We start from the raw sequence: 72,089 nt of genomic DNA on the forward strand, positions 1-72,089 counted from the left end.
GTGTGTGTGTGTGTGTGTGTGTTTGCGAGTATATGAAAGAGAGATGACTTGCGCATATGAGCATCAGAGACTGTTCCACAGGGAGAACTGGGCTCTATATGACACGAATGATATATACTCTTTAAAAAAAAAAATCTACATTCGTGCATGTGTCTTTGCGTGTAAAGAAATTTGGCGAGAGTGTGCTGTCATCTACGACGCCCTGTCACGGCTGGCGTGAGAGTTGGGTGTCAGAGTGTCACTTGTCATGTCAGCCATGATACTCCCAGTGCGTCAATCACTGATCTCTGCGTCTGGGAGAGCTGACACTAGAGAGCGCCGGAAGTTTGGTGGACTTTTGAGCAAGATCCGTCAAACACGAAAGAGGAAAGACTAAGAGGAATTGCGTGTGCATGTATACACGTATAGGACGACGGGTTTCTGTGTCAGGTAAAGACGAAAAAGGATCCAAGATGGGGGGAGAGTCAGTGGGCATGTATTGACATTTGACTGACAGCCGACTTAGGGGATTCATGAAACATTCAGTTGGATGCAGTGCATAAAAAGGGTTGGATTTCCAGGAATGGAGGTAGATCAAACTCTGAAGTATCATTCGGAGCCGTGACACCTTTTACAGATACCCATGACACTCTCAACTCTTCACCCGGCAGCTATTGTCTGTCTTCTCGCTGTCTGACTTCTTGCCGCTTCCTCCATTTTGCAGCAATGTCAAGGCGGCAAAAGACACATGAGGTATTGATCAGAGCCTCTCGACATAGCTGCATCTCTGCGATGAAACGAAGGAGTGGGGCTGTCAGGTGTGAGAGGGGAAGGGAAACGAGGAGAAGGGATGACAAGGAGGAAGAGGAGAGGGAAAAAAGGAAGGCAAGATGGGAAAATCTGATAAACTCAGCCGCTGTCAGCCGGCGCTCTCCTCCTACCAGGGCTAGGAGAATAGATCCCAGGCCTCCCACCTGCCTCCCCATCTAGCGGTCAATAGGGAATTCCTATTACAGTTGCTGCCTTGCTGGCTGTGGATATGGGCTTGACACAACAGACCCACGGGAGGTTATTGCCTGCACTCTCCTTCAATAACCGCTACCCATCTCCCACTAGCACATCTCCATCAATCAGCTCTGTCAGCCGAGTTCGCAGTTTTCGGCGTTTGTTTCTGCCTCTTCTCTTTTTTTCCCTTCTTTTTCTTTCAAACTCTCTCTCCATCTTCCTTAACACATTCCAGACACACGCACCTGATTTTTCAGCCTGCTTCAGAAGCTTCTTTTCATCTCCCCTTGCTGCCTGGCTTTCACACCCTTATTCAATCTCTTCCTCTCCTGCTCTCCCTCCTCCTCTTTTCATCTCTCCATCGCTGCATCCGCCGGTCCAATCCGCAGCAAAAGACTCTGTGAAGCTCGGTGCTTGTTGCCAGAGAGACAGTGGCCCACGCAGAAGTGACCTGTTCATTCATGCCTTATTCCCCGCTATTCAAACAAAGAGTGAGAAGAGCGCTGTATTGTGCCAAAACGAATTCTCTGAAAGCCTCGAACTTGCACGCACAGAATGTGGTGCACGAGCTTCCTGCTACACTCTCCAGTCAAGGTGATCCTTTTCTAACTTCACTGCAAGAGTGAGGGTTATAATCCCACTCAGATGAGGTGTTTGCCACGTCACGGGTCTCATTTGGAGAGGTGTCGGTGTGCTGTGGCAAGCTAGGTAACACCACACACACACTGGTTTAACAGGCCGGATATTGAAGGGTCATGTCCAGCTGACAATCAATCATTTCAAGGCTAAAGCTGGCAAATGAACCCTGTTGGTGGCCCAAAATCCATTCCCCTACTACCACAGGTTACCAACTTTCAATTTTAAAAGAGCTGGCCACTGTAGATTCTAAGCAAATGTTACTTAAATAGGTGTAAATAATGCATTTTGTTGGAGATTATTTTCAGCCAAGGATTTGGTGCTCCAGCGAGTATTCAGGGCAGCAGGAGGATGTGTGTGGGATTGACTCAAAATAAACTACAGCGCCCATGTTCATCGTGAAAAAGAAACATGTCAGCCAGGGAACCAGTGTGGCTCACTGATGTGTGTTTTTAATAGTATTTCAACAACATTGGAGGTCTGTGGCGCAAAGGGAACATGCTATATTCAGTCTTTGCCTACACAGTTAACAGTTGTCGGTGGGATCATTTTAGTGGTGGTTTCGGTCGTTTTATGAGATTTGTGGACACAAAATATATCATATAGAGACAGGAAACATGTGAAACACTGACTTAAAACTTAGGACTAAAAGTCAGTATTTTGGGGGTTTTGAACTGCTGGTCCGGCAAGCAAAAACTATTTGGGCTATGGGACTTTACAATGGGCATTGTTCACTATGTTTTGCCATTTTACAGATAAAACTATTAAGAACAATCGCTAAATGAATCGCTCATGAAAATGATCATTAGCTGGAGCCCTATTACAAGTGTGAGGCAGTCTATGTCAATTGTCCATACAGTTACACCAAATGTGGGAAAAAAAATGCAGAATCCTAATCCTGGGTTTCCTGACAACAGAGCAAAATGTATCATTTACATTTTCTTCCCTTACAAAAGACATGAGAAGTTGGCCTGATGTTATGGGAGCCTACATGATCTGTCACTTCCGAAATGATTCAAGAAACCTTACTTTGATTCTAGCCTGTGTATTAGATGTTAAGTGTATGAGGTGTTATCAGCTAAATGCAGTCAGAGCCATGAAACGTGTGACGTAGCTCTCAGCTAGTAAACTTGATGGCAGGAGAGCACAGATGAAATGTAAGCCTGTTAGCTCCCGCTGAATCACAGTTTAGAGAGGCTACATTAATTTATTTGTGGCGACCCACCACAATATCAACATCGGCTGTCACGTATTGATTTTCAATTCTTATAAGTGCGCGCTCTCCCTCTCTGGTGTGCACATGACATAGTGTTTCCAACATGACTGCACTTGGGCCAGCTGCGAAGGTGTATTCACGGCCACCGAAGTATATTTGGCGACCTATTTTAGCATTTCTTAATCCTTTAAATGGAGCAAATTAAAGTAGTCATGAGCACATACTAAAATAAGGTGGGGTTAGGGTTAGGGTCACACAGTCTATCAATCTATGGGAAACACTGTTGGTACAACTGTAGCAAACGTATCTGCCAGGATAAATGAAGCACGAGCTCGCAGATTCGTCTGGTTCTCAGGCTGCTCAGAGGCAGAGATTACGTTACATAACTTAAAGTTTTCTCACTCGACAGCATAGTGACACCCCCTCTTTTCCCCCCACCATCATCACCTTCCACACAAGCCTCAGGCAGTCAATATCAATATTCGACTACAAACTGTAGTGAACACCGCATTGCATTCGGGGGACAGAAAAAAAATAAATAAGTAAATGAAACTGCATGCTCGACCAAATCATGCTCATTCAATGAAGAGAAACTAGGACAGATAGATCCCCCCTCTATTTATTTATATATATATATATTTTTTTTTTCCTGCAGTTTAATATATTCTACTGCGCCTGGCATAAAACTGCCGAGCTCCTCTCCATCACTAGCAAATACAAGATTGAATTTTGGGGGAGAGAAGGGGTAGGGGGAGAGGGATAGATAGAAAGATTGAGCGAGACAGAGTGAGAGAGCAAGCGGTAGGTGGTGAGGGGTGGGGGGGTCATGAAACTAGTAAATCTGTTCATGTAAGCGTACTGGCACAGGGGACGTTTGATTTCTTTTCATATGCCAGCCCTCTGCACATTTCTTCAGGGAATTGATATGTGAGGACAGACATACTGAGAGAAAAGAGACAGAAAATGAAATAATAAGGAAACATTCAATCTGACAAGAGCCCGCGCTGCTGATATTCAATATTTCTTGAATGCTTTTAAAGTACTATCTTCTCTTCCCATTTCAAAAGTGCCGTCACAGAGACACAGAGGGGCTGCTTTCCCTCATTCGTATCTCCCTTTACTTTTTTGTTTTTTTCACCTCCTCCTCCTCTGTACTCCTCTCCTCTCCTCTCCCCCTTCCTCATTCTCGGATTATACAGTACTGCATGTGATGTAATGAATCAGTGGGTACAGTAAATATGGGATTGGAATTGTGCCTGGCGACCTGACAAACCCCCGGCTACATCCCCGCACTGCTCGCTCTGCTCAATCTCCACCAATGCTCTGCCAAGAAATAGAAATGAGATCTTATCCACCCTATCCCATCATATAGCCCCGAAGACACACACACACACACACACACACACACAATTCCGTCCCCTATCATTGCATGGTGTCCTCCATTATGGCTCCTTGTGTTAGTTGCACACAACTGCACACACGTTCTGTTCTGTATTGGCTGTTTCTGCTCCCCTACTGTACATGGCACTGTCTGGAATCACACAGATACAGAAACACACTCTCATACATACATACATACATGCATCAGAGCACATGCTTACAACTGTGACCAAATCAGTGCATCTACTGTCAGGACAGCGAAGACATGAATGAGCATAACAGTAAATCCGGCAGAAACACGTTATTAAGGAAATAAATCAGGTCTCCTATCCCCCCTTTTTTTTACCAATAGACAGAGTGGAGAATAGTGGAAAAGCTACATCTATTTCAGAGGTAATTTTCATGCAGTATGAAGAGACAATCTCACTGGGGTCCTTACACTGTAGGGGTGTCAACCACAGATCGGACCCAAATTCTGCATTCGATTTAATAATCTCTTAAAAAACAGTATATTATTGACTGTTTACTGTTGTCTGTGTTGCAGAAGATATCTAGTCTAAAATGATTTACAGTAAATGATGATATACAGATATGATATATTTTAGTCATACTTATATCATTTAAAAGCAAAAAACATAAATTCCAAATTAGGATGCATCAAATCGTCTAACTGGCTTTGATATACAGCGCCACGTTTTGTTAAAACTTTATCTGAAGCGTTTTTTGTATCACACAATAGACTTGTCTCTAACACCCCATTGTCTTTCTTTTATTTATGCAATAAATAAAAAAAAGACAACAGGATGTTTGACTGATGTTTCAAAGGGCTCCTGCAAAGACACAGGCAGATTGGAAAACAGCAGCATGCTGACCCTCCTGACCAATGACTGAAACTTTGCCATCGCACTTGGGTTCCACTCCTTGACCAACACCTCGAAAAACTCCAAAAGCCAGAGTCTTTCTCTTTCAACAAAGAAAAACACATGAAAACGTGGCAGAAGTAAACTCTGCCTCCCCTTCAAAAAGTTAAATACTGAAGATAGTGAAGAGTGTGCACCAATCACTCTCAAAATTAAAAGGTCTTACAGGAGAAGTGTGAAACATTCATCATTCTATTAAAATACACTGTTCTGCATGTGAATGCCACCCAGACACTGTTGCAGACCAAGTACACCTCCCCATTGCAATAGCCTCCAAAATCCCCAGATCACAATCCGATCAAGCATCCACGGGAAGTCAATTCTTTGATTTCTGTGAGCAGCGAGTTTTGGCATCCATGGATTGTTCCAGCACCTCCCACAGATGCTTGATGAGATCTGAGGAGTCTCATCAAGCATCTGATAGAGTCTTGAGATCTCTTTTTCGTGTTTCCTGAGTCATTCCTGAGCATTTTTTGTCTGTGGCAGGGTGCACTGTCCATTGCCATTGGTGTTTGGGTGGGTTCTGCAAGTCAAGTGGCAGTCACATGAATGCCAGGGATTCCCATTCCCAGTCTTGATGAATAGTATCGGCACCTAGTGCTTGGTGATTGCATAAATGAGTGCTGCCCACTAATTCCACCACCAACCGTTAAGAGAGGTTCAGCACTGCAAATTATACCCAAATTGTCAGAAAGTGCAGAACAGGGATAGTAGTTTGATCCCTATTTCTCCAAAAGAAACATTAAGAGAGTTACTGAATACCTAAGAAGGTTTCTGGGATCCTGAAAGAGTTCCTATTTGGAAAAGAGTTAATCGATACCAACATACACGTATGTCTTCTTGCTGCATACTGACCAATGCCTTCATTTATCTCAGTCAATCAATCATTTATCGGTATTGTATTCTAAACAGGGCATTCAGAGAAACTTTGGTCGTGTAGCAAACACAGAAACTCGGATTAATCTTTCGCACTTATAAAGTCAGACAAAGAGGCCCGAGATTTACTGTACAGCCTACGAAACCGCATATATGTCTCCACTGAGATATTATTAACGGCTTCATATTATTCATCTGCTCTAAAACACTGCTCTTTGTGAAAGGAAATATGATCAGGATTGAGAATAATATATAAAGATAACTTCTACTGGCTTGTAAAATATAACCACCTCCATTCAGTACACATCCAACAAGACTTCAGCGGTGAAAGCTCTATCACACTATGGTGAACAGAGGAAGTAAAAACCGTCTTCTTCTCTTTTATCTCCGTGTGGGAGGCTACTACTGCAGGCATTCTGAGTTTAGTCGGCATTCACATGACACAATGGACTTTGTGTCAAAGTATATTAGCGATAAATGCAAGAGAGAGCAAGTCATGACAGGGATCACAAAGGTGGAGGTTGTGTATATGTGCAGATGACGGCGTATGTGTGTCTGACTTGCGCATCTGAGTAATCTGCACTGCATCTCATCAGTATTCTGAATGAGTGCGTCCTGTTTCCATCAGACGCCTCCTGCCCACCCCGAGCTCCCATCTCCAGGATGCAAAGCACGTGTGTGTCCATGCTCAGAAGAAATATACACGCAAAGTGTGTTTAAAAGTCAGCTTTGAGACAAGTGCAAAAACTATAATACGATGAAGGCAGTAATAAGGCCTTATAGCTGTAATCCATACCCGCAAAGCAATTCTAACTAAGACATTAGGGAAGTCGATGTTACGCATTTGTTGTCTGCAACAAAAGAAATATTGTGTGAAGTTTTAATGTGCCTAAAAATGCCATGGATCTGAAACCTGTAGATGACTGCATTTAAATCTCTCTTTTTCAGATTCAGCCTGAGGATTATATAACACAAACCCAGGTAGAGTTCCCAGCAGTTTGTTGGTGAACTTTTTGAAAGGCACTGCATGCAAATATGTTCCATACATATGCTAATAACATATACAAGGCAGACACAGCTGAGCTCAGCTGTAAAACTCGGAACACTGATGCTCAAACCGGCGTTATATCTCTAACCAGTTATTTGCAGAAGTGCTGTATTCTTTACAAGGAGGAAGTGCTGCACTGTACCAGCAGTGTTTTCTCTGGTTAAACCCGGGGCTCAAGGCAAATAGTGTCAGCAACTGAAAATGTGTTTGGGATGAACAGAGATCCTCTACTGGACCCCTCTGGGATGAAAAGGATTTTGGTACGTATGAGTATGTGTGACTATCAGTTAACAAATGTCAAACTGAAACAAGAGCTGACTACAACAGAGCACGTCAGAGGACACATCGCATTTCTGCCCCGATTATGTTACATCGTGAACAACAAATCTGTGTTGAAATCGGAGGACAGCTAGTTAGCTGTTAGCTGGTAGCTGCAGAGTCCTGTGTGTACTGAACTGCGGTCTAATGTGACAACACAACAAGTTTACTGTAAATAAATATTCCAAAGTACATCAGCTGAGTACAGTTTTGATGTAAAAGTACTTTACTTTTTAAAAGTACTAATACTTTGAACTAAAAACTATAGATGATAAAGTAAAGAAGCAACATTTTGACTTTGGGTCAGTTAACATTCACTCCAGGATATTTAAAATCGTTTTTCAGGACGGTTCTGTGAAAAAAGTTTGTCTGGAGCCCTGGTTAAAACACCCACTGTGACAGTATTTGATAATGTGGCACTGGAGAATTTAAGGACTTCTCTTGCAAGTTAACCCTAAAAACCCCGGCCCATCATGCAACTCAAACACTAACCAAATAATCAATGTTAACAACTTCAGTCACTTAACAACCCCAATCAGAGCACAATGTTAATGTCTCAGCCTCTCCCATAAACAGGGTCTACATTGACAGAGCCGAAGAGGGGCCTGTCACACGGGGAACGGAGAATCGCAGGCCTGTGTAATTAGAATCGATAATTCATTTTCCCCTTTTCTGCCACCGTTCCATTCAAACAACCCCTCACATGCTATAGAGAGGGCCTCCAAATCTCTTCAGGGTTGCAGTAATTGGACTGGGATTTTTTTTCTTAGCCCTCCACTTCTTCTTTTTTGCACCTCACCAAAACCTCATCAGCTAAATGCAGAGGAGAGCATTCTTCTTGGGGTAATTGTCTTCGACAGCCATGTGAAGTTTTCGCTGCCCTTTTCCAGGTGCTGGTATTGTTCTTTTGGGCTGGTTAATTTGGGGAGAAGGAGTTGAGCGTATGGGTGCCAGACAACAAGGGTGTCATGCTATTTATCCCCTCTGCTATAATGAAGCCTATTAGAGGTCTGAAACCTAATGCTTGCAGCCTGTAAGTGGACTTGGATTTCCATGTGAACTGGCTGGAATAATTATAGGAGTTCTTTCGTTTCTTCACTTGAATGGTGGCTTTAATCACAGTCAACCATGCTGTCCCATTGTGTGAATGAGGTAATTCAAATTCTTGATGCCTCCCCTATTGGTGCAGCTGAGCAAAGGTAATCGCACCATGCTGTTAATGTAATGGACATGGATTGAACATGTTCAAAGCCATTTTCACTCCCTTGATAGTTGGGGCAATTTTCCTGACGAATCCATCATGATTAACATGTATGTCATCATCATTATTCCAAGCACGGCCACCAACATTGATCATTCCTGTTACCGTCATCATCATAATTTGGACCATAATCATCATCCTCATTGATCAGTATTGGTATGACCATCATAATCATTGTCACCATCACTGCTGCTGTCAAGTGTAGGACTCGCATCACTTTAAACTTGTGAAGCGAATCACAGTCAGTGTCAGCCAGGAGATTGCTCTGGGACATTGTAAAGATCATGGCTACCTAAACATGTCTTAGCTTCCACACAGGCTCACTACAGCTGCACATTTCTATCTGTGGGTGTCACCCACAGAGACACAGATAATGGCGGTTGTGAATGGCTTCTCTGTCACTCTGCCATCCCCATCTCCCTGGCTGGGATTTAATGTGACACTTATAGCTATTGCATGGCTTAGCCCCCAGATAGCAGGGAACCACGCCTGAATGAAAATGAGATTGTCATCTGTCAGCTACGACCATCAAACCACTGGAAGACTGACAAAGAGGGTGGGAGAAAGATTGAGAGTGATACTGGGTGATGGAGAGGAAGAGGAGGAACCCTGCAGTTGCCTCTTATATGGGGCCCCCATCATAGATGTACTTATCTAAAAACGGCAGTGCTGCAGTCGCATGGCTCCGATGGCACAGAATACAAATGGGAAAGACATGAATAATATCACACATGTCTGTCACCCAGTGGGAATTTTGAGCTACATGATGTAACGCACATGATGCATAGAGGGCAAAGAAGCACCAAGGAGGGAGTTCAGCCACTGCATTTTCTTACGTGCAGTGGTGGAAGTATTCAGAGCCTTAACTGAAGTAACAGTACTGATACCATGCTGTCAAAATACTCCATTACAAGTCCAAAATTACAAAATTAGAACAAAAATGTTAGCAATCCTGGATCAAAAGTCATAACTTCTACTTCTAACTTCTACTTCTAATGACTCAGATAAAGTACCTAAAATGTGTACAGTACAGTACTTAAGTAAATGTACTTAGTTACATTCCACCATTGGTTACATGTGACCCAAAAAAAGAGAACTCCTCAAAATACAACACCAAAGACTATAAGGTGATGTTGCAGCCAGCTGGCACATAATCCATTTTTTTGTTATTTACTAATGTGTTCCTCAGATATACAGTGCAGACTGTAAGTATTTGGACAGTGAAACATTTTTCTTCCTTTCATTGTTTTGGCTTCAGTCCAGCTCACTGGATTTGAAATGTAACAATGACAATGAGGCTAAACTGCTGACTTTAAGCTTCGAGGGTGTTGGAGGGTGTTCACATCCATATTAAATGAAGACTGGAGGACTTGTGGCGTTTTTGTACACTGACTCCCACTGGAGGGAAAAGGCAGCAGAACAATGATCCTAAATAAATCCAAAGCTTTTACAGTCATCAGTAGAATGTACAGTCGACTGGCCAAGTAATTCTTCTGACCTCATGTCCGACTGGGCATGTGTTTCGCTCCCTTACGTCTGAACTTAACACAATAAGTGCATGTTGACTGTGCTGGCCCAGCTGAGCCTCACCAAGCAAGATAGCAATTATCTGCTGATGTTTCAGGGTCACAGACTCCAGCTAGGGGTTTGCAACCAAATATTAAATATTATGACTTACAGGGCACCCTGGTGGCCTTGGGGTTACCGTGCAGACCATAAACTACAGCATCCCTAGTTTGTGTCTGGCTGGTTAGCCTTTGGTGCATGTCTTTCCCCATACTTGTCCCATTGCTTCCTGTCATTTCTACTTTTGTCCATTAAACCATAAAATGGTATGACTTTATTTAACTTTTTTTAATTGTCTAACTTTTGGTCCCCTAAAAAATGTACCTCTGGAGCCAAGGCAGATGAACTCAAGTGCCCCTCATCAACACCACCATTTATGCTCCCTATGTGTTTATAGGGCTGGGTGATATAGCCTTAAAACAATATTGCAATATTTTAAGGCTATATCACAATGCACAATATATGTCTTCATATTTTCTCCTCAAAAGCATTTTATAAATGCACGGACACAGTGACAAAATTGAATACTGTGATATTTTCTTACCAAATACCTCTACATCGACATTGCAACATATTGTAGGGATGACTATTGGTACTACACAATATAATAACATTAAGATTTTTGATCAATAATCATCAATATCATATCATCGGTAATGTGGATTTAATGACTAAGTGGGCAAAGACAAGTATTAGAACAAGTCAAACAGTGTGTTAAGTTGAGAAAATGATGTCACTTTATAATAATGCAGCTGTTAAAACCAGGAAAAGACACTAGTATATATCCCAAGATAGACCAAAAACCTGCATATAGTCTATTATCAGGATAGCAATATAATATTGATATATTGGCCATGGTTCATCGAAAAAGGACCAGAACACAAGACACAAAGGCAGGCAGGTTGAAAAACAGAAGGCGAGCTTTAATCAACTAAAGCTGTAGTCCACAAAACAGAAGGCAGGCAATAAAAATCTGGCAACAAAATTAGGAATCCAAGGGTGCAAAAAACTAAACAAACCAGTACAAACCAAGGAGACTTGAGGAACAGGGTTGAAACACAGACAAACCAACAAAAAGTAAGGGTAAGGCTTAAATACACAGGAAGTGAATGTATAACTGAACTTAACTAATGGAACACAGGTAGCTTTAAATATTTCTAATAGGGACACAGGATATGGACCTTTTTCCGCTGATACTGATAACTGATAATTACCTCCCTCTTCTTTAAAAAAGAAGTTGCAAGGTAAGGTGCAAACAGTACTGGACTTTGTGAATGCTTTGTGAATGCTTGTTAAATCAATTAAACTAATGTGGCTTCATATTATGGCTCTTTGTAGCAGCTATAATTTCACTAATACCAATGAATAGCTGATAATATCAATTTCCCAATATCGAGCTGGTTAATTAATCTGTCTGATATTTATTTCAAATCCCTAATTTCTAACTATTGTTGTTAACTAGTTTTATCGCACTCTTAATTGCAATAACACCTAGATTAATTGGTATAACAGACTCAATATGTGGATGTGTTTATTACTCAAGTCATTAACTACAGTTTTTCAAATTAGTTGAGCTACTCTACAATCCCCTACGTACCCGCTAGCAACAGCAGAATTACCCCCTGATTGGAAATCACTGCCCTAAAACTGGGTCACCATGCATAAAGGGACTACAGTTGTAATGTCAACACCATCAACTTCGCAGATTCACTTAAACTAAATCATTGTTTAATTTCAAATCTATGAGCTGAGTACAAAAACAAGTCACTTTCCCAAAACTCTCAGGCTACCCTGTACAAATATAATATCTCAGCCAGCCCAAGGAGCCTTATCCAAGCATCCTGAAGGTGATAGCGGAGGGAGTGGGAGGCCAAGGAGCCAAAATCAAATTAGCATCACAATAAATCAGCAATGGAGAGACAGCAGTCAGAGTAAAGGTGAGGCTAGAAGGCCATGGATTTTCTGCCACGGAGGCGACTTGCTGTCAATCAGCTGCCTGGGGGAGTGCAGTATCGAAGAGCAAAACCACTAAGGGCCATACATTCACAGACACTTTCGCACACTGCAAACGCGTGTCTACTACTAAGTTTGCATGTCACAAAAACACACACACACACACACACGCATGCACTTTTTTTTTTCATGCATTCATTCCTAAAAAATAAGAAATCATTGACTGCGGCCAACTTGAGTGGCTGTGTTGACAGGACAGTGATCAATATTGATGTCCCGGGCTACAGTGAGAGCAGAGCTCGCTAACGCGGAGTGGGTGCCTTGAATTGCATTATTGCCCGGCGCATGCACAAACATAGACAAGAACGAGGGAGACACACATACGCACACACATGTACCAGTTGGTAATTAGTCAGCCTGACAGAACGTCCCATGGCATGTGAGGACAACTGGCTGAATTAGACCAGGGAAGCTGCTCCTGCAAACATGCACACAGTCACCGGGGAGCATCTCCGCACAGTATGAGGGTCTAATTAAGACACAGATAATTGGGAAATAGAGGGGAGGGGGGGGTCAATGTATGTGTGTGTGGCTATGTTTATTTCAAAGAGATGCTCAGTTACTCGGAGCAGCAGAACATGCGCACAAGCTCCAACAATGGCGTCCCGTGGGGGGTCAGACGGAAAGGAGAATTGTACTGTAGGGGAATGTGAAAGGACAACAGGCCACAGACAAACATATACACCGGGGCACAAAGGCATGCACAAAAGGGATATATGCCAAAGTTAGCAAGAGAAATGTAGGCTGAGAGGCCACAGCGAGAGAGTGAGGGAGAGGGAGAGAGGGGGAGAAAAAAGGGATGGAGAGGGAGAGAAAGTGAGAACACCAGATGAAAAATGAGGCTTCCTAGCAGACAGGCCTCAGACGACACCACACACTCCCAACGCAGCAGAGCCTTGGGGATACACAGGGAATTTTGGGTAATGCGGTCCGACATGCCACAGCTCACTGGCCCCCCGACTGGCTGCTCTGATTGGGCCCGACGAGCTCGCAGGGGGGATGGGTCGCGACAGAGGTTCCTGATTGGCCGCAGCGTTTTCTGGAGGCAGCCTGTGAGATCGCAGCTTATGTAGGTTTGTCCTCAGACTAAGGTCGATAAGCATCTGAAACTAAGCTACACAGCATTTATCAACAGCAGGGCGATAGCGCGGGCTCATTCCCACACTAAAATTGGACAAGATCTTGTCTTCTGTCTCCACGCAGACAAACTGTCTTTTGTCTCAGTGCAAAATCTTACTATTTCACTTCAGGCTGTCATATTATGTGAGGATGTTTTTCTGCAAGATTGTGTAGTCAACAGGTTTAGGTGTGTGTGTCTCCATGTTAATTTGAAGAAATTAACACCGTCATTACGTGAAGGCATCATCTACAGTCATTACACAAATCCTCTTATCGCTTCAATAAAAGCCTCTAGGCAATTGTGGCAGCATGTGTTAGTTTTTATTTGTGTTAATTTGTGATTATGTGAATGCATGTATGTATGTCCTTTTTTTTAGAAATGCCGAGCTGAGAATAAAATGTGACCAAGACCCAATCCCAATACACGCCGTGCCCCTACCACTTAAGCTCGATCCCATTTCCAGGTTTTACCCCTACCACTCCAAACTCCTTGCCCCAGTTACAAGGGGCAATGGTTGATTTCTCCCCCCAGATGTGGTGAATTCTCTTGTGTCACTGTCAATCCTGATATTATGCCATGAAAGGAGGGAAATGCAACTTTGTAGTACGTCAAAATGCGGGACCGTCATGCACAAAACACTGATAACAATTTAACGTTAGTTAGCTAGCTAGTTAGCTACCAAGAGATCAACAAACTAGTCGTGATAGTTTTAGCTTGCTATGAAGAAAAGGAGCATAATACCTTCGAAACGAAGGAGTGCTCATAACCTTCGGTTTTAAGGGTGCCTCCGAAAAACCTCTGTTTGAATAACCCTAAATCTTCACCATAGTCCTGTATCACAACAACAATAGGCACACCTGTACCCAAGAAGTGAACACGCTAAACAGAGAGGTAGAGCTAAGTGGTAGTGGCAAGAGGTGTATTGGGATTGGGCCTTAGCCCTACACCTCCACTTTGCGCGTTCACGTCCAGGGATTCTTGTTGGGATAGAATGGTAGGGCCAGTGGCGGTCCTAGCTTGCATGACGCCCTGGGCGAATCTCACCTCCTGGTCACCTTTCACTGTGCATGCCCTTCTCCTCACTCGATGAAAGTATCTTGCAAGCACGCACACATTTATAACCTAGAGCTCCTTGCAGATTTCCGCAAAAAGCCTCAAAAATGCTTACCAGCACAACCATCATGCACATGGAGTGATATTAGCTTAATGCAAGGCATGATTAATTGAGAGCCGGAGAGACTCCGCGGCCTCGTTCTTAGTTGCATTTAGATACAGAGACACATCTCTTCGGTATGAACCGGCTGTCCTTTGGTTGCAATGTCATGTATCATGCATTACCTAACATATTAATCACCATAAAGATGACTCAAATATAATTAGATTTTTCCTCCAGTGCATGCCTGATTTGGTGTTTCACTTCCTCAGTGTGAATTTGAGGTCATCTCTCTCTACCGATCGCCCGGCAGGAATGTGCTCTCGGGGAAGTGTTCGGGGCTATCCCTCACCTCTTCTTACACTGGGAATGTCTCTCCCTCTCCCTCTCTCCTCCTCCATTTCTCTCTACTTCACAGATATGAATGGTGCTTTTATGGATGAGCCGACTAATGAAGGATCCATCTTCTGTGATTAACATTTTCCCAGGCCCGGGAATCGTCTGTGGGTTCAATTATCACTCAGGAGCCCACCTATTGTTCAGGTGGCATGCGCCTGCTAAGTGGAGGTTTATACCTTCAACATTGTGCATTAGTGCACATCAATTATGCAGGTGGCAGCAATTACATATTTATGTATTCTGATAATTACATTTTTAATACAGCAGATGTCAGCCTCATTTATAGCAGTTAATGAAAATGAATGACAGCCATTTTACAGTGGGACGTTCAACGGAGTGCTGAAAATTCGTGGCTGAGAGTCAGTTTCGCATGGGTGACTTCGGCTTCGTCGTGAATGAAAATGATGTTTCCTTTATTGATTAGGAGACCTTAAATAAGATGAAGTTGTAATTTTATTATCGGGATCATGATTAATTTGCATAACCATGCACTAAGTGCTCTGCTACAAAATGTCTGCCATACATTCATCCCCCATGTGTGCATATGGTTTTCATTAATCGGGCGAGTGGAGCTGATACCCACGCATTATTGTAAGTACTCCATAACGCAGTGCATCATTATTTTTCACTCAACTTTGTGAGGTTATGAAGAACATGCCAATCAGCTCCTCCACGTTGTCAAGCTACTCTGCAGCTCTCTTGCATAACCGGATGCTATAAAAGGAACAAACTGGGGCAAAAGTTTGCAGGGAAGGACTCCGCAGCATGAGGGGGGAACACTCCTAAAGAGTTTAAGGACTCTGTGCCCAAATTCATGATGGCATTTCGTCCAGCTACTGACATCTGAAAAGTGAGTCACCCGCTATGAGTGGCATCCCCACAAAAGAGGCCCAGGACAGAATTGACAGCGATTCAACAGCAGTTTGTTCAGATTTTTTTTTTTAGGGGAAATGTTACGTTTACTGTCCAGTCATCTGTACCGATGCAAGACTCATCCTCACATGCCCGTAGGAGAATGACTCCACACGCTAATGTCATAGTCACATTTCCAGAAATATCTCCATTTCAGTCGCCCACCGTAAGGAGTAAAAATAAAATCAGTGTACATGGTCAACGTCATCACACGGCATAGCCTCTGTACACAGGAGCCCTCTGACACACTTCCTGCTTTGAACATTTTCCTGTCATGCCTCATCATCACTGCAAACGCACTCGTATACCGAGCACTTCCTATACCCCAAGGTGTGTGAATTATTTGTTGGCCATTAGGAGGAAGGCTGCGTTCTTTGAATAAGGATTGTTGTCAGCAGTGAAGATACTTCTGAGATCCACTCTAAATGCAGATTTCATGAAGCGTTTGACAAGTGCAGGGAGACTAGCCATTGGGAAATAACCTCGACTATAATCAAATAAAAAAACAAGAGGCTTTCAGTTCCACTTAGCTCTTTGGCAGGTGAGCTGGCCACTGCTATGAGCACTCCAGATCCAACCTTGGTGCTCTTTTGGGAGGGAAGACAGATAAAATCTGCACCTGCTGTGCTTGATTAATTGTGTTGTTCCTGATCTCCACAAGGTTTTTACAGTGTAGTTCCACGGATAAAATGATTTAAAAAGGACTACAGTAAAACAGTTCCATTACACCAAACAGATTGAGCCTCCATGAAAAAAACTGTCAATTGTTTCTCAAACTATTGGCATATTTCTTTGGATTACACCATGTTGTACTTGTCTTGATTTTTCATGCTTCTCTTATTGCAGCTTGTTGTTTTCATGAAGTACGAAGTCGTTTCTTGACAGACGATTAGATATTCTGAATACAGCCTTATCTGTGAAGCTTATTGGCTATGAAGTGCAAAATTGGACATGACTCCCCTGGGTGCAGGCCAACACTTCTGTCTGGGCTTAGTTAAGTTTGGAGCTCGTGCATCAAATCCACTTGGCAGAGGAGGGCCCCACACAGACAGAGAAAACTGTGAAAATGAGTGTGATGTTAACGAGACATGCGGGGGTTGTCGTGACATCCACAGATTTTTGGCGGTTTTTCGCTCCCCAGTGTCAGTGCTGTGTTGTGGACTTGTTTTGATGGCTGGCGAAGTTAAGGGCATATGTAAATGATAACTGATCGATACCTGCCAGCACTCGCAGAGAATCTGGGCTTCGGCTTGAGCTGCGATGCATTCCTGTCTATCAACCACGGACTTCTCCTCTAAATTGAAAATCCAATACTTGTTCATGGAGCTCCAGATATTGCGATTAATTAAATTTTCGTCATGCCGTCAGTCTTTCACCTCCTTTCCCCCACTGGTGATTCATGGGGTGGAAAAGCAGAGTCCATCTTCCTTACTGTCTCTCTTTCGCTCATCCTCCTCCCCCAGCTTTCTTGCTTGAGGAGAGATTTCCAGAATGAAAGAGATGTCAGAAAGAAAAGGAAAAAAAATAAAAAATAACAGTCAGAAATATGACAGGCCGGTGTCAAAACAATTCACCCGTGGTAATATTTGTGCAAAGGAGCTTTAACATGGTGACAGAAATGCACATACAATATTCATGAGATAGATCTCAGGAGCTTCTCAGATGGGTTTCATGTGCGAGCTGGTGATTGACTGGCTTATAATTGTCTTGGTCATCAATCGAGCAACACTGACAAGGACAAAAAGGACACTCAACAAAGGCGTGAAATGGGAGAGAATGCCAAGACTCACAGTGAGTTAACAAGCCTTGCCAGTAAACAATGTTGTCCCAGTATCTGCATTATTTGAGGAGGAAATTAATACGCCGGAATGACGGATGATGAATAAACAAGTATCTTATCAGAAACGACAACGATTCGAATCAGAAAATAAATCAGAAACCTGTCTGATAATCCTCGAACATGATGGCTTTCAAGTGCAGTTTATTCATCAACCCTCACTCCCTTGTGTCCCTCCAGCCTCCATGCTGAGGCTCCACTGCAACCTGTTGCCTTGGAGACTGTGGAGCTCCAAAACTGTAGCGTTAAGGCAATAATAAGCAGACGGACGATGTTTCATTTGCTTTCGGTTAATTGAAAAACTGTGCCAAAGCTGTGTTTGTTTCCAGACTCGGTGGGACTTAATTGTTTTTCACATGACAGGTAAGAAGCTTATCCTGTCACACAAACATTAACTTGACATTGGCCATTGCTTTACATCTCGCAGCGTGGATCCGCGTGACAGCCCAATTATTGTTTAAAAGCAGTGCCTTGGACGTTATTTCAATTACAACCCACTGGAAGGCTGTCAACCTGGTGCAAAATCCACTTATGAAAGATAGAGGAAGTCATTATCGTGCTACTGTACTGCTAGTAATTAAGTAAAGAAAATTGCAACTGGTTATTATCTTCTAATTAAGTTTAAGTCAGTATTCACCTCCCCCTCTCCTCTTGCATCATCATCACCATCAGCAGCATCCCCTTGCCTCCGTCTCTTCACTGTTACTGTCCCATTTTGTGCCCTAAATCCTTCGGAGAGGCTGTGCTGCACATCCCATCACAATACATCAACTCACTCCTCCCCACTTTACACATTTTAACTATTTCCTTCACTTCTCCCACAGCCTCTTGGCTCTTCTGCGCAGGTTGGGTTATGTTGGTTCTCTCCACTGGGGAAACAAGAAGGAAATTGATGGATGAGTGGGCTGGAGCTTGCCATTTCCCAAATCACGTCCTGAGGATCTTAAAAGCAAGGGGGATGAAAACAGGATGGGGCTCTGCTGGTATCAATCTGCCCGCTGCCTGCCCCTGACGGATGGCCCAAACCACTATCCATAATTACCTGCTTGTTAACAGGAGAGAGAACACAGTGGACCGAGGGAGGAAGTCCCTCCACTCAAAACATGCTTCTCAGTCTCTGTTATGCCATCCTCTTGCTATGGATGCAGTTGTGGGCAGCCCTCAAACGCTTCCCTCATTGTATCTTGTTCAGCAAGATAGACATCAGTCATCAAACTTTGGCTTAGGGACAACCTTGCTACGGTCAATGTAATGGAGTGCCGGCCGGCAGCTCTGGACCCACAGATTGATGCTGGTGTGTTGATTAATGCCAGGGCACACCCGCCCAGGTTAGTGGAGGCCTGACAGCTTTATTGATAAATTAAACAGATGGCCACATGAAAAGCATAAATCTCTCAACTCCTCTTCAAGCTTTTTTTTTTTTTTTCAATCCTTGAGCATTCCTCAGGGCTAATCTGAAGTGGTGGTTTGAAGAACTGTCAGCTTCTAAGCCACCAAAGTCTGTGTTTGGCGTCTACAAATATCGGTTTGGGATTAGAATTCAAGGTCGTATAAGAACAAGCCTTTCAAAGTTCACGGAGTCGCTGGACTGGAACTTCTTGTTAAACTCGGAGCCAATGTTTAGTTCACTTTGATGTCTTGGTTCACTGCAATCAAATGTAACCCACTGGATCTAAGTGAAATTAATGCAAAAGAACGTCCTTAAAGTCAAAGTTTTGACTGTAAAAGCTGGTCAGGTCTACCGCGGCAAATTAGTGGCGGAACTGCCTATGTAGGTCACAGACACCCTTTTAACATCCACCATCGTTATTAGAGTTAACAAAGCTGATCAAATAACGAGCCAACTCAAGCAGGAGAGAAACAAATCTTAAACCAAGGGCCGAGAACCAATCCATCAGGGATCCGAACAGGACGAGAGGAGGAGCGTCAAAGGAAATTAAATCAAAGGGAACAACACAAGGACTCAGATAGAGAGATAATGCCCACACCCCCTCCCCCCACCAACACACGCATCCCTCTTCACATTCCCCTCCATCGTCTCTCCTACCAGACAGATGGATGCACTTTTGAAGAGGAGTCTGAGGAAACTTTTAATGAACAAGAAGCCGGCTGAGGGGCTTTTTGAATTATCTCATGGTCGATAAGCACCCCATAGCGCAAATGGCACTGCGAAGGGCTTTGGTCAGATAAACAGCATCTTTTCAGAAGAAGAACAGAGGACGGAGCTGACACTAGAGGAGAGATTAGCGGGGTCTCTTTTCAGGGCTTGTCAGACCCATTGGACAGGAGTCGAAACCGTGAAAGAGAGTTCTAAGAAGAGTGGGAGGAGCCACGGCAAAAAATGTCTCATTTCAAAGATTGAGATCTTCATCGAAAAAAAAATAAAATGTTATTGGCTGATTAAAAAATAACATGTTTAATGAATTAAAAAAAACTGAACTAAGGTTTTCGGTCAATCAGTCGAATTTTCTGTCCGGAAACAAAAGTCACAAAACCCACACATGATGAATCTTGCCAAGTATCCCGAGGGTTTCAATCCAATGTCCATTTGCCAACGTTTGGTGCCAATGCTGGGAGGAGTTTGGCCTTTCAGTATCAAGGCGAAAAATAAGGATGTGGAGGAGTTTGTTTTGTTGGATTGTGAGTCTCATTCCAAGGTCATCAAAATTGGATTGGTGAGCCACTGACTCAAGGCTTGAGTAGTTAAGGAGGGTTTGGAGGTCCTTGGGTTTGCAACTCAACAATCAACTATTTTTCTCCAGAATTTCTGATGCCAAAAAACATCCAAGTTCCCGCTACAATAAGTGTCTCCTACAGCACAGTTTGCCATGGTGACTCATACTCATGAGGTGAAAACATTACCAGCCAACACCGCCACACACTTCTAGTTGCTCATTAGTGATGATGGAAAGGGATTATTTTTGTAAGAGTCGCAGCGTTTTCTCTGTAATAGTGTTGTAGCAGCGGTGGCGAGGGGTAAGGTTTGGGATTTGATTTTGGTAAGTGATAAGTGATTGGAGGACTATTGTATATATTTAGTTATGTGATCATGATTAAAGGGCTTTTTCTATGCACTGGACCTTATGTTTGTTAATGTTTTTTGTTTTGTTTTGTTATCTGGATTTTAATATTCAATTTCAATTTTTTAAGGTGTAGTGGACCTTGCACAGTATACCTTCAACCATAACTTGGATCTTCACAATGTGAATAAGTACATTACTTACAATTACTGACAAAGTAGATTACCATTAGTTTATTAAAATGCAGATAGCATTAAATAACATGCTAATTATATTGCTTAAAGCATAACTGTTTACAGGGAGTATAGAGTAGTATAAAGCCTCTTGTGGCTCCAGAGGAAGCTGCATATAATGTGATAAATCGCCTCCAGTGATGTCATTCATTGCCTGCATTGTGGGTAATGTAGGCACCACGTTTTGAAAAGCAGTCCACTTGTCTAGCATTGCACACTTGCAGCACTGTTGGACTCATGAAACCAGTGATCAAAATCGATACAGCAGAACCAGAGATTTCACCCTTTTTATTCCACACATTCTTCTTTCTTTTCAAAAAATGGCTCCTACATTACCCACAACACTGAGTGACATCACTGGAGGCCATTTATCAGATTATATCCAGCTTCCTTTGAGCCACGAAAAGCTTTATACTACACTTTAATGTGGAAAATGAGTGGAGTTATCCTTTAAGCAATATAATTAGAATTTAGCGCTATCTGCATTTTAATAAACTAATGGCAATCAACACATGTGAGATGGATATCACCTTGAGAATCATAGACCCAACTCAACAGCCTACATGATCTGCATTTTTGTCTGGGGATCAAAGCTCATGGCCTTTGACCTTTAGAAAGTGTTGTCACAATCTCTATTTGATATCCTCAGATCAATTAGAGTCTCTCGTGGGAAGTGTGGTAATTGCACCAAGGTTAGAGAACAAACGTAGGGGTGATTGATTAGTTGGTGCCCAGCCACGCAAAACAAACAAAGAACCATGATGGATTCCCCCGGTGTCACAACCTGGCGGTGCTGAAAACATTAGCAGTCACATGCAGGCTCAAGCAAGCCAGCTCGGCATATATGCAGAAGACAGACAAAAGAAAGAAGGTAAATAAATAATGGCTGGTTTTCAACCTACCTGTATGCATACCTGTTCTAATATAACAGTATATCAGTGCACAAAAATGATCACAGGAAGTATGAATGTGAACAAACACACCGTGATTCCACACCTGAAGTCTTGCATCCTGCCAATTTTGAGAATTTTTAATATCACACTAGACAGAAGACTTGCAAAGCCGCTTATTATCCTGTGATGGTTATTATTTGGCATTGTGGAGGGAGATGAAAAATGCATGCCTGCATTACTGCCGAGAAGATAACCCAGCACTGTAAGCCATCAAAATAAAAAAGAGAAAAAGAAAATGTGTAATACATCCAATGATTTTCTCATAATCTTAAATATGTTTATGGGAGGCCATTCATCAGTGTTAGCGATTATTAAAAAATGCAATAAAAATAAAAAATACATTGCGACACAGTGTTTGAGTGAATTATGGAGGAGATATTTGAAGGCGAGGGAGCTCTGCTACATTCCTCACACTGTCAGTATGAGGGAGTCAATCTAAATTTTCTGCAGCCTGTGCCTTTAAATCAGATCTGCCATCATTTACTGCATTGCAGATGAGAAGTCAGGTCATTAGAGCCACCAATCGTACACTTCATTGATCCCAGCAGTATTAATGAGATCAACCTGTTTGCCTAATGGCCAGCCTCCCATAGGGAGCTGGAATGGTCAGGGGTGATCCCAGCAAGACCAGTGTAATTGTCTTAGTGAGCCTGTGTGTGTTGTTTTGGTATGAATGTGTGTGTGGGACCCCTTCAGCATTCTTACAGGGCTTTTAAAATCTTTATTGACCTGTGAAGGTGAATGTTTTAATGACCTCTCATAAGCAGGGAGGTATACTATGTGGTTAATGTGGTAAATGGGATGCACCCTTAATTGAGCTGAGCTCTGCACATTAAGTCAGGTGAGATGATGTGCACTGATAATTTTGTAGGAAGAAGCGTTTTCATCTCAGGAGGGTTGATTATAATGTGCACGGCTGAATGTATTATTACATTTGGCTGAATGATGTTGAGTATCATTTGAGCGCTGAATCTCAGAAAATTTTTTGAGACGTGTGAATGTGTAAATGACTCTGAGAAAATTACACCCTCCGTGATTTCTTCTTGTTTTCATTTCCCCAAGGAAACTACTTCACACTCTTCCTCAGCGGGCAGTAAACATAAACTGTCAGCCCGCATTTGCAATTTTACCAAACAAACTTCTAGCTCCACGTAAAGCCCGTTAGGCCCAATCAATGCCAACAAACTGACACCCGCAGATGAATCTGCTAGAAAAATCCCTTAGCCTGGAGAATAGGCGAGCGGCGAGAGCCTTGGCATTCCTAAGGAGCTATCCGTCATTATGATCTGAGCACACGCCAGAAACAGATGATATACAAACATAATATCATTTGCTGGAGCTTATCATGCATGAAATATCATTTTTCAGGACGGCGGGACGAGAGAAAAGAGCAAAGAATGCAATTCTTTGGATCATTTCCAATTGTTTTAACTGATTTGTTTTGTTGCTGCATTCCTTAAATAAGCAGAGAGTAATGGCATGCGGCGGTTTAACCAAAATGATGGATATGTTTGCTGAAATCATGTAAATGTGAATGAAATTTATGGACCGTGTTGAATGTTTTACCAGAACACGCAGTCATGTAGGAATCAATCAGGGGACAATATGAACGGTCCCGTAGAGACGAGTCTTGGGTGTTCTTGATAATCTAGGATGAAGAATTAGTTCATGCAGTTTGCGTCCGTAGATTTTGAAATGTCCCGAAAAAATAATTACATTTTAAATTGTCAATGCTTTTTTGACAGAAAAGCAAAAGAAACACATTTTTTTATTTCCTCCTCAACTAAAAGTGCAAATTTGATGCAATTCAGGTCAACTTAGCTCAGCCAAATAGTGTGAAAGACATCCAAGAGTCCTTCAGATCTGTGTTAGTGCTGCCTCTGTGGATTTTGTGGGTCAAGGGGAGCTGGGCACAGCAGGATGGTATGAGCACTGTGGGAAAAGTGCAAGGTACCAGACAAGGTCTGAGGAAGGGCAGCTTTTGATTAAGACCTTTCTACGACACTGCTTATATGGAATTTCCACCTGTGTTGCTGCTTTAATACAGTAAGGTTATTGGCATCCCTGTTTGGCAACCTTCATGTTTTAGCTCTGGGTCAAGAGCGGGGTCCTGTGGCAGATGAAATGCACCACACTCTGTCGGTGGATTCTATTAAAAGCGAGGCTTACACGAATTGTGTGTGTATGTGTTTGTGTAGGAAGGCTGGCATGATTTATTGGGGGAAATTGGGTCATTGCACTGTAAGTCATCAAAGGAAACAGTAGGAATCACATCCCATACAAGAAATTATAAACAATGATGATGTGTAGGTGTCCTAATAAGATCTCTTTTCTTTCCGCATACTTGCGCCATGTTTTTTAAAGTTTCTCAACAGCAGTCAAAGTGCAACCATAAACTATTTAAAATCACAAAGGAAAAGACCAATCTCTTTCAATTTTGAATACTTAATTTGTTAAAAAAGATTGCACAGCACTTTACTTTAGCCATGCATATCTCATCATCAAAGTCTGTCCAATGTAAAAAGATACAATATGTAACATTTCAGCGTTATAGTGTCTGAAAAACAACTACATTTTGTTGAGTTGTGTACTTAAAGTTATCCCTAATGTTCCAACAATTACAGAGAAATCTGTTATTTTATGTTGATCTAACACTTGGTTTAACCACAACCAAGTGTTTTTGTGCCTAAACCTAACCAGAGCATAAGCAAAGCATTGTCACAAGAGAGAAATAGAAAATTGAACATAAACAAACACAAAGTTCCAACATACAGCTTGAACTTACATCTGCAGAAATGTATTCCACTAATATTTATTCTGTCATTTGGGCTGCCAAACAACAACTGTTTCAGACTTTATCTACCTCGGTGTGGTATTGGTCTCTCTAAAGCAGATCCAGGACACAGTCTCCTTATTGATTCACTGGGCCGGCAGCTGTGGGACTGTGAAGGAGTGACTCTGGCTCTGATGTGCTAACAGATGATACCTGAACTCTACTGGTGAGGAATCCAGGCACTGATGCCCAGTCAGGGCTCAGCAACGCGGGCTGATGGACCACCCCGTGGGGACACAAGTAGCTACCCAAGCATGGCAGACAGGAGAGAGATAGAGAGGGGGAGAGGAGGGAGGTGGTGGATGTTTAGCTTGGAGGGAGAGGAAGGAGGAGAGGAGAGCAATGAGGAGAGACAAGAGGGAAAGGAGAAACTGTAGAGTGAGGCGGCACACATGTAAGACAGGGCACGGTCAGTTACTCCTCTGCGCTACAGTAACACTCGGAAGGTGGAAGGTAAAAGATAAGAAGGTGAAGAGGCAGTATTGCTGGGAGAGTATGACTGTTTCAGAATCACAAAGAAACTAAATAAATGAACGAAGAATTGAGGATGTCACGGTGGCCTGGGGGCTCAGACATGTATCACATCAACTGTAATCTCCTGGGTTTTGAAAACAGCGGGGGTCCTTTGTTGTCGTGCCATGCCTCTGTTTCTCTTCTCACATTTAGTGTTCGCCTCTCAACTGTATAGTGTCAACTAAACAAAAATATGCAGCTAAATTAATCTTTAAAAATACTGCAAAAAAACCTTAATTAATTAATCATGAAATGCATGAATAAAGTCAAAGGATGCACCGATTCCAAAATGCTGGATCAGGATTGGGCACGATACTGAATTTACTGTGGAAGATCAGGTGTCGCCAACAAAATCCAAGCTGATCCACATAACATTGATAATATAATTATAAAGCAAGGAATCTGTCTGTTATTCACATATCTCAGGAACCGTTCATCCGTTCTACTTCACACAGGACCCAAGAAGTGCAGTGTCAGATTTGGTGCAATTTGGACACGCAACACATTCAATATTAATACATCTTGAACAAACAGTGAAGGCAGCTCTGTGCAGCAGCAGAGCTGTGGCTTCAGTGCTCTGCAGACTGATCCCTCTAACATGATTTCATGGGGAAACAGACATAAACAAAATGGAGATTAGCGTGGTGCAACAACTTGCAAAAGAAGAAAAAAAGGTTTAATGAGACAGGATGAGTGGGGAGATGCGGTCAACACAGGTTTTCTATTCTTCAGCGAGAGCTTGAGGTGAGATTTGAAGTTTCTGTCAACAGTAATATGCTAGCTTTTGTTAGCCTCAAGGGCTTGAATGTTTACCGCTGTCTGGCAGCACCGTCAGCTTGTCCGGGATGCCTCTCTCGCTGGTCGTTGCGGTCTGGCTCGGAAAGTACTTATAGTAATCGGTCGAATTATCACATCATAATATCAAACATGTTTGATTTTAATGGGACAGCCCCGAAGAGTATGTGCGCAGTTCAGGGGGTTTAAGACTGGATCAGTAAAGCCCACACATTACTAGATAATCTTTGCTCAACAGCATGATTTGAATGGGAACTACACTAGTATGTTAAATTTGGGAAAAGAGAGTTGGACCAGTACGTGTAGATAAAATGAATTTAGATACAGGAATTAGCTTCAGGAGAGAAAAAGCCACTTCATTTTAGGTTATTAATGACCGGCGTACATAGAAAGAATCAACTATAAGTACATACCCAGATAAAGCGCTGACTTACATCCCTTCCTGACTGCATAATGGCCTTTAACTAGTCCCTTAAAAGCTGCCAATTTCTTTCTTTTGAATTTCAAGACCCAGAAAACATGTAATGTGACATCAGTAAACTGCTCACAGCATGTTCATGTCGCTAAGCTTTTGATTGTTTTATACCAAAGGACACCAAAGACACGAGAGACAGACATCGTAATGACGATGAGTCAAGCGTCTGTGGATGGAGTGCTCACTCCCTGCTGAAAAACACAGTTTTGTGCTTTGTTCTTTGATTTTTCAGCCTGTGTGAGTACAAAAATGGCCACACTTAACATCGAAATGACACAAGGCCCCCTGCTTTGTTGCAAGTAAGTTTGACCAAAGTTTGAACCAATAGAATAAATGTAAATGATGTAAAAGAACAAACTTGGATAACTACAGTACCAGAATGTATCAGGGGACATCTTCAGCCCCCTACTGGCTATGCTCCTCTCATTTCCACCACATCAGAAGCTCTGCGCCCAGGACAAACGCTTGGCAATGAATGCGTGGCATCTTAGAGCGTGGTGTGTTTGAAATTGGGCTTGATCAGGCCACCGTGGAGATTATGGCTGCAGTGTGGTGTGGCCTGCAGCTACGAGTGCAAGCCCTTTGCCAACAAGGGCTGAAACAGAGACATGGCAGGAGGCGTTAAGGGGCTTTGGAGATCTTGTTCAGAAAACCCTGCTACAAACGAAAAGCGTCCTCATCTGTTATTGTGTCGAAAGACGGCGTTTGTGGCAAAGGCGCAGCTTACTCTTGACTAAGCAGCAGTGTAAGTATGGATTATGTTGGAGAGTGTTTCCGTCTTCCAGGACATACTATACTCAAGATATTACTTAATGAGATCACATAACTCTCAGAAAAAAGGTTTAAAAATTAGCCCCGGGCATAATTTGAGTTTTAGTAAATCTTTCAATATTATCTCTGCAATTGCGCACCCAGTATTTTTCCAGGGCAGCATGAAGTACCTTGCCAAGCTTGGAAGCATTACAATAATACACCAACTGTAGCGCCTCACAGGACATTTCTACACACAGAGTGTTCAGTGTAGAAAACAGTAAAAACTTCTCTGGTCATTTTCCAGAATTTTCCCTTGGAAATCACCCAACCCGGGCACCAGCACACATTTGCACAGGTAGAGAAAACAAAGGCAAATATGGATTCACATATGAATGTGTGAGCACAGCAAGGAGGCTGAGCGTTAGCGCTTCTAGTTTCAAGGCTTTCTTCATGAGTTTGGAAGCTGCAGAAGCACCGCTCCAATTTCCCAAACTTGCCAGTCCACCTGATAAACTTTGCTTTTGAACAGTGCTAACAAAAGGGTGGAGGCACGCAAGCCCTTTTTCATCAGAACCAAATTATGGCACAGGGGAAAATGCAACAGACGGCCTACGGTAATAAATTCCAATGCCCGAGTTATGTTTTCTTTCCTTTAAAACTGTGAATACAAACAGAACAGTGTGTCCTCTGGGCACAGCATTTCCTCAAGGTTTTTACTGTGTATCTGACGTAGAGCTATTGTCTTTAAAACAGATAGCCTGGCACTATACTGTGCACATAAATCAACCCTTGATGGTGCATGTCTTCCACTCTGAAAGTGTGTCACCTATAACATGCAAAAGTACCTGCAAGAAGAAGATGTAAAATAGCCATAAAACTGGCAAAAGGCTGAACTGCCAGGAAGCTGTTGAGTTTGTCTGGACGGGGATCACAAGGGGAGTCACCATGGGCGACGGGACTCAGCTAAGCAGGATTTGGCCGCCTGACATGAGAGTGAACACGGCTGCACACCGAACAGGGACTGACCACAGCCTCCAAGACCCGCTGAGGTCAGCTGGACAACAGGGGATACAGTACAGAGGTGATTTACAGGACTATGACTTCAGGGGGCGACAAAACGAGCAAAATGGCGTGTAGAGCTGGAATATTTTCACATCTTATTCGTTGAATGGATGATTTTATTTGGACCAAATATGAGGTGATTGTGGAAAGACAAACCAAGCTGAACTGCCAGAAAGCAGAACAGTTATGGAGTTCAAATGTTTAAAGGAAGGATATGACTATGCTTTTTCCCCACTGTTTGTTTCTTCTTCTTCAATAACTTGTTCAATAGTTCAAGTCAATAACTTCTATTCACTTTACCCTAAGGAGGACTCATGAGTGACTCCCATACATCAAACTGAAGGGACTCTGTTTCAAGCACTTGCATGTTTAATAAAAATATCAATATTTGGCACGGGCGTATCGATGATGTCTCACAAGAGGAAGTAATACAATATATTGCCATATTGATATTTTTTGATATCCATACACACAATACAGACACTTCAATTAATACTTGTGTCCAACTCAGGCGTACGTGCTAAGCATCACTTATAGTTTGCCCAATTTATTGCAGAAAATTTTATTGCAGAGAATTAAAGCGAGGGACAGACGGACCAAGAGACAGACGGAGAGGGACGAGCTGACATTTTGATTAAGGTGCCAACAAATTTTATTTGCCGTTTCAAAATGTCTCGTCCGTATTTCCCCCTGGACGTCTGAGGGTTAGACGGGACAGGTATTTTGCCCCAACTTCTGCTGTCAGGCATCGATCCTCCCTAGATTACACATCAGATGCAGCCACAGTTCACGGCAAGACAAGTGTTATAAATTATGGAGCAGCCAACAGATGAAGACTGCATCTCCTGGGCAGACTTGCAATGTACCTAATGGTAGAATTCAATGTACAGTTTAAACTGATGTAAAGGTCAATGGCATCCAAAGCATGGAGCTGGGATATTATTGACCTTGTGTAAATATCAGCTTGAATGAAATTATTCGAAAATGTGGATATTTGTGTGCTAAAGCAAAGTGGTAATTTTGCTGAAGACACGTTGCCAGTGTTCCTTTTTATCCAGCTCCTTTTAAATACTGCACATAATGCCATTTGAACATGAATCAGAGCTAACTGAACGTGTTTATATCCATTTTCTCTGGACAAACAATTTAAACTCTATTAGGCTCCTGAATAAGCCACTGGGTGTGCTTGCAGAGATTGAAAATGGAAAACGGGCCCTTGCAAGCATGCCAACTCGAACTCTCCGTGCCTCAAACAGGCAATTATCTTTTGTCGTATTTACCGTCTAACTCGTTGCCAATCATTATGATCTCCCCTACATTTCTGTTCTTCCCCTGTCACACAAACCTGTTTCCAGCCTTTCCCAGGTGCCCACTCAAATGCAAAGCAAGTAGGACAAGAATAATCATCTAAATGGTGCAGCATTCCAGCTGGGAATAATGTTTGTGCTGAAAAAAAAATCGGGGAACAAATTTGATTCTGAATCATTTTCTCCACATGCACGTAAAACGACTTCAATTTATTCCAGTCGAGCCACACGAGTGGGTAATCATGTTTTGTTAGCGATGTGAGCAGAGAGTAAACTTTCAAGTCATAAACCATAAACCGTCAGTTGCGAGAACATATGCTAACAGTCAGATTTACTCACAAGGGGACAAGCCCGGAGGCCTATCTGTGGTGAGATTTGCCACATCTCGGATTTAAATGTCTGTTTGTGTGTGTTAAAGTCTATCTGGGTGTACTTTGAGATTATTTATGTAAAGGATGCAGTTCTTTATGAGTTACAGTTGGGTTTATTCAGTTTGCCTGCCAGCCAGGAAATGAAACTGAAGACTGGTTGCTGTGGCAAAGAGACACTTCCTGTTTACCCATAATCCTCTGCCAAAGACTTAACCTGATGTGCTGGGTGTCTTTCTTATAATTCCATAACCGTGGGCTGCCTGCTCCCCTTAAGCTGTGCCCTCTAGTATGAGCCTGAGAGGATGAGAAAGCCCATCTCCTGACTGCTCAGTCTAAATCTGACAGTCTCTCTTTGCCTTACAGGGTGAGGAGGGGAAGTATTTTTTTTCCCCCCTCTTCCCAGAGGGAGATGGGTGAGTGCCATGCTCACAGCATATAAGAAGATCACACGGCGATGCTGAGGAGTTGGCCATTTCATGGCAAGTCTCTGCCGTGACAGATGGGCAGTGTGCTATTGCCATAGCCTAGAGTTTAAAAACCCAAGCTGCTTACTGAGTAAGTGAGAAGAACGGGGAGAGATGGTGGGTGGAGCTACTGCAGGATGGGAAAAATAAGCAGAGATGAAGAGGGGCATAAAGAAGGGACAAGATGACTGAAGTAAGACATAAAATACTAGTTTGACAAAAGGGAGGAAAGAGCGTTGATAAGTATAGCTTTGAAAATACTTACTCTGAGCAAGGCGAAGAGAATGCAACATGCCATGACGAGAACAGTTGCGAAAGAAGACAAAGAGCAAGAGAAGAATGAAAGAGACAGACTGGATACCGCTGAAGCATGTTAGAGAAAAGTGACTGAGTGAGGAAGAGAAAATAGACCCAATAATATAGACAGCCCAGTGGGAGAGCGTCTACGTACTGTGTGAGCTCTAAATTAGTTTCCCACAGGGACTCGTCTGCAGCTGAGGAGAACCACAGAAAACCTTCTGGCCACCATCCAAATGGAGACGATGATTTGACATATTTTCTTATTAACGAATGATTTGCTGTGTCAGGATGGGAGGAACCCCTCAGTGCTGATGGAAAGAATAGCTAAAATATTTGTGGTAATTGCTAACACGCTGCATCTGAGGCCTGTTTTATCATCTTAGTATTCATCGATGCTGAATCTTTGAATGTGAATAAGAAATTGACGACAGGCTTGAGACCTACTGCGGTTATAACTTACAGCCATATTACAGCAGTACCAATATCTTCTGGTAGACTTTAAATATCCTAAATGAAATGTTGCCATGGTGGAAGATTCACATCAGAAGTAAAAGTACCACTATATTAAAGAATACATTACATTTTCAAAATCCTACTTTAGTGGTACAGAAATATCATCAGCATAATGTACTTAGTGTAAGTGCTCTTCAAATGGCTAAATGGCCCTATAATTATAAGCTAGTTTAAACTACTTTATATACAGTTTGGTAATTCACTCCAATGGTTCTAAATCTAGATTTCAATAATAATCTGAGGGGTTGTGAGATGGTTAATGGGGTAGGGAATAGGGCTGGGCCAATTTAAAAATATTCAAACCAGTTTGATACGAGGCTTAACGCCAGACCTGACTGGTAATACCGAATTTAACCACTAGCTGTCGCACGTGTCGCAGCCACTCCCAAGAGGAGCACAATGACAGCCCAAGAATGAGAGTGTATAAGCACTACAGTCCATCATGCCAACTGTGACACATGCATTTTTATTTCTCACAACAATTCAACTTAACTTTTCTTATTCTAAAGTTTAACGTCAAAATTATACATAAAATAAGAGTTTAGCTGATTGAAACTGGAGAATAGTAGCCCACATTTGTGAATCTTGCAAGTCAATGAGTTCCAAAACACGTTTCTGCAAATGTTTCAGGATAAAAGCCATGTTATGAAAGGGAGGCTTTCTGTTCACTGCAACAGTAGGGGACTTTTAATTTAAAATGGATACAGGAAGGAGTTTTCTCTCGTGGATGTCAGTCTGAGTAGTATAATGGCACTGTGTGCACAACTCTCAACTCTAGCACAACATAACAAGATACCCATCAATGGAGCTGAGATAATTGGCTATCCCGGGGCTCCTGCTAACTAGCCACATGCTGCTAGTTCTCTCCACCTGATGCTACACCTGACAAAAACTGGTTCATTCGGTTGGCACAAATCAAACTGGTTGGAGCTCGTACGTCGGAACGGACTGTCAAAACTGAAACCTACATGATCTTAGTAGTGAAGAAGAAAAACATCATGTTTTCATTTTTGCACCTTTTTCTCTGATCGCTGCTTTATTAGTGAAACCATAGATAAGTGGTGTTACAGTAAAAGTAAACTATTTCCACCTGTAGAAGTAAAGCATAACATAAAAAGTATAGGTACAACTACCTCAGAATATTACTTCAGTACAATACTTGAGTAGATTTACTTCTACTCACTTACTTTCCAGCATCTCTCCTGAAAATTGTGCATTTATCCAACATTTACCCAGGCAAAGACAGGAGGTAAGGATTTTCCTTTGACACATTTATTTAAAAAAAAAAAAAAGCTCCCTGATGCTGAGCAACATCCCTTTGTGTTCCTGCAGCCCTGCAGCTTACTGTTGACATTTATTTGAATGTGTTCAGGTTCATCCAAGACCAACTCTGATACTGTGGGATGTCTACTAACAGGCTAACTTTAGAAGTGGCTTTGAAAAAAAAAATCATATTCATATTCTTCCTCCGCCGCTGGCTTATTCTCCTGTGTTAGATTTATCCATCATTTAACTGTCAGATTGTTGGTTGTGCGCTCGGTCCTCACAGTTTACAATTATCAGTACAGGAAGGAAGTGACAATTATCGGGGCTGGAAGGGACAGGAAATAAATCCCTGTTGTACCCAGGTGGTAATGTTGACGAAGCTATCTTGGCTGTTTCTCTTTGACACAAAATGTGCGGCAAGCCTGAGGAATTGTATTAATTAAATGTAAACAAAGGGGAGTGATAGCACTCAAGTCACCAGCTATTGGTGCTTTATTGTGATCATAAGCACTAATGAAATGTCTGTCAACCAACAACATGCTCTCAGAACTAATTGTTGTACAATTGCAGCTGTGCTGTCCAATTGTGGAGAACGCTCTTGGACTGTGCATGACCCTAAATTAGGTATTTTTGGTAACTGTGAAGCTACTGGTTAGCATATATTATGAGAAATACAGTAATAAAGACAGTCAGGATGTGAATATTTGAAATTAAAAGTGAATCACGCCTTGTAAATGCATTTATTTAATAGTTAGTTAGTGTACAGTGTACAACAAACAGGAGTCGAGGGATTGTTGACATGTGTATTGTTATTTGTGTGTGTACTTTCGCAGTTTCCGGCATCAGCGAGCAAAGGCTCCAGATACAGGCGATTATTTTGTAAAGCTGAGGTGTGATCGCAGCAAGCCTCTGTGTGTCTCTGGAGCTCTGACAGAATCAATACATCTAAAGTAGAAATCAAATCCGAGCAAACTGAGACACTCACACACACTTCCGCCTCGGTGTGCATCCACTCCTGATATGGTGCAGCTCAAATCAGGCGCTCTCCCGTGGGAGTAGTGGGGACTTCTGGTCAGCTCCATTGACACACACTTACAGTATATACATATACTAGGGGTGTGCAGCTATCCCTTATAAGACGACTAGGTAGGCATCTAGATACATGGGCTTCGATATGTTCAGGGCAGATTCGATGCAATTCGATTAGGTGAAATACGAAGTCTAATACAGTTCTTAATACTTGTCGCTACCGATGCACTTAATCACTGTTCTTCAGACCTTACAAATGGCCACACTTTTTCCTTCTTTCTTAAAAAAAACAAATGTCTTCCAAACTGTAGATTTGATGTTGCACTGTAAACCATTTTGGCATTGTCAGATTTTTATCCCTCTCAAATATTTAACGAATAGCAATGGAGGCGGTGCGCTAATGTAACTCTTGTAAAAGCACTGTGAGAGTCTTGCTTTGACCTTTAACCTCAAATGAGATTGGAGACACTGTGCAGAATAAGCAGCTAAGCGTCAGTAAATCGATCAATAACTCTAACCTTAACCCCAACCCGAATAACGAACTGAAAGCCATGTTGGCGTTGTTGGAAATGTTGTTTTTGGTTCATCCATTGCAAGCATGGATCTAATAGTAACGGAGGCGGTGTGCTAACATTACTCTTGATAAAGAACTACGAGGGTCTTGCTCTGACCTTTAATCTTAAACCAGATTGGAGATGCAGTGCAGAATAAGCAGCTATGTTTCAGTCAACCAATTAATAACTTTAAGATGAGGCCATGGACCGGTGCCTGGTACATTTAGATCAATCCACGGCCCGCACATTGAGGTACTATCTGTGAATATTTACACCCCTAATACATACAATAAATACAGGTCTACATGTGTTTTCCCATTCACTCTGTTTCATGCACATTTACTCAATCCCCTGCAGGTCAGCTGGCTTTCTTCAGACCCCAATTTATTGTGAATTACCAGCCATCCCGCCAGCGGCCCCAGTGAACACTGCAAATGGTGCTCTTTACCTCTCTTCATTTATAAACTACGTCCGTGCTCAGAAAATAAAGAAAATGACTCCTTACTTCCACATCTAGCCAAAAGAAAGTCGTGACGCTGCTCGCAAGATGCAACAAATTGAAAAATGTAACAAAACAGTGCAATTCAAGACTAATTCCCCTGTCCATCTGCTTGCTGTTATCAACAGGCTTTAGAGGGAGAAGAAGTAGGGGAGCGACAGGGAAAAGAGAAGGTGGGGGAAGAAGAATATAAGAAAACGAGTGCGCTTCAGTGCGCTGAGGGGAGATGAAGCACGCAACCTTCATATGCTCCCTATGCATTGCAAATCATGCTTATGTTATGCGGCCATCATCTTTTATGCAAATTGTTTGAGTGCCGCAACAGTGTCTTATACATATTCATGCTGCAGGAGGGACATGGCACCTGTCTGCAGGCCGGCTGGTTACGTTAAATCTCTGCGTTAATGTAGAGCATATGCGGAAAGGACAGGGTGATTATGCACAGGCAGATGAGATGCTTTTTCCAAGGGTGAGGCTCGAAGAGAAGAATGACTCGCAATGAAGCAACTCAACATTCTTATGCCTGATCTTGTATTACTGTATGTGTAAATATTTCCATTAGTTTTTTTTTCATATATTTAAATACTATGACTCATTCGCATTTATCTTATGTAGATAATATATAGAAATATACAGTAGTAAGCGGTGCATGCAGCCCATGAAGCCACCAGAATATTATATTAGATACGACCAAGGTTGACATGTGAACCAAACGTGGCATATCACGTTCACAGTATATGCTTATGAGCCACCTGCCTCAGCAGTAGGTGGGGGGGATAGTGGGAACATATTACATGACAACAAGGCTGTCGAACGGGCGACAGCAGCTTGAGTCCCAACACTGGGTATCTTTAAGGACACCTGGAGACATTTCCATCCATATTCGTGGCGACCAAAAACAACCATTTTTCACAGGAAGTCTCCTTCCCTGAGCCTGGCGACTAAGTATTTTAAACCAAACCATGATGCTTTCCTCACCCTGACCAAGTGGTTTTTGTGCCTAAACCTAAACAGAGCTTAAGCGCAGCATTGACAAGAGACAAATGGAAAATTCAACCTTAACAAACAGAAAATTACTATTGGGTTGGTGCAGGCAAAGCCACGTTTTCCGATACAGGAACTTTCCCCAGGAACTAAGAAGCTTGGAGGAACTCAGTGCATTACCACTGCAGAGACCAGGGTCTAAACTGAGTTCTGGGAACATTATCTTACCCCCCATACAAGTCCTCGCTCAGGGGGGCAGAACTTTTCAATAGGACAGGAACTTTGGGGGTGGGTCTTGCAGCACTTAACATTCCTGATTGGTCAAGTCCAGTACAGCTTTCTGTATTGCCTCCATTTTTGAAAATCTGCAGCTGCAACCCAGGTTGTTCTTTGTCTTTTTTATGCTCCGACTCATCAACACGGAGAAACAGAAGAAATCATTTGGCTTTCATCGCTATTGTAGAGTTGCACATAAAAATGAGCTTTTTCATTTGCCATTAACCACTTTGACTAATCTTCACAGGTCCTTCGACCAAAGTGGAATTACAGACAACATTGGACTGAAGGAGCCTTTAACTTCCTTGAAAAGTGACGCCTGGGAATAAAAGTTCTGGATACTTTGGCAGGAAACAAGGGCTTTGGTTTCAGTCAGTGGGCGGGCAGTCAGTCAGTCAGTCAGTCAGTCAGCCTGCCAGTGGGAAGAGCAGTCAGACAGAGGTCAGGCCTGTCATGGTCGGATCACACCAGCGAGGGGATTTGGGGCTTGTCACAGCCATGACAGAACCAAAACGGGTCAGGATGAGGGCAACAGGCTGCCTCTGTCTTCCTGTGTGCCACCAGAGCCCTGCCACTGCGCCGCAGACTTCTCTTTGGGGGAAGTTTTGACTCTTATTACATCGAAGTGTGCAATTGAATGAGACAGTTTATATCTGTAGAGTATGAGCTCATATTGATAGAAGTCTGTATGGTCAGATGATGAAATAACTACACAGTCTTTCAGGGCATATCTTTGTAGTCTGCCATGTGTGGGCGGTTTATATGGTAGTGGAGTTTACGGAAAAAGGAAACTGGGTCAGGAAGGTGACGATCGATTAAATAAAAAATTAATCACCACACAAACATGAACATGAGGGCCTGTGTGCCATGTTTCTGCTACTTGGAGTCTGAATTTAGGTTATTGCTTGAGGGGATCTAAGAAAGAGTCACAAGAGATCCTCGATAGCACACAAACAAACACACACACATATGGAGACACACACAATGATAGACTGCACACATCCAACAAGCACTCCCGCAACACAGTACAAAACAATGGCAATATGACATACCTAATTAAACATTACGCTCAGCAAATTGGACAATGCAAATTGTGAGGACACTTTCGCCGCCCTACGCCCCTCCCCACTCGCCGCACTCCTCTCCTCTTGCGTTTGAAAGGCAACTCTGCGAATTTCAGGGCTGTGTAATTATCCCTCCATTCTAAAGTAGACATTAGTGAAGACATCCCGCCACTCTTACAGGGATCCTATTAAGACAGGTAATTAAAGGCGGCGCAAAGGAAAATTGGCTGAGGAATGCATATTGAAAAGAGCCTCAAATATGGGCAATAAATCTCCTGCCTGTCTGTCTTTAGGGTGCTTTGTTTGAGTGTATTATTCAGGAACCTCTTGTTGGCTGAGGCCTGAGAGAAACATATGCTGACAGGATGGGGGACAGAGAGGGTGGCCAAGTGGCGGCCATTTTGTAGGTGACCTACTTCTGTTTTAATGAATAGAGGAATGAGAGGATGTGAGGAGGGTTTTGGGCTACCTTGCCAAAGAGAGCCATTTGTCCTTGCTCTGCCTTCAGAAGATAGTGTGGCACAAATATTACAGAGCCCTCGGTATCCCCAGGTGAAAGCGATGCTTTTAAATTATGCCGTGGCTGATTTATTCAATTCACACGTCAGCTGCGGTAACAAAGGCATTCATCAGAAGCACCTGATTTGCATTCAGCGCAGTGAACGAGTTAAGTTTGCCTCCCTGTTGCACCAAATGATGTTTATAACCCTGATCGTATTATGGTATTCCGATGAACATTTTCATCACCTAACACCTTCTGAAAGCGCCATCGCTGAACCACTGATGAGTGCAGCCATCGTCAATTGATCGAACATTCAAGTGGAAAAGAGCCCCTGCTTGAAATCAAGGGCCTGGCGCAGCATGAATATCGACTATTGGAGATGACGTGGGATAGAGACAATGGAAGGCAAGGCATCGATACAATTGCAAATGGAAACAATCTACCGCACGTAGCATTCTGGAAAGAGGGGTCATGAGAGAAAGTAATCCAATGCACAGTCTAGCTCAGATTGCTATTGAGGTATGTGCCAATCCAATACCTGCAGCCATGGAGAGCTTAGGAGCTAAAGAGCTACACTCCGAATTGGAGCCTGGATTGGATTCTTATTTGGAGTAAAGAGAACTTCTCTGAATCACCTTTAATATGGACAAATGACTCTCATTATCTTCTTCTCTATTGAATACCAGTGACTGGAGTGGGCCTTTAAGAAAGGAAATCTGATTCGAGAGGGCTCTCCATCTCTCCCCTCCTTTGCCTTGCTCCCGCTCCCTCCTTCACTGTCTGTTATACACAAGAGAGCACAGCCTGGAGAATACAGGGATGCACACTTCAATTTAGAAAGCATGAATAAACAATGGGGTTTCCATGTGCTGCAGAAATTTCCCCTGGCGGCGTTCACTCACACACTCTATAGCCGATACGCTTGCGCACGTGTGGAACTCCGCGCTGGCTCTGCGGGATGCGCACAGAGGCTCTGTGGAAGGGATACTGATACAGATATTTGGTCCCATAAACACTGACTCGATGTGAGATATCTGTGCACACACACAATCTCTCAAATCACTAACTTTCCCTTACATGGGTACGGTGACACATATAAAGTAAAATGAAAAAAAAAAAGTTGCCTGGGTTTCATTCACACACACACACACACACACACATACACACACACTGTCTCACAGACTTCGCCAACCACATAGTTTTATGGGGGGTGATAGGGAGCACAAAATTACTTGCTCACAGCAGAGTATAGTGTCACAGTGAAAACTGCTGTGAACACAAATTTGGATAATGGTCTTACGCACAAATACACACACACACACACACACACACACACACACACACACACACACACACACACACACACACACACACACACACACACACACAATACACACGGAGAGAAACACAAACAGCCTGGAAGTACACCACTGCAGAGATCTTTGTTACAATCTATTTGAAGCAGACTTTTCCTTAAGAGAGCACCGAGATGGAAACAAACTATTCCTGCAATAAAGCCTCCCTTGGTGCACAAATTAGAATAAGAGACTCTGCATGAGTTAGATGTCACTTGTTTGGAGCATGTGTGTGTGCATTTGTGTGCAGGAGTTAGATAACAGTCCACTGTACTTCTTTCTGTGAGATTTGCGTTGTTCAGAGAGTGAGCGAGTATGTGTGTTTGTATATGTGTGCCCCCCTCCCCTCCTCTCGGTCCTGGTCCCCTTAATTCTGTGAGCTAAGATAATGAGAATTTTATCTGCAGCTCCTCTGAGGCACGGGGCTCTGATTGAATGGGAGCAGAGTGTAACGGATGAGACAAGCGATAGCGGGCCGGCTAGGTTACATTCAGGAACGCTAACGCACCGCCAGCGTGCTCTATGGGGAAACACGGATAGTGTGTTTGCGCCAGCGCTCAGGGAGGTAATGGAATGTGCTGTGTACCTATGACAAAATGGGAGCCTCTTGGGTTGTGAAGGATGCCATGGCTGTGATAATAATAATACTCACTATGTGTCTGGAAATAGGACATGGTGCAACACTGCACCATGCAACGCTCAGCAGTGGCAGATATGGCTGTATTATTTTCATTGTCAATTAATCTGTCAATTAGTTTCTTTATTAATTATAAAAATGTCAAAAAAAAGGGTGGAACATTTCAATCAGAGCTCCCCAGAGCCCTAAATGACGCCAGCAAATGCCTTTTTTTGTCCACAACTCGAAGATTGTCAGTTTACTGTCATTGAGGAGTAAAGAAACCAGAAAATATTCATATTACAGAAGCTGGAATCAGAGATTTTTTTATGTTTTTTTCTCTTAAAGGGTAAATCCACCATTTTCTCTACATTTAAATGTGTTTACAGGTCTTGGGGAGTACTACTGCATATGTGGAAAAAGTAGTATAAAGTCTTTTGTGGCTCCAGAGGAAGCTGCATGTAATCCGATAAATCGCCTCCAGTGATGTCGCTCAGTGAAAGTTGCATTGTGGGTAACGTGGGCACCATGTTTTGAAAAGCAGTCCACCAGTATAACATTGCACTCATGTAACACTGTTGGACCTTTTATGAAGAGTGTATAAACAAATCATCAAAATCAATACAGCAGAACGACTTATTTTATTCTTGTGCCTACATTACCCACAATGCAACTTAGTGTGTGAGTGACATCGCCACAAAAGACTTTATACTACTTTTTTCCATATATGCAGTAGTACTTCCCAAGATCTGTAAACACCCTACCTAAATATTGGTCGGACGATTTTATTGGCCCATTTTGGCCTATCACAGATATATCAGTATAGGCGTATATGTTGTCCAATATGTGCTGATATAAAAACTTCTATATTAAATGCAGAAAAAGATGCTTGGGGCACTTTTGAATTATTAAATTCTCAATGAAGTTTATTGTTTCAATACACTGATGTCCTTTTGGACAATAAAGTTTACTGTTTAACTGTAAAATATCCTGCCTCCATTTCATATCTTTGTCGAAAAAATGCTAAAAAATGTATGTATACTGGCTGATCTATCAACATTAGATTTTTTTTACTTTCTTATATCTGTATCAGCCCCCAAAACTGAGCATTGGTCAGTATTGTTGCAGCTCTAGTGTGCAATATGTACTCTTCATCAGTACCCTCTTTTTGTAGTTTCCATGATTAATCATTTCCTCTTAAATGATGTCCTTCATGGCACACCTGATAAGTCTGATGACACATCCAGTTTTGCAGCCGGCAGATAGACAGCCTTAAGGTAAAAAAATTAATGCGATTAATCAAATTAATTAAATTTCACAACTTGTCCTCAACATGGAACGCCGGCTCAGCCAAACCTGAAACAGCCTCTGTTGCTCCGTTGCTCAAGTTAAATCTTTTTATGGTCGTATTCAGGAGAGTTTTATGTCGAAGAAGCAGCAATCCTGAAATCATGTCCTGTTTAATTAGCTGCCATCACTTTTTATCTACGACCCAGAAAGAGATACTTATACAGTAAATACATTTTACGTGCTCATCTAATTGTGTGGAAGCAGATGAGAGGCGATGCTTTGGCTAAAAATAAGCCAGCGTCTGCAAACCGGGATGTAAATCACATGATTATGTAAATCTGAGAAGACTGACCTGTCAGTAAAAGCATAAATACACCTTCAACTTTCAAATTGAAGATGATTGAATGTTATTTTACTTCGAAAGATGTTGAATAACAAGCAGCACATTTATTATAATAAGGTGTCTCTGAACAACAATGTTTTCCTAAAGTGTACTCTGTAGCAGAAATGGTGTTTGATGGGGAAAACAGTGAGTGGTTTTCGCTTCTTCTTTTCTTCTTTCTTGAAAAGGTGACATTGTCCTCTGTGTGTTGAACAAGAGACATGACCCTATAGTCCACGATAGCCATTCTAAGTCCATTATAGGATGACTAATCGTATTCACTTTCCTCCCTCTTCTGCTATCCCTCTTTGCTTCCCTCGTCTTCCTATGATAAGGATGCCAAGGAAAAACTTTTTGAAATTGCTTCTTTGAGATTCGTGGCTCACTATCAAACAAGACCCAATCTGCATCCATCCTCTCTCTCTTTCACGCCGGTACAGAAAATCAGCCCCTCATAATGAAGCAGAAAAATGAGAAAAGAGGTACAAAAGCTTCTCAGCCTGCTCATCTGAATACAAACCTAATGCATCTTTTGTCTAGTTCGTCAGCCTTCTGCTCTGCAGGGTGCTCGCTAATCATCAAATCTTTTAAAGTTTATCAAAGAAAACCCATCTCAGATTCATTACCTTCATTGCGAGGCTCGCGCAAGAGTTTTCTTGTTTCTTGTTTTCTCATAACCCAGCTTTTTCTTCAAACAATAAATCAGACGAAGAAGATATAAAAAGCTAATTTTCAAAACAGTTGCTAAAAACCATGCTGAGAGACATTGACATGCGAGGCTAATGGGGCAAGGGGGAAGTCTGACACTTGGATGACAGAGCAATTGTTTGGCAGTGTTATGGGAACAATGGCCGAGTCAGAGGGTCACCGTCATTCCAGAAATTGCAAACGTTCATTTGAGTCAAGATAATGTTTTTAACAAAAGTATGGATGACTGTTAAAGTGTGAAATGGGTGATGCTTAAAAGGATTATTAATAGCGTACGGCAAGTGTCAACAATGATCGCTCTCCAGAAGAGATATGAGCTAGGCTGACACTTGATAGGCATAGACACATATCCTATATGCATTAAATATAAGCCCCATAAAAGGTTTTTAATGTTCCTTCTATTATGTCAGTAATACTAAATGCTTGTCGCTTTACGTGTACATACAGTGAGCATATTGCTTTCCCATTAAAGGCTGATACATGAGCCTTCAACACACATTAAATGATTGGCAGAGTTAACGCATTTATGAATGCTGGCATGACAGCGAATGCGGAAAAGCACAAATGCTGTAGTTACTGTACTGCGTTTTCGAGGAAAGAAAAGAAGATTATAGAAATTGGTTTTTGTGTTGTAAGATTGATGGTTTTAATCAACCCACAAAGAATTCAGGAAGTGAATGAATAGCGCTTGATAAACGCATGTGGAAAAACTGAACCCCCCAGCTGCTGCAATAAAACTGCTCATTGGCTAAGAAGAGACTATTGTGGTGTGTAAGGCGTAATACTCTACAAGTTTTACATTGCATGATTGTAGTGGGTGGCAAAGAGCCAAAGAAGCACCCAACGCAGAGGCGGTGTAATTTGTGGGGGTTGTTAATGAATTGAGCTTATGGGAGAGTTGAGGGGACAAGGGAAGCAAAACACAAAGACACAACACATTTCGTCGTTCCATCCATGACTGTAAGTTGGTGTGGTGATGGCACCATGGACAGTGGGCGTGCAAAAATAAGTAGAACCTGGCTGTATTTACCATTTAACCCTCAATCAGTAAGATAAGATGTCTTTGTCTCCGCACCACATGTTCATCACTTAGCTGTGTTCAGCCTCAGAAACTTGCTAGCTATAACGAGGAAGCTACTAGTAAATAACAATGGCCTGCAGAAAATAAACACCCCTGCCACCAATGTTACCAAGCGTCTTGGGTTCACCTAACAGGGCAGGCTTTTAAAGAAAGTAATCAACAGGACATGGGGACGTTAACGAAGTGCACTGAGCAGCAACAAGCTTCTTTTCTGTTCCTTTCCCACATGTCACAAATGTCCACAACTCTTTGCAGGTACACACTACTTTTTTGTGCTCTCTCGGTGGAGAGAGAACAACGTACCCCCACCCATCCACCTTAAAGACAACTCTCCATCAAGTGGTAGAACAGAACAAGGTAGTAAACACAGTCAAAAGCAATAAAGACAAAGCTGAATTGAAGGAATGAAGGAGGCCATCTATGTCAAACCACTCCTGAACAGAAGAGGGAGGCTGCAACACCACTTATCACCAACTTAGATTGCTCTCCTGCCATCTCATCCCAGGTGGTTTCACACCAATTCACACCTTAATCCATGTGACTCTGATGAACTGCCATTTGACATCATGACAACTCGCATGTGACCTCAAACAAAATGTCTGGGACTCTCACATTAGTCAGTAAGGAGGATTAAGCCTCTTGACTGGCACAGTGCCTTCAAAACCGAACAGCAAGGTCAGTTACTTTTGAATAAACAACAAATGAAGACAAAATTTGTCCATATGCCACTCAAGACTCAAGAGACTGTGACAGACCGACAAAAACAATAACTTCAGCTCCAACCCCAAACACTAAGAACGTAGTGTGATGCTTGAGCACACACTCCCATCATATTGTTTTCATCACTCTGACGTGACTGACTTGATGAATTCTGCCTCAGGTCCTTTGGTGCAATGAGTTTCATCGTGCAACACTTTGCAACAGAGGAAGGCAGATACTCTACTTTCAATCCAACACTAAACCAGGGTTAATACAAGTCTGAACTAAACCAGGATCAACACAAGTCTGACCTAAGTGGCTGTGGGGAATCCAACTCTGTCCACCCAAAAAGAATAACAAGCATCCCAAAGGATTTTTTAAAAATATTTGAGTGACAAAGTGCTCTATAGCAGGCGTTGTTATTGTGACAGGAGCAAAGGAGGATGTAAGGTTACGTTGTTACAGAGCGACAAAGACCACATGTGGAGACGGTTGGAGCTGATGGGTAGATGAACAAAACATCTGCCTGTAACATGGAGACCATTTCCAACTGACATTCAACGTTTTCTTACTGAAAGCATGATCACGTTTGTTCCATAACCTCAAACCCATGTTCATTGTTTTAACGATGGCGGCAAAGGTCGCCTTACCTTAGCAAAGTAGTCAGTTTAATCCAAACCTTGATGTTTGTTGAGTAAGTGCGTATGATGGTGGTGAGGTCTTGATTGAGGGTTTTTACAAGGTAGCGCCTTCTTTTTAAACTTTCTCTCAGTCCTGGTAGCCTCGCAGTACCTAGATCAAAATGTAAAAGATGGGACGCGCCACCCCCGTCATCACTGTGGGTGTTCCTATACAGTTCATTTTGGGTTAGGAGTGTGATAGAAGGCTGTGTTTTTAATAATGGCATGTAAGATAAAACCTTAACTCTAACCTTTTTTCTTTTAACAAATCCCTAATTGCTTCTTGGGTAATACTTTAAGACATAAAGCTTTATAAGTGGACTCTAAGGGATAATTCTCACTGAGATGGGCTTTAAATAATGCATGACAAAGAGACAGAAAGCCTTTCAAAATATACCAGGTTTTTTGGCAACAGACAATGGAAAAGTCTCTTTTCCGCAGTCTTCCTAACCACACTCAGTCAAGAGAGAGCAAAGCTCAGTCATAACTGACAGCGTTTCTATCGCAAGGATTTGCTCAAGCACATATTACAGAGTATACATTTGGAGTAAATGATGTACAAACTCAATCTTTCACTGACCTCGCACAAAAGGTCTGCAAGACAATTTACAAGTTACGGTCCAAATGCAAATTCACAAATGCGTTTCCACACACGATTTATCAGAAGTGTAAATTGCAGATTGTAAAAAATGAACCACACACGGCTACAAATGATTAAGCTCAATAATTTGTCTACACAGCCGCAACGCGTTAATGCAATCTCTAGTTGTTAATTGTGTTAAAAATCATAATTAAGAAGACAATGGAGGCGCACATTTAGTGTCGGCTCCATTGTTGTGAAAAGACTGTTATTTTTCACTTGAGAATCAGTATAATGAGCACTGCTGTGCAATAAATAATATTCAGACAGTGGTATTGTTCTGGCCTTCTGAAATCAAAGTAATCGAAATACCAAGCTTCATCTCTGACTGTGAGCCTTAAATTGCATATCCATTATTGTCTCCCGCAGCCTGATAAAAACAAGAAGAAAAAACTCTGCTGGGTTCATAGGAATATCAAAAAAATTAATTGGTTTTTGGGACGTTTTTTTGTCATAAAATGGACTACAAAACTGAATGTATATTGCACTGGATGCACACACTCGCCTGTGCGGCATGTGTGTTTGTGTCCGCACATGTGTCTCTCCAGCAGTATTTGGAAAACATAACCACCCAGATGCCAGACTTTCTCTGAAGTGGATCGATGCAAATGGCTCGCTGTTGCAATCACAGATGCCACAAGCAAGGACGGACAGGCAGCCAACATCTCTCTCTTTCTCTCCCTCCCCCCTCCCCCGTCTCCCCTCTTCCTCTCACACACTCTCTCTGTGGCACAAAATGATCTGCCACTCTGAACAAGAGTATGCGCTACAGGGCGGCCGCTGGCATCAATTTATCAGCATTGGGCTCATCCAGAATATTGTCCCTCCTTCTGGCAGGAAGCAAATCAAACAAACAAGAGGACAAATGGAGAGCAAGGAGGAGAAAAAAGGGGAGAAAAGGGGAACAAAGAGGAAAAACAGTAGGACTTCTTTTGCCAACGTCTTCAATCAGGTGAACAGATGCACTCCAAACTAAAGTGAAAGGCTCAAGTAAAAACGCCAGAGAATCATCACTTACGAGCGGCAGCAGATAGGCCCCCAGACATCCTCTCTACGATCTGCATGCATCTGGAACTGCAGGCATTCATCTCTGAGCAACCTCTCCTACCTCCTCCAATTCTGATTATCTGTCTACCTTCAATTTATCTCTCACTCCCTTGCCCTCTTCTGCCTCCATCTAAACCCCCATTCTTCAAATTGGTTCCCTCTCTCCTGAGTCATACTCCTTGATCACCTCTTGGTCTCTGTTACCTCCCTACTGCACCAAACACATTTCATATATACACATCAACACGCCTACGATAGGAAATTACTGCATTTGTACACGCAAATAACATTCAGATGGAACAGTTTATACATTTTCTTGTATTGTTAGGTGGTTTTATCACCTTTTTTTTCATTAGGGTCTCATTCCTCCTCCTCTCACCTCGGTGTGCAGAGGTCTCGCCTGGCTGCGTTGGTGCCGGTGGCCTTGCAGACAGCAAGCTGTGCCCATTACCTTAAGCACGTCTGGCTGGTGTGAGCTAGATTAGAGGAGGAATGAATAAGGCCTCTTGACTGTGAGCGCCCGGCTACCTACCTATAAATCACCTGATAAGTCCCCACAGCCATCCCAGCCACCCCTGTGTCAAAAGTCTCTGAACCAATCAGAATTTCACTGTTGTTCCATCTCACCCCTCCCTTTCTTCTTCCCCATTTTCCTCCACTTTTTTTCCTGCCTCTGTCCATACCTGTATGCTTTTTCCCCACTTCCTCACCACCTTGTTGCCTTTTCTCTTTCCCATGGACTGTAGCCACCATGAGCCTCAAGTTAGGCGTCGCCACCTTGGTTATTTTGGAGCCAGAAGTGACCATCTGATGACGTGGTTGTGACAACCTAAGGCATACCTCGCTATTCTGTTTATTTGACTCTAAATGGGACAATCATTTACAAAATGAACATCATGCTGTATTGAAGAACACTTGAAGCTAGCAATTGAGACCTTAAACTGTTTACTGAGGTAATAAATCAAGTGAGAAGTAGGGTCATTTTCTCATAAGCTTACATACAATCAGGCTGCTCTTTGCAACCAGTGGACTATGGTTTTGGTCCTCGAGTTATTGGTCATCGTACTCCTGGTTTTTTAGAGCCAGAAGTGACCATACTTGGGACAAGAGACTGGATCTGGGGCAGGATATCCTGATCGGATCTCACTGAAAACCCCAAAACACACCAAGGTGTTCAATCACAAAATAGCCACGCTCAATAGCATGCCCTGCTTTTTCTTTTTTTTTACTCTAAATGGGACCGTAATTTATTAAATAAACATCATGCTATCTTAAAGAGAACTTGAAACTAGCAATTGAGAACATAAACTCATTAGGAAACTGTTTGCTGGGGTAATAAATCAAGTGAGAAGAAGGGTCATTTTCTTATAAGCTTATATACAATCAATCTTCTTTTGCGACCAGTGGACTGTGGTTTTTGAGCCCCGAGTTTGGCAATTTGGCCTTTGTACTCCAGGTTTTTTGGAGCGAGGAGTGACTGTATTTGGGCGAGAGGGTAAATACTTGGGAAGATATTCTGATTGGATCTGACTGAGAACCCAAAAAGCACAATGTGGTAGTAAATTAAAAGATAGTTACACCCTAAAGCATACCCTGCTTTTCTGTTTATTTTACTCTGAATTGGACCATAATTTATAAATTGAATATCTTGCTATATTGAAGACTTGAGACCATGAACTCATCAGAAAACTAATTACTGGGGTAATAAATTAAGTGGGAAGTAATTTCTCATAAGCTTACATACAAGCAAACTTCTTTTGCAACCAGTGGACTATGGTTTTTGAGCCTCGAGTTTGGACTTTTGGCCGTCACCGTCTTGGTTTTTTGGAGCCAGAAGTGACCATATTTGGACAAGAGGGTGGAGCTGTGAATGATATCCTAACACAACATGGTAGTCAGTCACAAGGTGGCCACGCCCTAAAAGGAAACCCACATTAAACGCCTATTTAATTCTAAGTGGGACCCTAATTTGCAAACTGAGTGTCATGGTGTATTGAAGAAGATCCAGTAAGAAGTTGGGTAATTTCTCATAAGCTTACATACTATACAACCAGTGGAGTCGCCCCCTGTTTAAGCAGGTTTAAGACATTTCTGTGCTGGCTTCTCTTTTCAGACCCAGAGGCTAAATACACCGCTTTTATTCAGTCTTTGCTCTAAGCTTTGCTTCACTCTTGCTTTAGAGTTTCCCATCACTTTCTCTTTCTGTCTGTCTCCAGCACTCTTTTCACTTGTCTTTATCTCGCAGTCATCTTCCTCCTGCTATCTTGCAGCCGTGCACTTTAACTCGCTGTCTTCTGTGTTATTCCTCGTCTTTCTCCCACTCTACCTCTCGCCGTCTGGTCCTCCTGCCGCTTTGTGGAGCGTGTAAAGGAACAAAGACGGCGGTCTGGGTGGTGAAATCAGTTTGTACTTTGGGTGTGAGGAAGGTCACCACAGATGATGCTCAGTTAAAGCAGTTAAAGATTATTTAGCACATAGCAAAATGGTCGAGTCTATTTCTGGATACCAATTCGTTGTTCACTGTGTTTATTCCACAGTGGATATTAGAATTGAAAAACATGTGATGGGCCCAAAACGGTTTAGGACTAAATACCTTGGTTCTAAATGGCTGTATTTGATGAGATTAGATTAAACTCTAATGATCCCTGTGGGGAAAATTAGGTCCTCACTGCAGAAAAGAATAGAGACAGCGTGGAAATAAATAAGCACAGAGCTAATAGAGGGTATAAAATATCTGGCTGACAAATGCAACCAATGGTAGCTACTATTCATTATTTCAGCTTTAAAGGAGGGTCAAACACAAACGACCAATTAAAAACATAAAACGGCATGCTGGCAACAATGCCTATTTGCCTGATTTCATATCTCCTAAATCAAAAATCTACAAACTTTCACTTACAATCTGGCCAAAATAACGATGTGACTTGGGGATAATCGCAGATGAAAGTGCACGTTGTTTTCATACATAACAAAAAGGCTACCTGCATCAGAAAGCTTCAGCAGAGGTCTACCAGGAAAACTCTGCATGTGGAGTTGTATCCTAACTGTACTGGGACATTGTTAGGAGGTTGTCTACTTTTTCCTGCAAGAATCAAATGTCAGTGCATCTTGAAACAAGACAGGAATGTGGACTCGTCCAGCGGGCCAGAGTTCACTGCCTCAAATCTGGCTGCTCGGCAGCAGTGATGAGAATCTGCAGAGTAATTTGCAGTCTGAGTCAGGGCATTAGTTCCATTTTCAAATGGAATACTCGCCGCAGTTCATCCGTACACTCGGAGAACCCACAGTCTTGTAATGAGGCGATAATGGAAAAGGAACCGAGTGAATCTCCCTCTCTTTTAACTTCCCCCATTTGCTAGCACACACGCCAATCAATCAGGTGCATGTGCACACGCATTTACACAATTTAATTTGCCAAAGTTATGAATTGCTTTTTCATTTCACCCACACCTGGGTGCTAGACTTATTGCATGTTGGCTGACAAAGGAAAGTGACTGAGTAGACGACGGGGAGAAAAGAAGTCAAAGATGGATGGATGAGGTGGTGTTGGAGGGAGATATAAATGGAAAGGCAGACAGTGGGAGAAAGAAAGACCCATCATCCAGTGCAGTTACTGCCCACAGAATGACAGCACAGTTTGTATGTGTTATTTGTGTCTTGGCGCACGTGTGCAATTTGTTTTGTGCGTGAAAAAAGCGCAGTCTTCTCCATCTGCATGTGTCATCGATATCACTGCTGTGGACAATGCTAATTGCGATATGTCAAAGATAACGAATGCTTAGGTAAGACCGCACGTAAAGAGGTCAGACAACTGCATAACTAGAGTGAATGGACACTGCACCGCCTCGGGAGCAATAGAGATGTGTAGTAATTATGTCACTGGTTTAGTGATGAGGTGCTGTGGGCCTCATTCACCTTCCTGCCCACCTTCCTCAATTAGACACATCGCCCTCTCCTGGCTGTGACTGATGCAGGTGATTGCAGGTCATTGGCATTTGATTCATCATTCATAAAAATCTGAATACATTATTTCATAAATCAAGAGCAATGTGAAATATATTGTGATAGATTTCAGTTGCAAAATCAGTTGAGAAAAATAGCTTCAAATTCAAATAATCCTATTCAAATTGCTGCTTTAGGGAATTTAGATTCAGGTAAAAACAGACCAAAGTAGATTCTCTAATTTATGAAAAATTCCTCTAGATTCAATTTTGGGGAACATTTAATTTTACGGTTCTATTCCTCATGAATTCTCTAATAACTTCCGAGGAAGTTCACTGGAAATAAGTAACTAAAACTCATTAAAACTAAAGACTCAGAACTTTCAGAACTCAGAAGTTTTTTATTTTATTTAATTTTTTTCTAATTCTTTACAGAAAACTTTTAAGAACTTATTAGGAAAAATGGGCCTGTAAAGTCAACTTACCCCAATTAAGCAAGCAATATTTTTCGCGACAGCCCGATAAAGATTTTAAAGGTGCACTCGGAAGAAATTGTAATCCAAAGAGAAACATCTTCATTGACTGATATTTTTATGGCTAAACAAAGTAAATAAATACAACTCTCTTTGTTTTCTTGACCTTAAAGGACAACACAATTTCATACTGTTTTATTTTGTTTATATGTGGCGGACCCTGCCACCTTTCTAGCTTCAAACAGTGTTCTGGGGACCTTATTTTCCTCTGCCAACAGCTTGTTTATTCAGTTATGGGGGGGGAAATTGCATTATTACCTCAATAATATTGTAAATATCAAAATTCTGAGTTTGAATTTCTTCTACAAAACTACATCGTGCCCCTTTAAACAGTATTAGAATTTCTAGTAGTTTGGGTTAGCAAATCTTTAGAGTCTCTCGTGGGATCGTAACCAACATATTTTCAACTTTGATGATTTCTTTCAAGTAACTGACTCATTGTTTTGTCATAAAATGTCAAAAATTGTGGACATGCCCAACATAAATTCCCAAAATCCAGGGTCACAGCTAATTTCCTCCAACCAACAGTCCAATACCCAAAGATATCCACTTTACAGTAATGTAAAATCCTCATATTTGAAGTGGAATGTGTGTATGTTAGGTGTTTCTGAGTAATAAATGACTGAATCGATGATCATTTATCAAAATTGTTGCCAGTTAATATTCTGTCCATCGACAAAGTGATTAGTTGTTTCAGCTCTACTCTCAATATACAGCAAATTGTCATATGGTTGAATACTCTGCAAGTTTGCCTGAGATGCCGTGTCTATTCCAGACAAGACAATCAGATAGAAAAAGGTGGAGATAAAATAGTTCAGTCACGATCAAGAATTCTCTCCACGGAGGTCTGCTCAATCCCGCGGAATGGAGCGAAAGCTAAACTGTCCCAATCACGTTGATGTGGACTTAATGAGCGGCTTTAAATTCATCTGCCAATCACGGCGCCTTAAGACCCTGAATCCTCGGCCAGGAGGACTCTACCTGGGCGCATCTCGGGGTAACTACATCAAAAGTTGATGGCGGAGGGGCCTGTAGGTGGCTCATTGGTATGAGCATAGGGGTCTGTTCAGCAGCATTAAGCCCCGGCAAGTTCATTAAGCAGCATGAGAGGGGAAGGACGAAGAGCGGTGCAGATAGACCGCCTTGATCAGTGTAGATGAATGTTCTGCACTGCTGCATGAGAGGCTACAGGGATAAAGTCTGAAGTGAATTAATGTATGTGCATTAAAGGCGGCGCATGTAAGTGTATGTGTGGGCGTGCGGAGGGAGAAAGAGGGGAGGGACATCGTGATTCAAGCGAAGAAGTCAAGAGCGTTATGACTGTGCGTGGATACGGACACAAAGTATCAATCTTGAAGGGAATCTGTGTGGATGAAAAAGAAAAGCAATTTCAATTTTCAATCAAAATTACAAAGAGAATGTACAGAACATACAGTACGCCTCCTGAAAGTAAGTGCACCATTTCTCCACTCTCCCAGGCTGCACTTCCCCGTTATGATGGCTATCAATTTGCAGTTTTGTGCCCGAGACGACGGCCAGGTACTGTTCTCCGATCTGATAAGCAGAGTTCCACAAACAGCCCAGAAAACACAATAGAGATAGCGAACTGCAGACACAACCCCGACGCCTCTTCATCATCCAGACGACGCTGACAGGCACTGTGATGATATGTGGGGAGGAACTTCACTCATTCAGTAGAAAGTGGAGGAAAGGGGGAAAAAAACACCTGTTCTGTCTGTCTCGCAGCCTGCATGACTATGTCCCACGGCGCCATCGTCTCCCTAAATAAGAACACCTTGGAAAATGAATGAGGGTGCAGGGGGAGCAGGGGGGAGGGAGCGAGTGGGGACGCTGCTCGGAGAAAAGAATCTGAAAGAGTCTATTGTTTCAGAGGGAAAGCTGCTACGCCAAATTGAAATGTGTATACAAAACACCAGAGGATGTGTGTGTGTCTGTGTGCATGTGGGGAAAGGCTCACACACATGAAAAAAGAGGAAGTGAGGGAGGCATATCGTTCTTTAATATACTTGATTTGAGGCAGAAAATCTCAAAGACAGATGCTAGAATATGATCTGAATGCATTCGGGTGCTGACTGGCCTGGCAGGCGAGCAAGCCTGGCTCTTGTTGCTCGGCCAAAGCACAAGAGTCCCCCGTCCTGATCATTATGTTGTTTCATCCTGGCTCCGTCATCAATCTGTCATGTTTTCTTTGGTTTATTGTGTTTTCTTTCTCTTCTTTAAACAGCACTTTGCTTTTGTTGGTCTGTTAGCTCCCTCGCCCCTGAGCTAAAAAATGTGCTTAAGGAAGCAGCATTGGGGATGCAGGGGGATGTTGATATACGAGTAGCCGGCTGAGCTTACCTGTTGTCTTTGCAGGCGCTGGAGAACAACTCCCTTCAGGATGATGACAATGTGACAGTGTGAGAGAGAAAACATCTTCAGAGGGAATGATAGATCACACAAATCTATGAATAATGACACACTGAGTCAATTTTAAAAAATTGAATAACAGTTTTCTTCAAAAGGCTGTGCTCAATGGGCCAAATTGATACCTGAAGTAAGGACAACAGAGAAGCTGGTGAGGAACTGCGAGTGCTCGAAAAGATCTGAAAGTCGCTAATTTCACACACAGAGCCGCAAACAGTGGCCTCGTCATAGATCGTGGCTACGGAGAGGAAGCAGAAAATAATGTGAGGGGTTTCGACTGGCAGGCTTTTTGAAGTCTTTCCCTCAAGGTTTCAGCGATTAATAAGACCGCTAAGAACGAGATTCATTTTGCAGTGAATTAATTACTCCGTATTGGATCGCCCAATCAATAAACAATGGGAGGTTATTAGGGTGCAGCCTGGGTAAAGTCTTGGTAGCTCCAAGTTCGCTGGTCGATGAACAACAGGCTTGACAGCTGAGAAAAATACTACAAACAAAAACATCTGCTATTATTCAGTTCCCAGTTGTGGCATATCTTGACCTGATGAAAGACAAATGAATAAATCATGCTCCATTAAATGTCATTAGGCCTGTTAGCAAAAATCTAATTCTGCTAAAGTTCAGCGCCGCTTTACAAATTGAATGTAATTGCCCAGAATGCAAATGGGCTGGGCTGTTGTTTGTGCGAATGTGAGACCAAGCGAGAGAAGAGTAGGGGGAGAGAGAGAGAGCGAAAGAAAAACAAAAATGTGCGAGCGGAAGGGAAACCTTTAAGCGGCGACATAATGGGCAACACTTACACTCCTCGCAATTTTCATTCAGAAGTCTGAGGGGCTACAGTGCCGGGGAATTGTCCATTGTCAAGGCTTTAAAAAACTGATGGTTTCATTTGAGGAAAAGAAAGAAAAAGAGAGGAGAGATGGGGGAAATGTAATTACCCAGCGAGAGCTGTGTGGGAGTTTTACTGTTTGATAATCATCCCTTAAAGGCACGCTAAACTTTTCCTTAGCTATCTGTTTAAAACTCCACAGAGACACAGAAGTAGGAGAGAGGTCGTCCCGGCTTCAGGAAGGAACAGGGGGTAGAGAGAGAGAGATGAGATAAATGGGAAGGGGAGGAAGGATCAGATAAGTGCACACTTGTTGTGCGGCTGAGAATATGAACAAAAGCACGAGAGAAGTACAGGAAATAAAACAATACATCAAACGGCAGCAGATCTTGGAGGACAAGGTATGGCCGTGCTAAGTCACAAAAATGTATCGACTCGTAATGGCCTCCATAAAAGTAAATGTTGGATTTTTGTGCCTGTCTTTTCTTTTTTTTTTGGAGTGGGGGGGATGAGGCATCAAAGCATGCAACAATTTGGAAATGGATGACTGAAAACATTTGATAGGCCACTTTTCATTTCCCCAGCTCTCTTTACCATGCCGTCTGTCTCTTTTATAGATGGACGAGCAGCACACAAACACACGCGCGCCACACATAGATACCGAATCCACCGCGGCTCTGCCTCTGCCTCACACCCACAGACACGAACGCAAACACGCACGCATAAATAGCAAGCCCAATCTGTGTGCACAGATAGTGCGTTCGCTGCCCGTCCATAGAAAATTCCGGCACGAACTAGTAATTTGAAAGCCTGACCTTATGGCACGGCTGAGAGTAAAAATACATTTGACAAAAGGATAAACATTCAAATCCGAATGAAAACAAATACAGAAGAAGTCAGAAAGAGTCAGGTCTGTTTACGCCAAAACTCTCCCTGACTTTTCAGTGCACTGCCCTGCTCTCAAAACTGGATAGCTTCCAAAACCTGTGAAAACACAAACTGAATATATATATTTTTTTAGCTATATTCAGTCGACTGTATGACAGAAAACTGAGAGCACGCATCCACTAGCAGGCTCTCTCCTCATGAGCTTAGAGGAATGTCACCTTAACCTGGAGCAACTGCTTCCATGACACGCCGCAGCTTTTCATCACAGTTGAAGCTGTGTACAGATTTTTTTCTTCAGTGCGCTCCCAAAATAAGCTAAATAAGAAATGCCTTGATTTGTTACTGTTGGCATATTTAGCTCTGAGTTGGTAATACTCATTTATCTCAGGGGTGTAGTTCAAGCCCCGTGTAAACCCACGTTGCCTCCCTTGTGCACAGAGTCATCAGCTTAACTTCTTTATCAGCGGCATTAATCTCGGTGATACACGCTTTCTAATTAATGGAGGATTGCCCGGCGCCATAAATATGTGTGGAGGTGGGTAAGGGAGACTCCCTGAACTGGTGCATACACAAACACTGACTAATAGAAACACGTGCAACCAACATTTGAATACACTGTGCAGACCTTTTTTGAGACTATTATTAATGCAATTTAAGACCTATTTTAAATCTAAACTGGCAACACCCTTGTCCCCAAAACCCTTACACACTGTCCAGAGGTCACTTACCGGAGTACCTTTTCATTGTTTGTGCTGAGTTGGTTGTGCTGAGGCCAGATTTGATGATGGTGCTGCTCCCACTGTGAATACAAAACAGTCTGGGGTTATGGCAGGTAATTGCTGGTGGCTTTTAATGGAGCTTTAACTATTTCTGACATCCGCTGCAACTTTTATGCCCTCATACCCAACTTGGAGGTGTTCAGCATTGTTCAGCAGGCTTCAACCAAATACTAAACGCATTGTTCTCGAGCCAGAACTGAAATGAATGATCAACCCCAACCCTAAACCCCTAACCCTAACCCCTACCCATATTAGATTAGATAAGTTATTACTAGCTATTTTTTCGGGCGACCATATCACAAAAAAACTAGAAAACACATTTAAAAATCAAAAGTAAATCCAACTGTATAAAAACAATGTTAACTTCATAATCCAATTCATTTTGAAGATTTTGAGATTTCTTTTCAAGAGACAGTTCACCTGAAACTCAAAAACTAGTAATTGCTTTTTACCTGTCGTACTGTGTTTTCATCTCGATTGTTTTGATGCGAGTAGTCAAGTTTTGGACATATCGGCCGTGGAGCTGTCTGCCTTCTCGAAAATAACATGAAACGAGATGTCATGTCTAGTCAGGCTAGGTCATGTTTTGTCATTTCTTTCTATTTCCTGTTTTGTTGTGATGTCTAACTCCCCTCTCATTTCAAATCCCCTTCATGTGACTCCCGCCAGTGTGATTGTCTGCCCCGCCCTGATGTTTTTCACCTGTGACCAATTAACCCCTCCTGCCTTGTGTATGTAGTCTGTGTGTTCCCCTGTCTCATTGCCAGTTCCTAGCAAATGTTTCCCTTTTGTGTTTTTGACTTCTCGTGTTTTTGACCCTTGTGATTTGTTTGCCTGATCTCCTGGTGGATTTCCTGCGTACCGACCCATTTTTGGCGAGTAGACTTGATTTTTAAGAAAACCTGAAGTGTCTCTGAGTCGTGCTATAGGGTCCCAACCTGTGTGCAACACTGTGTCACTCAGCTTGTGGTGTTTAAAGTGCCCAATTAAAAAAATAAATAAAGAAAACCTCAACAGCGATGTCTCTTTCCAGAAATCTTGATCTGGTTACTCAGGAAATTCCACAGACCTTGATGTGCACAACAGGTTGGCTTACTAAGCTAGCTAACATTACAGCTCAAACGAGGACGACGACATTGACGTTTACAAATGTAACGTCTTGAGCACAAGCCTCTCGTCCGTCCTTAAAACTCTGCAACTTGCACCAAAACACTCTAGATCGATGAACAGCACTAAGGGTGAATGAAAATATGTGTATTTATGATTTTGGGATGACTGTTCAATTACGCCAGAGAGCCAATTAGCGTCTCCCAGTTTGACACCCGTCTCGTCACGACCAGCATGCTCATACATGTTAATTGTGGTCTTTTAACGGCCACTGAGGTTTCAGCAGCCTCATTACAGCAACAACATGCGGCTAACAATCAGGGGGCTGATTTGGCAGAGTCTCAGAGTCACCCACTCACCCCCCCATTGTCACTACCTCTCAGATGCACCTGGTTTCTCTTACTCCTTCCGGCCCGGAGTTGGTGGGTAGCGCCAGGAAGGAATGACCCTCCAGAAAAAGCCGATCGATAATGAAATGAAAGAAGTGAGTAGGCCGCCACTTAGAAAACAAATGTTGCCTTCAGGTCATCTGGAAATTACCACGTAAGAGACTTGACAATCCATAGTAGCAGCATTGCCATCAAGTTGGCTAGATCGCTCTGTTGGCATTGCGCATATCTGCTTGTTAATGAGGTTCTGTAAATTTTGGAAACAGAAGTCAGAGGACATTAAATATCGTAATGTCTACACTTTGCCTGAAAAGTACATTGTAGATGTCACAAAACACTTCATATATTCTGTTACACTGCCACGTCTTGGTAATCTTAGTAAAAAAAAAAAAAACAACAGATGAGTGCCATCAAGCTGTGCTGATAGCTGTGCCCCCATATTGGCAGAGAACACTTGCAACATCAGCAAAATGCTGCAAGAGTAGAGAGAGAGCAGAGGGGCACTGGGGAGAAAATATGTTGGGGAAGCAGAGGCAACGATGACAGACTTTAATAAAAGGGACCAACATGTTGTAAAAGAAAAGACAAGAACATATGTGGATGTTGGCAGGAAGAACAGGAAGACAAGTGATAAAAAAAGGAGATACCGGGAAGGGATGGGACATAAGGTCATACAGGAAAGGGTTAAAAAAAGTTAGCAACTGGATGTAAAACTACAGCTCAGATAATGGAGAGAGTGTTGAGAGTTCAAATAAGATAAAATAAAGTGAAAAAATATATATTGAGATTACTTTCAAGCCATTTCCTTGTAAAAAAAAAAAAAAAGGTAGAACAAAATTATACGATATGGAGTCCAAAAGCTAGCTGCCTGGACGGCACATAATTCTTGACTATTACATGACTGCCATTAGAGCTAGAAAAAGTGCTTTGATTCAAGGTGTGAACATTGGACTGGGCTATTGAAAAAGGTTGGTCACAGTTGTTACCAGAGTGAAATGGCTGTTAGAGGACAGAGTTTCTGGAGAGGAAATATCCAGACGTGAAGTGGCTCATCATGTGAGATTAGATGGCAAATGAATTAGACTGGACGTGAGAGGAAAAGCACAGCATTGCAGGATGTTTATTTAAAAAGAATTGATTTTTGAGGATGGAAGCAGAGAACAAGCCCCCAACAGAAAACTCAAGCAAGCTTAATTGAAGATATCCAATGTGGGAGCTGCTCCCCTCTGAGCTGGACTGAGCGATGCAGCCTTTTTCAGGTGAGAGCACCATGCTCTCAGACTTGCAGGGGCTTGTTCTAATGCTGACTGCATCCCCGCTCCGTAAACCACCCAGAGCCGGATCACCATGTTTGAAGGTGACGATCTGACGAAGCCAGAAGGACATCATCAACAAACAACAGAGACGCCACCTTAATGTCATCCAACTGGACACTGTCCAGAGCGCTGCGAAACTTTGATTTCCTGTGGATTAATATCCCAAACATAAAAGGTGACGCGGGCCGCACCCTTGTCGGGAGCGCAGAGCCCACACTCGACGTGCTCGAGTGAATGCCAGAAACAGCAAACGACTGGCACACAACAGCAACCCCTGCACCTTAAAGGAAGAGTTCACCCAAAAATGAAAATCCGGTCATTATCTACTCACCCCCATGCCGATGCAAAGTTGCGTAAAGAAGCCCACTGAACATTTCGGGAGCTTCACAGTGTAACAGCTTAGCAGCACTCTCCTAACCAACTGAAGCAGATGGGGAACATGGAGAACATATAATGGCTCCATACAGCTTGTCCAGCGTGATCCAAGTCTCTAGACTCCCTGAGCTCCCACACTGATTTGAAAGGATATCATTTACACCCATTTTTAAGCCGAAATATTAACACCCTGTCAAATCAATGTGGGATCTCGGGGCTTCTGGAGACTTGGATTACACCAAATGCCATTTTATGGTTTTTTTTACACCAGTTACTTCAGTTCTTTAGGAGAATGACACAACGCTGTTTTGCTCTGAAGCTCCGGAAATGTTTTGGCTACTACCAAACTTCACCCGACTTTCCATCTGCATTGGGGATGAGTAGATAATGACTGAATTTTCATTTTTCGATGAACTTGTCCTTTAAACTCATGAAGCAACTCCTCAGGGACCACAGTCACAAGACTCACATTGACTCATTTCCCCATGATGTCTCATGTGGAGGTGAGAGGAAAAAAGTTTAAGAGGCAAACTTTTCCACTTGTTAGACAATAAAAACATGATTCGGAGATGAAATTGGATGGAAAATAATGCCGGAATCGGAGGGAAAATGAATTTTTTAGAATGTTTCTGACTAAACATTCAATTATGGACAGTGACGGAGAGAAAAGGGGGGAAGGAAGGAGAGTAATGACGGAAGAGAGAAAGTCCTAGAGCACTGAGGGGAAGGTCAGAGAAATGCAGGCAGATGTTAGAAGACGTCCCAGAAGTATTCTCTCTGCTGCAGTGTGTGATTTTCTGTTAGGGAGAGAGGAAGCACAACAATAACAGACAGGAAGAAATACTCAGATGGAGGCAGCGCACAGCTATCAATTAAGTGCATGCATTTATGCTAATTTGGAGATATAAACACATTTGCATGCGTGTTTACATATGCTGGCTCAAACATGGGTTATTCACACAAACACAGGCACAAAAAGCTGTCTAATTTGCATTGCATAATTTTCAAGTCATAACTCCACTTGCTGTATTCCTGGCTCAGTCGAGGAGGCATTTGTTGCTGTACCCCCTCATACTGCTGCTTATAGTACACAAAGTGTCTCTCACTGCCTCCAGACTGCCACAGCAACCTACACACACACACACCTGCAATAGCTATGTCAGTCCACCCAAGGACACTCAGCGTGTCAGCCCTGATTAAGCCTGCACTCAGCCTGTAGAATAGAGCTCCTGGGTGGGGGGTGAGGTGCGGGGGAAAAAAAGCGACTTGTGTCCAGTAATAAATCGCCACAGGCAGCCGGGCTCTTCAGCGTTGTGGCCCAGCCGACCCCCAACAGATGCCGGCTGGTTTTGGCCTGCCAGTTGCGTTTCCCGGCCTGTGGGCCAGCACCATCATGAGCGATGGCCGCGGTCCAAAGCGGGGGTCCGCCGCCACAGGCGCAGGTGTAGACATCGTTAACATCCAATAAGAAGAGAGCGGAGCCCTGCGGGTGGGGCAAAGTGATATTGATGGAGGCTCGTCTGCAGTTGCCTGGTTCACTGAGCAAATATGAGAATAAATATGGCCTTTTGCATAGCACACACCTTTCATTAATATTAACCAACAGCCTCAATGGTGCACAAGAGTGTCCATTAACGGCGGTCACTGTGGTTTTGACAACCTCCGTCTGTTTGCGGTTTTATTTGTGACTGTTTATGACTGTTTCACTCCTCTGCCCCTGTCCTCGCTGGAATGACGTAGCCTGTATAAGCAAAGCATGGTCCAATATATATTTTCTGCTGCCAAATCAGCAAAGTCAATTATGTTTGTTGTTTGTTTGGAAGTTAGAAGATTATGTGACCGTTTGCCAAGCTAGAGACATGATCAGCTGCAAATTAATCCTGTGAGGATTCATATTGGTTTGGCACACACTTTTTTCCTCTTCATTGTGCTGGTATTGCCAGGAAACTGAGTAGTCGTGTGAAAAACAAGAGCATCTGAGACAAAACAGCGAAGGATAAACAAGGCTCGATATGAACTAAATGATTTGGTGGCTGGCCAGTTATCCGACCATGAATTAGGCGTCTAACCTTGTCCAACATTAACCCAATTCTACAAATGCAGTCTCTTCCTTGTGTTTGAATAATCCTCATGTCAGATGGTCCAGTCTGACACTAAGCCTCCCTGTGCTGCTGCCCAGTTCTCCACCAAGGCCAAACCCCAAGGCCGGTGACAGACAAGCTGGGCGCCTCATAGGTTAAGGCTCCATATTCTTCAGTTTCATGGATCTCATTCGAGTTCTGAGCCAATGCGTTCAGGGACTTCAGGTTATCTGGTTAGCGCTGACGTGCCCAGAGGCCAAACACTGCCAGACGAGAACTAGATGTGGACTCAGGCGTGCAGAAGTGGATCTATTCTCCTCGGGGGCAGAACATTCACCTCCCTGCAGATTTCCCTCAGTCATCATGATGATCCACACCAGCTGTCTATCTGTGCCTCAACAGAAGCCTCCTGTGGAGCTCAGGACTCTCCCATGAGCTGTTTGAGTCCATTGAGGGGATTTCCTCTAATCTGCTGTGTTTGAAGATAGCATTGTAGTTACCACTGACTCCCCTTCACTGGGTGAGTGCTTTAGGTGCCCTAATGGTCTATTCAGGCCGTCTGCTTGTTTTAGAACTGAAGTGGCGATTTGCTCTGGCACAGCCCCTTGTTTGTACAGTACCTAAGAACATCCCATTTTCTCTTTCTTCCTTGTGTGCAAAGGTCTCGGAGTTTTCCTTTTCGTCTTCAGACAGCTTGGCCTGGATTGAGAACTGTAATCAACCTGGGCCTGTAAAGCCCAAAGTGACCTTGTAGCGTCAGGCGAAACAAATAAACCTGAATTTTGGGTCCAGGGTGGTGCAGCACACTGATTAGATTTTAAATCAGTGCCTCATTTTGCGGTAGATGGTTGGGGGTCTGGATTGTTTGTGTCTGCTGTGTGCTCGGGCATGTGGCAAATCCAATCGTTTTGAGATGCTCACAGCTGGAGTATGATTATGGGCTCATAGCAAAAACAGCTACATGGTCATTGGCTGTATTATGGCATTTTATGCACCTATGGGTCAGCAGGCTCGGATCATCCAGGTGAGGATCAGAGTGAGGCAACATGGTATCACTTTCTCCCACCTGTGGCTTTGCTGTTAGGTTGCTGTGGGTGGAGGACACTTTAACCTCTGACTGGCTTCCTGCCACTGAGCTTGGTGGAAGCAGGAAAATTAGCCCGCTGGAGTGTAGAGCTCGATTCAGGTGCAGAGGGGTCTTTAGGAGTGAGTCCCCTTGTTTCAATCCATTATTCTGACATGTTAGTGTTATAGCAAGGAGTGAAAGTATAAAACTATGCCCCAGTGAGCCTATAGAGCAGGACTGTCCTAGTACAATTGTTTTTCTTAACAATACAATACAATTGGTGTCTGCTTTTGGGCTGTGATCCAATATTGTATTTAAGTTTTGGCCATCCAAGGGAAAAAGTTTAGGCACTCCTGCTATAGAGCCTGTAACAACGGGAGCCCTGTGTGGACAAAATGAGTGTTACATAATGTAACCCTGGTTCAACGAGCACACAATCAATGCCTAATAAATTTGTCACTCTGGCACTCTTTGAGTTGCTGCCACATTTAGGTACAATGAATATAAACATATACATATGCTGGTACTGGAACCTGCCTGGGATATATGACCCCAAAGGAAAACTTGTTGGTTTACTCTGATAAAGAGAAAAAACTCCAAAGCCTTGGGTTTATGGAAGTCATGGTAATTCCTTGGACTTTCCTTTGCCTGTCCATTTTCATGTGCTTTTTGGTTTTGGGACTTTGGATTGTGGATCAGCTCATCAAAGCTCACTTTTTGCTTTTAACCTGCCTGCCTCCGTGTCTGCATTTGAGTCCTATTTTTGAACTGTGACACATATTAGTTGTAGCTATCAAAATATGATCTATCGGTACACCTCCTTCCTATAATAACAGATACATTTTTCACAAAACTGTTCTTGTTCTTCAGAGTCCCTCACCAGTCAGAAATGTGTGTCTTCTTGTTCCTACAGTTGAACGTTTGAGCTTCACTGTGCAGAATGATGTGTGTGCAGACTTGTAGTGTTTTCATATTTATTGCTCAACGTGTCAATTTTCTCTGTGCCCACTTAAGTATGGCACTAAGTACGAGACATATTGTGTGTATTTGCATATTGATTTTTAATAAGGGAGAGGGAGTAGGTGCCATTTTAAGGCTTTTAATTTGGTAACTATACTGTTTTCCTGCAAAAACCATGTCAGACACAGTTGATAAAAGTCTGAAGGGGATCTTTTAAATGAAGCAGGATTCTGAAGAAAATACTATGATTGTTAAATCTGTGCACATGTACTCTGTCATACCTATGTACCGACAGTCTGGGTGCTCTTATCTTCCCCATCCTACTCCCTGTATTTTTCTATTCATTAGGGCTTGTACACAAAGACATTGCTGCCATCTTTCCTCCCCCTGCAGATTCTTTCATCCCTCCCACGGCAGTGAGTGGCAGCATGCTGAGCCCCCGGTGAGTCTGGCTACAACTTGTTAAGTTTGCTTCAAGGTTCAACCGCAGTGCTCATTAGCCATTCGCGATCACCTGGTGGCCTCACTTCACCGTGCATATTGATGCTACATGACGGAGGTTGCCGCTTGATTTCTCCCCGATTCGATTCCGCTGTTTTGGGACACACTTAGCCCTTGCTATGTTGACACTTCAGTGCTAATGAGCAAACATGAGCCGTCATTCAAGCACCTGTAAACCTTGTTGTAAGGACACACAGAAGACGCGGTGCCTGGAGGACTGTCCTTAACACCTCAAGTGTTCTGCATAATTAGTTTTTTGGGAGACGGATAATTTAAGAATGTGACATCAAATTATGAAACATCCTGTCACACATGATGTGCAGGAAAGCACACACGCAAACATGTATTCATTACATTTCAGCGGCGGACATGTCAACAAAAGCTTTCATAGCCATGGTATGCTTAAGACGAACGTGAATAGACACTGATGTGTGTGCTACTTCGTGTACACACATGCATTAATTATTTTTGAGGAGCTAATCCGGGATGGCTTTTTAATTAAACGGATTATTAAAAAGCACCATAATGATATAAGACACGAGGAACTGTCACTGACTTGATTTATTTGTAATGAATCAATATTTGGTAGCCTTCTTCTGGCGTGCAGCCACTGCCCACATTACTGTATGTTGCAGCCTGTGGCAGTCTGTAGGCTGTATCCCTGATGTTCACAGTCTAGGGTCAATTCAGCTGCTAACAGAGACATTTTCCGTAAACAGATAAAACATTGCACCTTCACATCCGCCATATCTGCTGTAACATATGATTATGTCCTTCACACATCCTGATCAATTTGTCTCATTCAAGTTAAATAAGAGCAGCGGTATATGGATGTTTCTGGAGGGCCCGATAAATCACTGGTTAGAATTTCATGAGCATCTGCATTTTTTTGTGCGAGTTTGGAGGTGGTGAGGCTGGCAGGCACACGCTGAGAAGGATGAGTAATGGCGCCAAATTGAGAGGCGGAGGAAGTAAACACACTGGGCTGTTGTTTCTATTGGACATTTCACCCTGGGGCTGTCATCACAGCAACCCTTTCTCCGAAAATTTATGATGCTGCTGCCTGTACCTCCTGCTGAAAAAGTCAAGTAATTCTAAAGCAAGGGGCCAAAGAAACTGCTCTTTGCATCCCTTAACTTCTATTTTCCTTTCCTCTCGCTCTTGGTCTCTCATTTGTTTCTCCCTCCTGCCTGGCCAGGTATGGGCTAAGTGGATGCTGACAATTGAAACAGATTGTTTGGTGCTGCACACAGAACCACAGGGCGCCGTGCTCCACACAAAGGCCAGCAGAGATGAACACACAGTCCCATCTTCACAACTCCCTTAATGCGTGTGATGCATGAGCTTACCATCTCCAACACTACACTCTAAAAGCCTGAAGACAGAGTCCAGCCCCTTTATTTTCTGGCCCTTCTTATACTGCTAGGTCAAGCGACAGGGCTGGCCCATGGCCCAAGTCTCTGGGATGAAACTAAGCCTGGGCATATCCCCAGCCAGGCCGCCTGCCAGCAGGCCCCACAATCCCTAGCAATGGATGAAGAGCTTTCTCCCTCCAACTCTGTCCCTACCATATTTTTTTCGTGGATTTAAAGGTTATCTGCAACCATCCTGTCTGGGGCCTCTGGCGAGAGTTGGAGAGAGCAGCCGGCCCGCCACAGGTGTGAGCGCTTCTGATAAGCAAAGGGAGGCTAGGAGAGGAGGCAATGGGTGAGGGGCAGGGAGGTAGGTGGCAAAGAGATACGGAGGTCCATCGTGGCTTGAGACTGACCTTCATTCACATTATTGTATACAGATGGAGTGCTCTGGGGAGCAGAAAACAAAAAGGACTCCTTCGCATCTCTAAAAGCTATAATCTTCCCCACTCAGCAAGGCGGATTTTTCTTTTTCAAAGAGCGACAGAGTGACGCAGACACAGAGACCAAGAGTGGAGTGGTAATGGTGCTGTCTGAGGCTGTACATGTAGCGCACAGAATAAAGTATTTATCATGTAGCATTTTAGAGAGCGGCGAACATGAACTTGGGCTCAAACTGTTTTTGTCAAATGGCTGTACTAATGTGAAGGATTAGGATCAGGGGATGTAATCTGTTCTTCCCACTTCACAAAGTGAAAACACAGCCAGGGCTGGGACACAGCAGCCAATCCCAGGGCTCACTAGCTCACTTTCAGTGTGTGTAGCGCCTCCATTAATAACTAATAGGTGGAACATTAGGGGGAAATGGTGAGTATATCTTGAGGGCTTACATTAGCCTGGGCGTACAGCATCTCCTTATCTTTGTGTAGGACAAGAGAGGGAGAGAGACAGGATGCGTCGTCCTCTCTTTGACTTTCTTCCTCCATTAACTGCCCTGGGAGGATAATTCAAGTGCTACTAAAAGTGCACAGAAACAGCACGGATATATGCAGGCTGCTGAGCATAAGCACATGTGCAGGCCTTCAACCAGGCATGAGTGTACCCACTGAGTACCATTTGCTGTTCTTTATATACAGTACATGAGATCATATGTGCTTCCATTTGCATATATTAAAATACATGTGGCTGCCTACATTCATTGTACATACAAATACCTGTACAAACTTTCAAAATGGTTTCATATTAATCCAAGCATTGGCTAGGACTGGTAATACCACATTTTACCACTAGGTGGCGCATGAGATTCAGCAACTCCCGAGTGGAACATAATAAGAGTCCATGAATGAGAGTGATGTGGCACCACAATCCATCAGGACAACTGTGACACATCATGCTTTTCTTTCTAGCAACCATTGAAGTTAACTTTCCTCTTCTAAGGTTTAACATTAAAACAATAAATAGAAGTAGAATGGTGCTCAGTAGAGTGCATATATAAAATATAACCTCCTTGTGGGAATGTGTTTTTTCCCCAGGTGTCTGCAAATGATTCAAATTAAAAGCCTCTGTGAGACATAAAGGGTGTCCGTCCACTGAATCACCAGAGCACTTTTAATTTGAAAGTGTTGCACTTGTATTAACAACTTAATGCAGCAACTAACTGCAGTAACAAGGCAAGGGAGCAGATCAAAACGAGGATTCACACTGAAGTAGAGTAATATTCACAGCATTAGCTCCATCAACTTATTACTGATGAGAGTTTCCCTCGTGTCTAGTACATCACAACAAAACATAGGAAAGCACCACCCTGTGGCACTAAGCTAATTGGCTATCACTGGACTCCTCTAACTTGGTGTGTGCTCCTAGCTCTCTCCACCTTCACCTGAAATGCTGTTGGTTTGCATAAAATCAAAAAGGTTTAATCTTGTACACCCGACCCGACCTGCACAACCGGAAACCTGCTCAACTCTGAAACATACCACAGCATCATCTGCATATATGAAAACTAGCTCGACATTGTGTTGTGCCATAGCGATAGTGATTATTGTAATTCCAAAGAGCAGCTATATTGAGTTTCTAGTTTCAAAGTGTTCTCAGCTTGTGGACATCAACAGGAGCTGCTAGTTATTATGGAGGCTACCTTATTATTCATTATCCAAATAATGAAACACATTGCTGCTCAACGGAACTGTCCTCTCACACACATTCAAAAAATAAATAACTACACTAACACAAGTTCAAACCCATATTTTGCTCACAACAAACAAATCCCAAATTTTCACTTCAGTAACTTGCAATATGTATCAGTAATTTGTTATCCTCTTCCAAGTTTTTGCTGTTTTCAATGCCACGCTATTTAAAGATAATTTAAAACTCTTGAATACTAAGAGGGAGAGTTAAAGATCGAATGCTACAAAGAAATGAATGGAAGGAACAATGAATTATGTATCATTTACATAAGTAGATGAGTCATAAAAAGGAAAGAGCTTTTCATTTGCATAAAAATACAAATGTTTCCAAAAACATCACCTCTGAGGAAATGTAACACGAGAGGTGAGAGTTCTACGTGACAGGGAATAGAAAAATTATTCTCAACACTTTGGTTACACTGAGCGGAGAATTTATGAGGCATCGGGAGAGCTACTACTGCTTTTTGGTAGCGGCTCTGTATAATTATCCTAATAACTAATGATGATTCATGGATTGTTTTTCAGAGATCAGTGATGCACAAAGATTGTATTGTGATTGGGGAGGAGAGTCGCCCGTGCGCACTCAACTACAGTACACCCATTTTAGAGTCGCAACACTTACAGTAAACCAAACACATATGTATGCACACACATGCACAGAGAGAACCGCTCTTCTATATCTCTGGCTAATTTCAGACTCTGGCTACACAAACATCATTAATCAAGCTGACTAAGATTAGTCACTGGCAAGCTCCCCTACCTGTTTATTATAATTAAATCGATGTTCGTGTCATTGCAGGCTTGGACCCCATCTACGGCAGGGGTGGTTACGCTCACCACAAAAGATGGTCTGAAAAACAAAGAAATTCAAGAGAAAACTAGAAAACACAGAGGAGAAATAAGTGAAGGAGTTGAAGTGAAGGCGTGGGCAGAATTGGATACAAGTTAAGGCTAGCAGATTGGAGACAGAGGTGAGAGGCGCCTTTTGTTGTTCTGTACTTAAAAAGATAACCTCTGCTACATCCGCAAGAAGGGTCCACGTGGAACAGTTCTATTCAATGCAGTTCAGATTGTATAACCTACCCATTCACAGTCTCACAGCACAGCAGAAAACATCTCACAAAAGAAAGCAGACCTGATGGAAAAGCAAGCTGGAGGCCCAAACAGAAAAAAAACACTCCTTTCAGGAGCTAAGCTACGAAAAAGGCAGACCAGACACATTTAAGCAAACACTCCCCTGTGTGAGTTCTACAAGCCAACTGAAACCTTAGTCTGTGTATTTCTTTCTCTGTATTTTCTTTCTCACGTTGTGTCTGGGGTCCTCTCTGTGACAGTCAGGAAATAAAAATGTACAGAACATTGACTTTGCTCAAGACACCACTGTGTGCTCCGTGTTATAAGAGATCCAATATATACCTCTCCTTACATATGCAAGAGATGTGGTGAGAGAAGCTGGGTGAGTGGGCAGGCATGCAGGAAGGCAGATATTTGATTTGTGCCATATATTGGGGGAAGCACACAAGAGATAAAGGGAGGGAGCCACTAAAACTTTTTTTTTTTTTTTTTGCGGATAACGTGACATTGTAATGGCTCATAAAGGGAAAGTAAATTGGGAGACGGAGGTTTACGAGCATAGTGGATTGGGCAGTGGAGGGCCAGGGGAGGCAGTAGCAGGCGTTGCACTGGGACTCATATCTGGGAGGCACATACGGACACCAGGCCTGCCATAAAGACTTTTGTCAGGAGGTGAACACTTTTCAGCCACAAAATGCCTTTTCTGTCAGGGTGTTTGATAATCTGCCTCGAATGTTTTATATTCAAGAAAATCTGCTCATGTTATTGATTAAATGGTGACAAAATGGCAAACGCGGGTGCTTTTTCATGCTTTTATCCGTCAAAAAACTCCTCGCATTTCACAGCAGACGCCATTATACCTCTACACCGGAAGTCCTAAGATGGCAGCCGTTTGATTATCAGTTCATTTGAGCAGATATGAGCGTCTATGCCCACCCTAGAGCTTACAACAGCCAATGAGTGATGGTTTAGACAAGTGACCCACTCTGTTCTTTCTCCTCTCTACAGAGCCACTTACACACCAGCCTCCAGATGATTGATGCATCATGTAACCAATGAGATTTCAAATCCTGTGATATATACTTTATTACAGTTTTTAAAGCAATAAATTTAGAAATTACGCAAGTTAATGTTGCCTTATGTGTATGCTCTTTAAATAGGCTGCCTTTCCAACTAAGAGCACTTGTTTTTAACTATTACATGCACAAAGTTATTGTTAGTTGTTAGTTAGTTGTAAATAAGGACCTATAATGAGTTTTTGCCCCTGTTAGTCTCAGGCAGGGGTATTTTTTAGGTCATAAAACAGCATTTTCTGGCTGGCGCCTGAATATTTCCATTTTCAGTGATATTGTTATTAAATTTGAACTTGGACCTATGAGGCTATATAATGTGGACCCATTGTGTTTTCACAGCTAATAGGGGCAGGTTCAGGTCATCTGGAATTTACTTTGGGCTCAACTGGAAAAGGCGTTTTAGGATAGTTTAATAGTTTTTTTTAAATGTACAGTTTTTGGTGAATGACCTGCAGATATAAAACTATGTCAATTCAACTTCGATGATCTGAATATTCCTGTTTCAATTACTGCTTCAACAAGAACAGACCACATCCATTGAAACTAGACATACAGCAAAATCGGACTGCAGATAAGGTGGCTGGAATGAGTGGCACTTGAATGGAGGAAAGTGAGAGGTGAACCGACAGCGTGGTGAATAAAACATGAGGAGCCCGATAGGGCCTCGCCGACCAAAATGAGACAGCTACGTCTTTGTACTGCATCAACCCTTGACCTCGTCGTCAAATTGGTTGACATCACACACTCCACACACACCTGGCTGCAGCGCGCAAGTGTAGCGAGGCTTGTGATTAGGTGGGCCCCCATTTACATCGCTTGTGGCAAGTGTAGAGCTTGATTTTTTGAAATGACTACCACATTTCCCTTCAGCTGTTGCTGCAAAGAGGATGTAGCTGCTTGTCCTCCCTCTGCAGAGTCGGTGTGTGTGCAGTTGCTTTGAAAAATATGAAGGCTGAAAACGAACTCAGCTGGTTCTGTTCGCTAACTATAATGGTTTCTGTCTCATGCTGTTAAGCAATCCAGTTGATGTCTTGAGGAATGCAAATACAGTCCAACAGCCAGCCAGCTCTCTCAGTGATGTTCTCATTCGTTCACAGTAATTATACTAATTTCTCAAAATTAATGTGGTACTGATTTATTGATGCTAACATGCTACATTTAAATGTCTCCAATGACAAATTAAAATGTCATTAACAAATGGATATCCAGGTGGATTTCAGGCAAAATTACTTTCCCACCACCCCAGAGAAACAATCTCATTTTAGAAATGGTGCCGCTAGTTTGGCTAGTTAACTGGTGATGCATATGAAAGAGGCACATGGTGGTCTAAAATCTCCCCCAGGCAAAGAAAATACGTGAAAGCAACTGGCCCTGTATGGTTTGTTTTACACTCGTACTAAACGTGTCACCATTTTCATTCTGCAGGTACGGTTCAGATTCATTCTGCAGAGAAAAAACAGAGATCGTCCTGAGGTAATGGACCCCCCGTGGACAGCCGAGAGGGCTCACAGGAGAATATGCTTTCTGCTTTCAATTAAATGCTGCCAAGTGGAGCTTCATGTGCAGATTCCAAGCTCTGGGCGTTGTATGCGGGCCATTGGCAGGCTGCTCAGCTGCACCCAGCCCATGATCAAGAGGCCAAGCTCTGCCATAAAATACCACAGAAGCAGGCTTGGCTAGAGCTCCCAAATCTAACTCTAGGAAGTGGAAAGCGTGCCCAAGGCTGTAAGAGTTACAGGCTCTTCTCATTGCCAGCATCCATGGCTGCTGTATCGGAGTTAATCAGATGCTGCTTTGGAGGGGATGATGAGTCATGTGCTTTGTGGGTGTTTGAAGAGGGATGTTCTCAGGTCAAAGTAGGTCATGGGGTAAATGGCTGTGTATTTTATCTTATGGGTATTAGGAGTGGATCCCTTATGTAGCTATATGCTCATGGGTTGCTGATGTCAGCTCATTAGTGGCGTTACCTTCGCAAAGTCATCAGTCCATGTGGGTGCAGCGGTGCTCACTGGGTTTACAGGGGGCTGAATGGAAGACAGGGTTGTGTTAATTCAAAGCTGAAGTGCTAAAGTTTAGCCACAAGTTTACACATGTACTTTATGAACCATAGTAATGTCACAATGATTAACAGGGCTGGATTTAATGGACAAACTAAACCAGGCAAACATTTTTTTTTCGGGGGCCCCCTTCCATGCAAATATATATATTTGGTGAACAAACAAAATTACTCAACTGCCACATGATTATTACTATACTCATACATTTAGTTAGATATATATTTTAGCTCATCTCTTGCAGCCCTAATTAAAAAGTTAAAGATAAGTTAGGGTTGTATATTTCCCTCCATCGCTCTGTGGTTGGCTACAAGTTTATCCACACAACTTTTTATGAGAATGAAATTAAAAATCATATGGCATGGCCTTTTTTTCAGTCACCAGATCTCAATCAAAATGAAGACTTTTGGGAGATTTTGGGCTGATGAGTTCAAGAAGACTCTCTACCCCCATCACCAAGACACCAAATGAGAGTACTGAGAATTAGTAAGGAAGGTTGTCTGCTGTGCCTATTTCAAGACGCTACTGTGAAAAGCAGCGTTATTGCATCACTTTCAGTTCAACTTTGATAACCATCTGAGAACTTGAATTCTTCTTTATCTCGTTTAGCACAACATTACAAAACCAACTAAATCTGAAAAGACGTGATCTGACCCGCCTGGCTGTACAACAGCCCTTGAGAACACGGTCTGGTTTATTTCTGTATTTTCCCACGTGTTAATTGGAGTGCAATTCCAAGCATACATACAGGAGGTAACCTTTTAACCGCGTTAAGGTTAGGACAATATTGGTCTTCGGAACGAGGGGCTTAAATAAGCACGCAAGTTGTGCTGCCACGTTTGAAGTCAAGGAGGTGGGGGCTACTGAGAGAAAATCATGACACACTTTCTCAAGAGCAATAGAGAGAGGGAGCGGGAGTGAAATTGAGAGAGCGCAAAAGCGGCAGCTCTCATTCTGTAATGGAACGCTGTGGCGGGTGGCTTACCACACGTTGCACTCGCCTGGAGCACCATGGCAACAGGGAGAGAAGGATTGAGAGAGGCGGAGGTTCAAGGACTTCACTTGTTCCAGCAACATTTTAATTACTTTGGGCGCCGACGTTTAGTGAAACAGATGCATTCTGGAGCTCCAGCAACAACTGGGAGAAACCCCCAGAGATAGTGGTGCTTGAGGTTTTTTTTTTTTTTTTCTAAACCTTTCTCCCCTCTGTCGTATTTGTGAAATTACTGCAACAATTGGAAGTACAGAGGGGTTT

Source organism: Pagrus major, chromosome 14, assembly GCF_040436345.1.
Source record: "Pagrus major chromosome 14, Pma_NU_1.0".
NCBI classification, from domain to species: domain Eukaryota; kingdom Metazoa; phylum Chordata; class Actinopteri; order Spariformes; family Sparidae; genus Pagrus; species Pagrus major.